Source organism: Magnolia sinica, chromosome 10, assembly GCF_029962835.1.
Source record: "Magnolia sinica isolate HGM2019 chromosome 10, MsV1, whole genome shotgun sequence".
NCBI lineage: Eukaryota > Viridiplantae > Streptophyta > Magnoliopsida > Magnoliales > Magnoliaceae > Magnolia > Magnolia sinica.
The window spans coordinates 79,335,179-79,394,809 of record NC_080582.1 but is presented as its reverse complement, the minus strand read 5'-3'; the positions used below and the strand labels follow the sequence as shown (position 1 = coordinate 79,394,809).

General features: G+C 39.7%; 2 protein-coding genes and 1 long non-coding RNA gene across 5 annotated transcripts; all 3 read left to right on the top strand.

Annotated features, from left to right (window-relative positions):
• The first annotated feature begins 9,677 nt into the window (after positions 1 to 9,677).
• Positions 9,678 to 10,794, top strand: LOC131257558 (alpha-mannosidase-like). Its single transcript, XM_058258348.1, has 5 exons — positions 9,678 to 10,031; positions 10,127 to 10,246; positions 10,335 to 10,418; positions 10,506 to 10,577; positions 10,710 to 10,794. The coding sequence occupies exons 1-5, from the start codon at positions 10,005 to 10,007 to the stop codon at positions 10,761 to 10,763; spliced, it is 357 nt and encodes a 118-aa protein (XP_058114331.1). The 5' UTR covers positions 9,678 to 10,004; the 3' UTR covers positions 10,764 to 10,794.
• A 348-nt stretch (positions 10,795 to 11,142) lies between these two features.
• Positions 11,143 to 11,866, top strand: LOC131257556 (uncharacterized). Its single transcript, XR_009177497.1, has 3 exons — positions 11,143 to 11,310; positions 11,401 to 11,431; positions 11,535 to 11,866. It is a non-coding gene; the product is annotated as an uncharacterized LOC131257556 (long non-coding RNA).
• Positions 11,867 to 15,762: 3,896 nt separating this feature from the next.
• LOC131217097 (glycine-rich protein 5-like) lies at positions 15,763 to 52,946 on the top strand. 3 transcript variants are annotated; one of them, XM_058211849.1, is made up of 3 exons: positions 15,763 to 15,859; positions 52,244 to 52,681; positions 52,766 to 52,946. In XM_058211849.1, exons 2-3 carry the CDS (start codon positions 52,342 to 52,344, stop codon positions 52,891 to 52,893), a joined length of 468 nt encoding a protein of 155 aa, XP_058067832.1. In that variant the 5' UTR covers positions 15,763 to 15,859; positions 52,244 to 52,341; the 3' UTR covers positions 52,894 to 52,946. The 3 variants fall into 3 exon arrangements, with proteins under 3 accessions (XP_058067832.1, XP_058067830.1, XP_058067831.1); XM_058211847.1 differs by having other exon boundaries at positions 52,736 to 52,945; XM_058211848.1 differs by having other exon boundaries at positions 52,244 to 52,693; positions 52,766 to 52,944.
• The last annotated feature ends 6,685 nt before the right edge of the window (positions 52,947 to 59,631 follow it).

The following is a 59,631-nucleotide window of genomic DNA, read 5'->3' as shown; positions in this document are numbered from 1 at the left end:
AAGTACTTAGGAAAAAATAATTTTGAGTTATGAAAGATCAAGATGATAAGTTCCTTAATCAAGCAAGGCGAAGATGGTGCTCTTGAGGAGCGGAAGTCTACTATGACTGATGATGAGTGGAATACTCTTAATAAGAATGCTTTATCATCGATCCGTTTATGTCTCATGGATGAGGTTCTCTACAACGTCATGAAGGAGAAACCGCGGCTAACTTATGGGTGAAATTGGAGGATGTTTATGCGAAAAAATCATCTGAAAATCGCTTGCACTTGAAGCGGCAGTGGTATAACTTCAAGATAACAGAGGGTGGAGATCTTGAGGCTTACATCAGCAACTTTAATAAATTGATTTGCAAATTGCTGGATATAGAGGAAGTAATGAAAGATGAAGAACAGGCATGTATGTTGCTGAATTCTCTTCCAGCGTCTTATGAGGCATTCAAAGACATTATGTGTAGCACGAATAAAACCCTGAGTGTCGACACCGTTATCTCGGCTCTTCAAGGGAGGGCTATGAGAAAGCTTAACATTGACATGGGGATATCTTCTGATGCACTGGTTACAAGGGGTAGGAATTCTAAACAAGGTACATGTTCTTCAGGTTCTAAATCCAAATCCAAGGGTAAGGGCAAAGGAAAGATAAAGTGTTGGAACTATGGAAAGGAAGGACATGTGAAGAAGGATTATGAAAATCTTAAATCGAAGAGAGAAGATTCTGAGGATTCATATAGGGAGGTCAATGCTGCCACGTCTGATGGATCGAGTGGATGTGATGGTAATGTTTTGTCTATGTCTACTATCAAGTGGCCATACAATGATCGTAAGAACGAGTGAATGCTAGACACAGGGGCATCTTTTTACATGACTCCTCATCGGAGTTAGTTCACCAGCTACAGGGAGTGCAACGGTGGATAGGTGTTTATGGGCAATAGCTTTGCCTGTAATGTTGTGGCTGTTGGTACGATACGCATCAGGATATTTGATAGGGTGGAGCGTACCTTGACTGATGTCAAGCACATTCCTGATTTGAAGCAGAATCTGATTTCTCTTGGTATACTCAAAGCAAAAGAATGCAAGTACACAGATATTGATGGTGCTCTTAAGGTATTCAAGGGGGCACGGGTAATCATGAAAGCGCAACGACTCGGTAACATGTATAGGTTGATCGGGAGCACTTCAAAAGGTGGAGCTGCAGTGGATGTAGCGGATTCCACCTCTGCACATATGTGGCATATTGGGCATGGCCATATGAGCGAGTAGGGCAGGAAGGCTAAGACGCGCGAACAGGGTTACAGAGCAGGTGAAGTAGTTACCTGTGAGAAGAATCACACGGCATAACCGTAGAATATCGGTAAGGTATATGGACGACTCTAATATCGCAGGGGATTCATCTTCTATTTAGATGACTTTAGGTAAGCCTGGTGCTAAGAAGTAAAAGGTGACTATGGGCGATGTGATGGATTCCTTGTACCAGACCGACATATGGGAGCGGATGAAGCTTCCAATGGGCCGGATAGCGGTTGGATGCAGGTTGATCTTCAAGAGGATACAACATAAATACAGGGCGAGGTTGGTAGCGAAGGGTTATGCTTAGAGAGAAGGGATCGGCTTCTCAGAGAATTCGCGCCGACGGTATAGCAGGTGTCTATTAGATCTATGATTGGCATTGGTTGGCTAATGTGATCTTAAGCTGGAAAGATGGATGTGGAGTCTGCACTTCTGCAAGAAAAAGTGAAGAGCAGATCTACATGAAGCAACCAGAGCGGTTCGAAGTTAAAGGGGCTGAGAAAAGACTTTGCAGGAGGTCGTGATTTGACCTGTCGCCTAAGCAGTGGTTTGATTCCTTCATGGTGAGTCAGGAATTGATGACATGTAGATCGCCAATTATGACATGTCTGAAATCAATATACTGAAGACTCGGTTAAGTGGGACATTCAGGATGAAGGATTGAGGGGGCTGCAAAGATGGTTCTTAGCATTGAGACTGAAGGAGGAGTAGGCTTTGGTAATTATAGGAGGAATACCTTGTATGTAAGTATTAATCAAGGATGTGATGGGCCAGGTAAATCCGGAGAGCGTTCCCTATACGTCTCTCCTCAAGTTTTTCTCAGGACATGTCCCAAAATAGATGAGGAAAAGCAGGATATCTCATGAACCTTATTCGAATGCGGTTGGCAGTGTATGCCATGGTTTGCATTAGATCGATTATTTCACAGGCTATTAGTGTTGTGAGCAAGTACCCCAGTAAGCAATATTGGATAGTGGTGAGATGATAAGAAGGCTATGTCTTTTCTTTTGAGAAGGCAGGAGCAAAGGTGGTTGAGCTTGTGGATTTTGATCTGGCATAATGCTCACCTAGATCGTTCCTGCAGAGAAGTTGAAGTCTTGTGTAACTTCTCTGGGCTTGGCGATGATGTAAAAGAAGGACGGAGTGTGCACGAGAAGCTATGATGCAATACAGAAATAAGAGAAGAGGTCAAGAAACTACATGGTTGAAGATTGAAGACATAGTGGAGATTGTTGTCAGATGTCTTAAATTTGAATTTTTTTTACTATGCTCGACCGGTCGAGTGATTGGCTCGACCGATCATGGGAGTTGCACGACCAGTCATGGCCTGTTCGACTCGAACTCCAGCGAGTATCAGTTTTTGGGTCCGAGGTGCTCGACCAGTCGTGGGCCATGCTCGACCGGTTGTGGGGTCCGCTCGATCGGTCGTGCAGGCCGCTTGACCGGTTGTGGTCACGCAAATTCGTTTCCGAATTTGATGCGGACTGCAGATTTCTATGTCGCCCTTTGCAAGGGTGCGAAAGAGAAGTTTCCTAAACTATAAATAGGGGTCCCTAGGGCTATTCTAACGTATTCTAAGGCTTTCTAAAGGAGTTCCAAAAAGGATTTTAGGGTTTCTAAAGGGTGTAGCAAGGGTGAGATTCGAGGTTGTTCGAATCAGGTAAGTCCTCCTTCTTTGTAATTTCTATTTTCATAGTGGAGATCTGTCGCTTTGTGCAGTGGTTTTTTCCCGCAAGGGTTTTCCACATTAAATCTGTGTTCTCTTGTGTGTGCTTGGTGTTATTGGATTGCTATCCTAGATCTAGATCTGTGTGATTCCGCAGGCCAAAATCCCAACAGTAACATATTTTCGCCCCACCTCGATTAGAAATATATGTCATGGTAGTTTATTGGGTAACTATCTACCCATTTGCTATAGCAGTTGTGTAACCGCATGGCCATCTCTCATGGTTAGATAATTGCACTTTGAGATTTCAATATTAGAGATCTTTTCAAATATGTGAATTTTGAAGGAGAAAATGGATCATTTAAAACAAACAAATAAGAAAAAAAGCCTAGATTCCACCAAATCATACGATTTGTAGTGTAAATCTTTCATTAGCAGAAAATTGTTCCTTTATACATCTTTCACCAATGAAATTGCATGCCTACTTTTGATGATGTGAGACGCATTTTAAAAGATCCCAACGATATCTCCACCATTTTTCACAGTTTGTAAATTGAGGAATTGCAAATAGAGCATAATTTAATAAAAACAATAAAAGCTAAACATGCATGACAAAGTAATGATATCGTATGAGGTTGTATGCTAACTTAACAAATAAGTTCATTATTTTCTTCTAATGTGTTACTTAGTAATGTAGAGCGGGTCGCAGATATTTACATGGCCAAGATGGATCAGAAAAGGGCTGGTCGACGACAGAAGTGATCTAGACCATCGGACCTTGAATCGGGCGTATCTCACAATCCGGAATGAGTTATCTGACGTAAAATATATGATTTTGGGGTAGAGTGAGGTACTTTAGCCAGCCAACCCTGCTACGCTGGGTTGCCTAAGCCAGATTTACGAAATACCACCAGATCGACGGTCATTTCCCTATTTAAATTTCGTTTTTACTATAAATAGTAAGTTTTAGTTTGATTATAACTCTTCATCTGCTGGGCTTTAGGAGTTGCATCCAATGTGAAAAGAGCTTAGAAAAATTAGGAGAACGGTTTGGTGAAGCCAAATAGGACACTTACTATTTTTGGCCGAAAACGATATCACGACCGTCTATAAATAGTAAGTTTACTATTTACAGTAAGTTGCAAATACTAGGAGTTTTAGTTGTAGTTTGATTCTGATTTCTTTCTCATTGCTTGGTACCCCTATTTAAAGGGTTGTGAACTCGTGTTTATTCACTCATTAATCAATTACGAATTTATTTGAATTTCTTTTTATTTTCTGCTTTCTTTCCTTGTGGATTCGAGAAGTCTCTGTGAGGAATGCAGAGAAGTTCCATGGATTCGGAATAGTTATCTTCTTGAGGAAGACGATGCTCGAACTCACGTCCTTCCCTGCATCACTTAGTGGGTACACACCAAGCTGTGAAAAGGGTGGACCACACCATAAAGATCACATAGAGCAAAATCAGAACAAGTTACTCATCAGGTAGGCTAGCTACACACATATGTGAAGCAAGACCAGCTGTAGATTGATTTCAAGGATGAAATCCTCATGAATCAACTATCTTAGTTTTCATCTCGTGTGATCTACATGATGCCACTGATGTAGGAAAAAGTCGGGATCCATATCATGTTCGGCTTCAATTTTTTTTTATTATATATATATATATATATATATATATATATATATATATATATATATATATATATATATCTATATATATATATATATATAAAATCAGCTTAAAAAGTTCTATCCAAGGATTTAGCATGCATGACCACTTCCGGCATTTATAACTTTGCGACTATGTATAAACATATCAGATTGAAAAGTTCTCAGCAAGCTCCACGTCATGGCCAATGTCAAAGGCATTGATTAAAAGTGATTTTTAAAATAAAGTTTTTTTTATAGAATTAAATTTGAGTTTTTTAAGTTAAAATTTATTATTGCAATAAGTTATAAAATTTATTATTTTTAGGGTGTTTTGGGGTTTGAAGAAGTTACATTATCTAGTCTTGTTTAGATGATATGAAAAAGTTTCAATTAGTTAAAAAATGAGTTTACTATTTTGAAAAAGTTATAAATTTATAATTTTAGGCTAAAGTTTAAAGTAGCAGTTGAAGTTGGTACATACCATCCCGTATGCATGGGTGTCATCCATGAACAGCCCAAAATAGCCCAATATATGACAATGTGAGCCCAGAGTAGTTTTGGATGGTATTTGTTCTTTTTCCTTCATCCATGTGGGAATCATGTTATGAACAGATTGGATACATGGCATATAAACAACACAGTGTGCCCTGGGAAGGTTTCAATGGTGGATTTTTCCATCATCGCCATTTGCTGCTTAATGTGGTTTTGGGCTCATGAAGTGGATTACGAGCTTAGTAAATCAACATGCACACAGTGTGCATAGTAAACTCTATGGAGCCCACCATGATGTATGTGTCTTTCCCACGTTGTCCATCAGCTTTTCCTGCCCATTTCAGGGCATAAGCTCAAAATTGAAGCATATCTATAGCTCATGGGATCACCACAAGAAAGAGTGAGGAAAATGATGTCCACCGTTGAAACCTTCTTAGGGCCCAATAGTGATGTTTATTTGTCGTATAGACATGGATAAGGAGAAACACAAATATCAGCTTGATCCGAAACTTTTGTGGCCTCAATAAATTTTCAATTGTAGGTGTCCAATTTCTGTTGTTTCCTCTGGTGTGGTCTACTTGAGCTTTGAATATGCTTTAATTTTGGGCTCATGCCCCAGAATGAGCTGAAAAAAATGGATGAACAATGTGCACAAGGCACATACATCACAATGGGCCCCTCAGAGTGGTCCAAGGCTTAGTATATGTAGACATTTTTGTTTACCGAGGGTTCAAATCTCTCTTTTTCCGTACCTTCACCTAATTCACCATTTCTGTTCTTTAAAAACTTTATGGCACATACATTAAAGAAGCCATTAAAAGGTGATTGAAACACCAAGAAACAAGGACTATTGGAGCTAATGATAGAGGCAAGAACACTTTCAATCCAGTTTACTCAATACTATAGCATGCTGAGTTACTCAGCACGTGATCTGCATCGATCCTAAGATTGCTAGCGAAATGATGGACGGAATAGAGATCACACAAAAATTGCAGTGGGCCCCACAGTTTTTTGTTGCAAGGGCTCCTGGTAAAAGAAACTCGCGCTTCCTCTCCCGAAAGGACATGGGTTAGGTACTACCCCCGCCTACCCTAAGCTCGGAATTGGCTGGAACTCTATGGGGCTCACTGTAATGTATGAATTTATCAACACTATCCATCCACTTTTCCATATTATTTTAGGATATAAGCTAAAAATTGAAGCAGATCCAAGGCTCAAGAGGACAACAGCGGGGATCAAATGCCCATGTGCAAAAGTTTTCAATCTCAAGTTGATGTTTTTGTTTTACTTCCATTCATGCCTATGTGATCACATGAGTAGGTAGGATGGAAAATAAACATCACTACACCAAAATTGTTTATTAGGTACGGCTAGTGCTTTGGTTCAGAAACGGTATTAAGCCGTTTCTAATTGCACACGGTTCTAAACCGTTTCTGAATGCAGGGACTGTACCCTCTTTCCACGTACGGCTCTTTTGCTTTTTCCTTTTCTTCAATCTCTCGTCTCGCATCTCTCTCTTCAAATCTCCGGTCTAGGTCGTTCTGCCCTCCTGTTCGTCCCGCTCTTCTTCTTCTCTACACTCTAACACCAAAACTCCAATCTCCTCTTCAAACCCTAACATCTCATATATACATTTCCATTTCCTCAACCTTCCTTTTCCCTCTCTCTCCCTCTCTCCTTCTCAACCCCAACCCAAACCCTCCTCTCCTAACATCCTCACTGTCCGCATGTCCAGGGATGGCGCTCTCCTCCGTCCGATTGATAGTTGAAGGAAAAATTCTCGAGCTAAATTCTCTCTCTCTCTCTCTCTCTCTCTCTCTCTCTCTCTCTCTCTCTCTCTTCAGAAAACTCAGGTAAAAATCTCACCTGAAATCCATTGCCATTTTCTTGTTAATTACAGCTCATGAAAGCAGTGAAACACCAGATTTACACCCGTAGAAGAATCCCTTTTCTTTTCTAGAGAGATACAGAGACAGGATGATGATGATGATGCTGATGCAGGGGTTTTCTGCTGCGAGGAGGTCTCTTGCCATCCTCCACAACAAGATGCAGCAGCAACAGCTACTCCTTTTCTCAACCTCCTTCCTCTATGATGATACCCAGAAACAGGTCCTCTTTCCTCCTCTCTTCATTTCTCTTTTGTGTTTCCATCAATTCCATTATAGAGAATGTTTTGAAATCTTGGATTCCTCAGCTTTCGTTTTGCCTTAATCCTCAATCTGATAGATCAGTGATTGTGTTTGGATGGACTCTTCACATATTTGTTTTTGACTCTATTGCCACCCAGGATCCAGGGTGTGTCTCCACTCACTGGGGTTCACGTGCTGAGATGGTCTGATGATTTGAACCGCCCATATGCTTGTTGTGAGAATGTTTACAAATATTTGATTCTTCATTTCCGTCACCATCTTTCGTCTTGCTGCAATCATCGATCTGATAGCTCAGAGATTGTATTTTGAATGGACTTTTCCTAGAGTTTGTTTTGCGTCTGTTGCAACCTAGGATCCAGTTTGTGTTGCCACCCACTGGGGCTCATGTGCTGAGATGGTACCACCCATTTTCTCTTTACTTCCACAAATAAGTTATTGTCCGCTAGTCACACTTCAGTGATGATCCTAATGTTTGATTTTTAGAGTCGAATGAGATCCATTGAGAATTTTCTTTCTGTTTCTAAATTATCTCCAGAAAGTGATAGTTGCAATCATCAATTCATAGTAATTATCTTATGGTGGCCCATGTAACATAGAATTCGCAACATGCACAGTTCTGATTATTAGACCAATCAGCCTGTTGGCCTGGCCCCAGTGGGTGGTGACATGCTGGATCTCAAGTCGTGCAGAGGTAAAATGAACTCTTTGTATTGAGCTGCAGTTATTAATTATTAGCTTACTGAAGTAGAAATGACCAAATTGTAATTTCCTGAGCATTCTCATAAAGGGACTGGACACTAGATTGCAATCATGTTAGTTTTGGGGCTGTTGGGGCAGGTGATGATGCAAAATCGGGATTAAGCCTAATCCTGATTTTAGCAGGCTTCATGCCCTCCACATTGGATTCACTGCATTTTCTTTGCCTAATTCCAATTGTCGTGTGTGCATTTTCTTCTTCTAGAACTTCCACAGGTGCAAATAAAACAAATCAGTAGTGCTTTTGTGCCGTGGATCAAAATACCGTAGGAGACCACTAAACTTTTGGTTGTATCCCCGATATTTTCAAACTATCCCCGATATTATCTCTATCTCCAGCTCAGCGGTACCTATAACATTGGTAGCAATACCAATAGCACCCTTTGATATGACACACTTTGATGTTTTGAAACTAGACAAGTGCCGGATTTGGCAAGTGTTCAACTGGAGATATTGAATGAAGAAGAGTGATTGTTATTTTTTATTTTTTTTTGCTATCGAGACTTTTGCATCAACAGTTAAAATGTAGTTGTGTGGTATTTGAATTATAATTGCAACACTAGTATTTTGCTAATATAAATTTGATGTTCTTTAATGTAGGCTATATCACTACCAAAGAGTTGTGTACTATGATGAGATCTCTTTGGCAAAATCCAACTGAAGCTAAGCTCCAAGATCTCTTTATTATTATTATTTTTTCTGTTGTCTTTTCTGAAGAATTCTCAATGTCATGCTCAATTAAAAATGATGGCTCATGTATGACATTTTCAACTTGAAACAGAGATGCTTTTATGAAATAGATTGAGGGGTTATCTTTGACTTGGTTGAACTGATTGATTACTATTTGCAGCTGAGCATATTTCTCTTATTGGTAAATTGTACAAAGCACAAAACAGTTCTATGCATATAGTTTCTTGTTTCTACTCTTCACTGTATGTGGTCTTAATCTGTTGTCAATGCATATCTGTTTCCTCTAATGATGATTGTGTTGCCATCAGCCACATATTATTGCCAATTGTTGCACAGCACGCCAACAACGCAGTGAACCGAGATCCAATCTCCGGTCTCACCCACAAATGATAAACAGAAAGAAATATAATCTAGAAGTAGAATCAAACCATACCAAATAAACCACAAGACAAGATATACGTGGAAAAACCCCAACAAGGGTAAAAAACCACGAATGCAAACTTTCACTATGAAGAAAAAATGAAGATTACAAGCAATATACTAACCTCTAGATGCTCCCATGCACAAAGATAACCCTTAGCCTAACTTAGAAAATCCTTTTTCATATCCTATAATAACCTTAGGAACCCCTATTTATAGTTTAGACAACTTCCCTTTCGCAACCTTGCGAAACCGCCTCAAATTTCCGCAGTCCGCATCAAATCCGCAAAACGAATCTGCGTAACCTCGACTGGTCGAGCAGGCTCCTCGACTAGTCGAGCGGACCCTCAATTGGTCGAGCATGGGCCTCGACCGGTCGAGCACCACAGACCAAAAATCAATATTCATTGCTGGACTTTGAGTCGAGCCAGCCCTCGACCAGTCGAGCAGGGCACTCGACTAGTTGAGCAGCCTTGTCTAGATGTGGCTCCACATCTCAACACCAATGTCAAACACTATTACTGATTTTTTTTTTAAATTATTATTTATTATTTTTTTAAGAGCATTACAGGATCCTGATGCATCATGACATGACTAGTGTCCAGTACGCCACTTACGCCAGTGTTTACAAGTGGGGCTTATGCTAGATATCCAGAATTTTGATATGGTGGGCTCCATTGTGGATGGGGATGCCTTAAGTTCTTACAGATTGGAAGAAATGCAACAACTGTTTGGGAAAAAAAGGCTATAAAAGGCTAAAGATTGGAAGGCTAGGATCTTTTGATGTGAAGATTTTGAGGCCTCTTCCTTGCACTGTACGGCCCATCAAGTCAGTGGTCTGGATCACAGAAACATGGATCTAACTTGTACAGACAGTCGCATCTGGACATTATGGATGTCATGATGCATCAGGATCTGGTACTTCTCTCATGTAAAAAAATCCATCTGTGAATACTCTCAGATGTATATTGAACAAATTACTTATTATCTGATTGGTTATATTGTTCTTGTAGCTTGGTTTCAATTCTCCATACTTTGCAAGGATTGATTACCAGGACAGGGCAAAGCCTAAGGTGGATAAATCACTTGAAGTTATATGGCGTGGGTCAAAGACTTTTGGTTCTTCTTCTCAGGTATGAGACTTCAAGTTCTTGTTCTGTTATTTATTTATTATTTTAAATTTCTATAGTTTGCTGACATATCATGTTGTCCAACCACCAGATTTTCACAAGTGCCTTTCCTGTTCATTATAGTCCTCCAAATGGTTTCCATTTTGAAGTCAATGATGAATCTTCACCTATACAGGTACCTACTTCTTATGACAGTTCTCATGTACTCATCTGGATTTTGTTGCAACTGTATCTCCTCATTGCTATCATGGAACAATTGTAGGATGATCCTCGTCTATATGACTACAATGTTGAACAATGCATAAATGATTTCATTGATGCGGCTAGGACTCAAGTAAGAATTTTGTGTACTCTTCATATGAAGTGTCCTAGTGGTTTCTGATAAGAGTACAATGCAGCCCATGCATTTAATCTAATACTTCTATGCACTCCCTCTATTGTAATTTTATTTGGCTTTGATGAACAGGAAAATGTGACACGTACAAATCACATCATGTGGACAATGGGTGATGATCTTTAGTACCAATATGCTGACTCTTGGTTCAAACAAACGGACAAGTTTATCCATTATGTTCAAGGTAACACACAAGGACAAAATTCAAACTGCCCTTCAATCTTGGGTGGAAACTTGGAAGTAGTTCTATTCAACTTTAGAATATTGTTGCCTTTCTTCTTCTTCTTCTTCTTCTTTAAAAAAAAAAAAAAAAAACTATAAGAGCCAATATATGACCAAAGAATGTAGGTACTGAATAGTCATACAACAGATTAGCAAATCATTTTTAACACTAGAAGTTCTGTGATATTTGGTGGAGCTATCCAGAATGGAAAATCATTTATTTCTTTTCGATTGAATGGCAAATCATTTTTAACAGTTGAAGTTCTGTGATATTTGGTGGAGCTATCCAGAATGGAAAATTATTGTCTACCACTGATTTTTATATAACTATTAACTTGTAGGCAGTTATCTGTTTGGATGGTGATGGTTGCAAGTTAAGAAGTGGACTGGTGAAAATCAAGGAAGGTTTAACTCTTGACACGTTAATTGCTTGTGATTCATGTGATCTTTGGTAAGTACATTTCTTTGACAAAGCTTCCTAGAAACCAAACTAATGATAATTGCCAACTCTTAAACTCACTGACACACGTGCCCTGAACAGCAAGATGACTCTCATGCACCATCTCTGCAAGGTAACACCTTTCATCCAAAGTGATGCTTTTTCTTCCACTAGGCTATTAGGCAGCAGTCTTTGAAATATAATGCCAACAATTAGTCTTTTCTTGTGCAAGACAGAAATTTCAGCCACTTGAAGGTCAAATCCATAAAAAATGCTTCGATCATAGTCGAATGTGAAAGGTTCAGTGACCCCATCAGGGACCGACACTCAAATCGAGCCGAAGAGCCCGGCTTCTCTTTGCATTCCATAGTGTGCATGGTAAAGGTATGTTCCTGGCTGCAATATGTTTAAAGGAGTAAAGGTGATTTAGAGACCTTACTAATCCAATCCTCAATTACAAAGATAACAAGCTGTATGATAGCCATGGCATATATTGCTGTATGCAATGGAGAGCGTTCAAATCACTGACCTGATTCTGGATGGAGCAGAACCAAAGTAAGTTATATGGATGGATAAGCTCGATGAAGTGGAGGTCGCCAACAAAATAGGGGCAAGAACAATATTTCGCTGGGAGAGTCCAGCAGTATCCTGGGCTCATGGTAGCTGTTTTCATGTGGAGTAACAGCATATGTTCTTCCTGGGCTTATTTGCATGTTACTTTTTCTTGAGTAGTTGACATGGTTTTCACATACCCAAAACTCATACACATTATGGAGCTGACTGATTTTTTGTTATTTATCATAATATTATAGGATCCAGCTGGCCACAATAGAAACATTGGTACTCTCTCGGCAGCGGAAACCGGTAAGTTGTTTTCCATGAACGTCCTGTGAGTTGAATGACCCTCGTAATGTTTATGTTCATGTAATTAGTTTTCTGTATTTGGGTTTCTGGAAGTTTGAAGCCAGTTCCCATACTTCTACATGCCATAAAAGCATACATGACATATGAGAATACAGTTGAATTAGTATAAAATATGGTTTGCTGACTTGAATGGATGAATTGACATGACAAATGATCTTGAACATATTTTTTTTAATAGTTAAAATCTTAAGGAGATGAGCGTTTGATGATGCAGGTTGAAGTGTATCATTCGTACATGGAAGTGTTACCTTGGATTGACAAATTGTTGGTAACTAATGTAGTTTTTCTTTTCTTTTCTTTTTTGCAACTACTATAGTAATTTAGCATGGGAATTGATAATTACAACCATAATGATTTTGAGTATCCATTTTCAATTTGGGAATTGAAATTCATGTTGGGTAGGTGCTCTCCATATTCTATGGCTGTGATTTCCTTTTTTTTTTTTTTTTTTCCTTTCATCTTGTAAAGTAATTGTTGTAGGAATAAATATTTTCAACCCTGATTGATAACTTGTCATAGTTTTAAAAGTATTGTCTGATACCAAGTTGATTTGATATCGGCTCTATGCAAGATGATAGTTGGGGGTCCAATTCAAAAGAGATGCCTGAATCTGATGAGTCCTAAAGTTGTTAGAACTCATTCTGACTCAGCCAAGTTGCACAATGTGCTGTATCAGCATTATAAATGGTGCAACAAATGATTTTGTTTTTTGGGTCTTGACTTTTGGCAAGCAGGACGCTGTGGCAGCTTGTGAGATTGTGAATTGCAATGGTGTTGAGGTGCAAACTGCAATGTCAGGTTTCCTTTTTTTTTTTGCAACGTTCAAAGTCCTCGGGGTAGCAAGCCCATGGCTCAATGCTTGGCAGTCTTGAGGTCTCAGATTCAAGCCCATCTTTAAGAAAAAGAAAAAGAAAAGAACTATCAATTTTCTTGCCACTTGTACTGTCTTACTTTGGAATCTAATTGTTAAATCTATTGTTAGCGACCTCTTTTCAGCCTTTCTTTGGAATCTAATTGTTAAACCTATTGTTAGGGATCTCTTCTTGTTCTTTTTCTGTTCCTTTTTTCCTCTTTTTTACTCTTTTTTTTTTTTTTTTTTTTTATATATATATATAAATAAATATCAGCAATACTTTTCCTTCCTAATTAAAGCTATCATCATGATACTTTCCTTACTGGTGAGCTGCATGTTCTTATGATGGCTGAATATGTTAACATAATAAATTTATCTCCAATATTTGTAGATACTGTTTCCTTATTTGTTGATAACATGGAATGGACTAATCTAAATTTTCCAATTCTTGCAGGCTGATTACTTGTGGTATGAACATATTTACAAGTTTTCAACTGGAGAATTCATCCTTTTGAGCCCCTTAATATGTAATCAAAACAGGGGTGGTCTATAGAAATTAGAAGTCTTGGCAAAACACGACCCCAGCTTCAACCTGATATATGCTTTCCCTTTATCTTCTATATTGGGCTGATGTGACTAAAGGCTTAAAATTTGTTGTCAGCCCAAGTTTGTGTCTTATGCCATGTCCATAAATCCATATCATATTCCATGTCCTGGTGGAGGAATGACTTGGTGGCATTAAAGGGATCATGCCCAAATTGTGGGGAGGAGGTTGATTACCATCAATCTCAAATTATGCAGTTTAGAACTTCTGCAAGCTCGCCTTTCAATATTCTCCCTAATTATATTCTCCTTTTCTTTTTAATGCATTCTCGTTGCTTTAAAAAAAAATAAAAATTCTCCCTAACTATATGCTCAGTCAGCTTTGCTGCACAAACATCTTGGAGCTCTCCCTTCTAATACAACTCTTGTTTTTCTTCCTTGCAGGTCTTTGCATCTGTTTGGGCAGAACAAACCAGTCAATCTCCTCATAGATAGGAAGGTTCTACTCTTCCAATCTTTAGGCCCTTTATTTAGTTTAATGTGGAACATTTCTCTACTTTTTCTAAACCCCAATTTGCAGCCCACTGACGGATTAGGAATGTTCCATGTGAAGAGTTTGGGGACAGGTCTACCATGTTATCAGTTATGAAAAGTGGGTCATATTTGATTCACTCAATGCTCGATGATAGTAATAGTATACATAGCCTCCAGGATTCAAGTGTCCTCTTTATTATTATTATTATTTTTTTCTTTTTACTTGCTGATGTTCTTGTTCCAGTATTTTAACTAGGGTTCCTACTGTTGCATAAAATACAGATGTGAATCATTTTCTACCTATCTACACACCTATGATTTACTTCATGCTTGGACTGTATTTTCTGAGATAGGTAAGCGTGGGTGTAGCATCGAAGATCTGCTCATTGAGATGGATCGGATGCTTCAGCCCAATGGGTTTGTGATTTTAAGAGAAATATTATGTTATAAACTACATTTGGAAGTTTATGATGGCACTGCAGTGGGGTGGCTGATCAAACTTTGCTTCATGCAGAGATCTGTAGCTTCCACAAGCAGGTGAACAGCCATCTGATTTTCTGATCTCAAGCAAAGAAGATGTTGGTTTCCTCTAATGGTATTGTAGCTTGCCCAGTTTTTTATTTATTTATAATTTATTGTTTGTACACTTATTTTCATATAAGTAAATCTCAGAACATAATTTTCATAGTATCCTGCAGGTAGGAATTGGGTTACTAGTATTGCAGCAGCTAAGTGGAGTCAAATGGCATCCTATTTTATGCGAGCAATATTTTCAAAGTTGCTGGTAGGTTTAGTAATCAATATTTTCACCAGTATTGTGCTCCTGTTTCTTTTTTTTTTTTTTGTTTTTCAGTTGAATGTGGACAGTTGCTGTTTTTACCTTCTTAGCAGGGTTTAACATTGTTCCAAAAATCTGATCGTTGGTAAAAGAACGGTTTAAAACCGTTCCTAAAGTACCGTCCCTAAAATTTGAAACGGTATCCAATGGTTCTGAACCGTTTCGGCGATGCCTCATTTAAGAACGGTTTTAAACTGTTCCTGAAGCAGTTAGGAACGGTTTAAAACCGTTCCTAAATGACGATTTTTGGTATAATGTGCTTGAACCGAGGAAGGTTTTAAAGATGCATGTAATTAACAACACTGCTTTCCGTGGTGTGGTTCATTTGAGCATTGGATATGCATCATTTTTGGGCTTATATCCTAAAATGATATGAAAAAAATAGATGGACGGTGTTGATAAACTCGTACATTACGGTGGGCCCCTGAGAGCCCCAGCCCGTTTCAGGCTTGGGACAGGCAGGGGTAGTACCTAATAAACGTTCCTTACAAAAAAACAGTAGTCACCGAAAACAAGCCATAGTGCGTGGGCGGCACCAACCAAAGACGGTTACAACCATCTATAAATACATGGCCCTAAACCATACTCTACTATCCTCTTTAGTGCGTGGGCGGCACCAATCAAAGACATGTCCCAAAGTTCCAAACTATCATACCAAGCACCATAGTGCTCCACTACACTACATGTACACGTATCCACCACAAGCTTCTTCTTTATTTTTTTTCTTTTCTAATCCATTTCACGCTTGCATGTGTACCATCATCTCATTTGGACGGTTACAACCATCTATAAATACATGGCCCTTCATCTCCCTACATATATCACAACCAACTACTGTCTATAAAGAACAAACCATCCTCTCTTTCCTTGTAAACTCTCTAGCTCGTTGGAAGCTTGGAACTTCTGCACCTTTAGGAGTGTACAGAGGACTTGAGAAAAATGGCACACTTCCAAGTTCATAGCACTTGCATTGCTTGTTGCTTCATGTGCTTTGTTGGTGGGGAGCCGAGTTGCTAGAAAGGACTTGGGTCTGGACTTGGGTGGTGGTCTTGGGGTTGGTGTGGGTGCAGGAGTGGGAATTGCCTTGGGAGGTGGTGGTGCTTCCGGGTCTGGATCCAGGTCTGGCTCTGGTTCTAGGTCAGGTTCTGGCTCTGGCTTTGGCTCTGGGTCAGGCTCTGGGGCAAGTTCATCTGCTGGGTCATGTGCCGGTTCTGGTGCTGGTTCAGGTTCCGGTCATGGTCAAGAATATGGTGAAGGATCCGGACCCGGACCATCCGGATCCGGACCTGGGCATGGTTCTGGTTCAGGATCTGGTTCTGGACATGGTGAGGGCTATGGCTCAGGGTCCGGCTCTGGGAGAGGTTCAGGGTCTGGATCCGGTTATGGTGAATGCTCCAGATACGGGTCTGGGCATGGCAAGTGAGTAATAATTGCAATGTTTGTGAAGATGATGAAAGCTCACCAGTTTGTATCTAAATAAGGAAATGGTATTGCATGTAATCCTCTTAGCTATTGGAAACGATTCTCCCAGCTTATAGACTGATAATTGTTAGTGTTACTATAGTTTGCGGATGCATAGGATTTCCTAAATGTGGGAGCCATGGTTCCATGATCCAAACCGTTGATCTGATGTTCCTCCTGGATTTAAGGAACCCCCCGAGAGATCTCCCAAAATGGAGGAGCCCAGCACTTTCACATTCGCCATTTTGTTCATCAAATGTGAACCGATGCTATACTTTTTCTCTCAACCATCTATTTTGGCGTATTTTCTGGATGTTCCTTATCAGAGGAACGGTTCAGATCACTAAAACATGGGTCCCAAAAGCGGGACTTTGTATGTTAGCAAAAAATGTGCAGTTACCAATTAGGACTTATAATCCACATTAGTGTATTATGACCAAGTATGGGCTGTTGAGATTGAAAGCATCATGTTTGAAAATTTGCAACCTGGGAGGTTTGCTTGACGCAGGGAGGGACGAGATGAGGCCAATCACCATCTTTGTCAAGGCATATCTACTCCAAATCCACGAAGCTCTCTCTACTCATAATAGAGCTTCCTTAAATCTAAGATAGATAAAAGTAGAAATAATTTTTAATATATTTGAAATAACTTGGTTGATGATATAAGAAAAATAAAATTACAACTCTTTAAATAAAGAACTCAAACCTAGGATGAAGTTTTATATTGGTACACCTTAAAAATGTGACTTATTATAAATAGTAAACTTACTATTTATCGACCACATCTATTCCTACTAGACTTCATGGTTTTTGGCCAAAAATAGAAAGTGTCCAATATGGCTCAACTATGTTATTCTCCCAACTTTTCTACGCCGTTTTAATGTTGGGCATGACCTATATGTCTCAATACAATGAATCTCACAAATACAGCATAGGCAATCCGGCGTAGCGGCGTTGGTTGGCTTAAGTAGGTTCACTTACCCCAAAATCATATATAATATGTCGAAAAACTCATCCTAATTTGTAAGATACAACTGTTTTAAGGTTCTAAAGGTCCAGATCATTTCTGCCTCCGATCAGGCCTTCTCTAGTCCTTTGCCATCAAAGTGTCTACGTACAACCCGCTCTACATCACTTGCACATAAGCAAGTGTATGGGAAGCTTACGTATCATCTTAATAAACGTGCGGAACATCTGAGCACCAATCTAGCTTGGCCCACTCCTCATACGACCATATAGAAAATCAAGCCAGTTCACTCATTAGATGGGCAACATGCAAACTGAATGTGGACGTTGGCAGTTCTATCCAAACCATCCATTTTCTTGCAGTAGGTACGACCCGCCTGATAAGTGGGCCAGCCCGAATTTTGTTGATGAATGCAGAGTCATCTGTATTGACTCGGGCCCGATCAGCCAAGTCGCCGAGTCTTTAACCACGAAATCCACACAGTTGGAATTACAAGTTGATATTGATAAAGAGAAATGACCTATCTAGTCCAATCTTCATTTGGTATTATTAAAAAACCATATAAATAATATGGTCATAAACATCTCTAACTCGACAGTTCTTTACTAATGATCTTGTCCATCAATTTTTTTAAACCACTGGCCCATCGGTTAAGATTGTCTGATCAATATAGTTTTTCGAGGATCAACCTATGAAGAGTGTATAAGCACGGATGGGTAGGCCCATTAGATCCAACAGTATCTACATGATTAAGAATCAACCTCAATAAAGCTGAAGATAGACGGCTCTCATCAAGTGATCTACCAAGTCATTATGGGAGCAAGATAGAGCTTATCCACCTATTGATTCACGGTTAGAATAACCATCGGATGCGATTAAATGATCTATAATAAGAGCTACATGAACAATTAGATATTCTCTCAATTTTCGCTTACTGTAATATCCAATATGAGAGAAACAATTGTACCTCCATAAAAGGATACGCACTAGAGATAACTAGAGAAATCTTGTGAGACCCACCTATTAGTGGTTTCTCATAAGTGGGCTCTGTAGACCCATATCCAACCGTATGGATTATAATTGGATGGTCGAAATAGGTGACATGGATGATGATGAGTATAAATGCAACCATCCACTTGATAATTCCAATACACAGCTTACTAGATCAATAGTCATTCAAAAAATCACAAACACTTGTTAAAATTAACTCCTCAGCTGTTACAATCATCACGGCAAAGTTACAAAACGAGTACTTGCGCAATTTGTGGGGACGTAGGAAAATGCCGTGCGAATGGTCAATGGCTTTAGGATTCATATCATGGTTGACTAGTACGACTTTATTGGATGGATGGAAACATGCGTAACCAAAGATGTGACATGATTCTCTAAGACTGTTAGCATAAAGGCAAGGTTAGGATTAAAAAGAAAAAAGAAAAGAAAAATTCAAGCAATTATAGAGAATACATAAATTTTACGTGAAAAAACTCTTATAAGAAAAACCTGCTACATCAAGTGACAAATAATTCACTATAATAAAAAAGTTACAAGAGATGGAACAACATACAGATGAAAAATCCTAACTTCGTCAAAATCATTGAAAATGTGTTAAGCTTCTTTCGTTGTACCCTAATTGCATAATCAGAAGCATATTTATACACTTCCGTAAAAAAATTAAAATTAAAACATGCACTTACGCATTTTGCTTGGGAGCACCTTCCATAGACCGAAACATCAACATAGTCTCTCGGTCAACCAAAACAGATCTTGATTGACTGAGAACATCACAACGTACTTTGGTCGATCCAAAAATTCCTCGATCTCCAAGAAATATATTAGTTGAATTGTAAATATGAACTGTCCATTTGATGAACCCCAATTTCCTTTTCTATGATTCAGAAGAATCATTTGGATTTGATCATCCTAACCAGCTCATTCATGCCTTGCACAACAGAAAGGTAGGAAAAAAAAAATGCAGATAGAAAGGATCATCTGATTGGTGTAGCTTTTGCGTGACCGTCAACGAGGAATAGGCTGCACTGATAGACGGCCCAGATGAATCGATTAGACTGTCGATGAGACTTAATACAACTCCCAGTCTGGAGATGATACAGTAGATCTGGAAGAATATCCGAATATATGGAAATATGGAAGAACCATCTCTCTCCATTACACGTGGGAAGGTCATCCAACAATCTGAACCATCTAACTAATGAGCTGGTCCACACGTCTTGTGAGACATCCAAGTCGTAAATACATGCAGTGGGGCCCACCTTGTAGATCTTGTGGCAAAAGAATAATTAGCTGGTCGACCATAAGGTAGACGGACCACACGTCTTTGAAACACGTGTGGCCTACTTGATGGATGACCGCCCTATTTTTTCAAATATGATTTGACAGTGGGTCCCAGGTGGGTCCCGCTCCATACATGGCTCCAAGTATCTCATGCAGCGATGCATGTGAAACCTATTCACATACAACCCCATCTTTCTTGCCCCCAAAAATAATCAAGATGATTTAGTCATTAGGTGGGCTACAACTGTACATTGAATCAGATCATCATCCGTCTATTGATTTCGACAATGTTTCCCGGCATGATTTTTCAGGTGATCGTCATGGTGTGGCCCAGCTAGCTTTTGCATGACTTAGATGTGCCATGCAAATGACAAATAGGAAAAATGAGACTGAGTACGCACAAAGACTATATCATCAAGTAACGAAATACCTGGTTTTGGTCACATAACAAATAGTTTGAAATAAAATGTGACTAAGTAGTCTTAAATTTTTATAGTATTTTTCTCATATATTGACGTCGATGAGCCTATGGAAACTGTAACATATTTCCTGCGAGTGGGCCTCACCTTGATTAGAAATATATGTCATGGTAGTTACTGAGTAACTATCTACCCATTTGTTATAGCAGTTGTGTAACTGCACTGCCATCTCTCATGATTGGATAATTGCACTCTGAGACTTCAATATTAGCGATCTTTCCAAATATGCGAATTTGGAAGGAGAAAGTAGATCATCTAAAACAAGCAAATAAGAGAAAAGTCTGGATTTCACCAAATCATATGATTTGTAGTGTGGATCTTTGATTAAGAGAAGATTATTCCTTTAGACATATTTATCAGTGAAATTGCATACTTGCTTTGGATAACGTGAGATGTGTTGATGCAGTTTTTTGGTAGACTCTTCTTAAACCCTTTAGTACCTGCATAAAGAACAAAACAAGGAACACCCTGGCTAGTGCAGGGGGCCCTCCGATGCCAAAGTCAGAAATCTGGGTCTTATAGAAGTTGTGTAAAAGTAGAGACAATATATGAGTGTGTACTTTTATCATTAGAGGTACTTCTATTTATAGTTATGGAGAGGTAGTAGCATAAGGGGAACTTTCCTATTTAGTAGGTGCCTGTTATAGATGGATTGGGATCCATATCCTATGGGGAGTCTTCCGAGATCTTCGGCGGAGAACTCGGGACCCCGAGCTTATCACGGATTAGCTTCCGCGATCCTTGTAGAAGACAACGCGCCATTCCCTTGGATAAGGTCGAACTGTGAACGTGGATAAGGTCGGATGAGCTCCTCCACAACTGCCGACCTGTTCTTCCAATTAAGAAGAACATCCCTATAAAAGTTCTTTGTGATGTCCAATTTCTGTAGCCTTTAATTTCTTCATGAGTCCTAATAGTCTCTTCAGTTTGTTCCTCAGAATGTCCATTCTGGGTCATGTCGACTATTAGGCCAACTATAGTTGTGCCGACCATTAGGTCAACCTTGGTCGAGCCGGCCATTAAGCATCGGGGTATACCGGGTCTCGACCTAACCTACCTCCATGGGTCGGTCCATTTTTCCCATAACAAGATGCATTTGGAAAGATCCAACGATATCTCTACCATTTTTCACTGTACAATGGAAGCTAAACATGTGAAACAAAGAAATGATCACATATGAGGTTGTATGTTAACTTAACAAATAACTTCATTATCTTCCTCTAATGGTTACTTCATGGGTACATGCCGAGCCATGAAAAGGGTGGACCACATCATAAAGATCACCTACAGAAAAATCAGAATAAGTCACTCATCAGGTAGGCTAATTGCATATGTGAAGTAAGACTGGCTGTATATTGATTTCAACGGCGAAGTGTGGGGCTACACCAATCATGCGGAATTGGCCCACGGACCTAGCTGTGCATAAGACATGGTGATCACAAGAGTAGGAATAGAACAAACCTGCTTGAGAGGCCATGACTGAGAATAATAGAATACCAGATCTTCCTCTGCTTCAAACCCAATAATAGAATAATCGATGAGATTTTTTCCTTTTGTGTTGTGGTGTAGGATCGGGGACCTAGCCCTTAATATATATTGGCTGGGGTATAGAGAGTTTGAATCCTATCACAACTCTCTCCCCACGGCTCCACATATTAGCATCCTAATAGTCCTCAAACAACTACCTGCATATGTACTTATAGCATTCCACTCCTCACGCATACTTGCGCAGATATTCTGCGAGAATCACACTGAAGTAGGGCCCACTAGTTTACCCGATTACTCAGTCCAACCATTAGGATAATCCAGATCGTTTGATAAATAAGGCCCACCTTATAGAGTTCTTACATTTTCCCACTTGGGTGTGACAGAAATTGGGATCAGAGCATAACTTGAGAATAACCGAGAACAACATTATATGTTTGCTATAAGTTTATGACGATTAGGCTTCGGGTGCGTAACCTTTCGCTTGAGTTCCCTAACATGTGATTCTTAAGGTTGATTGGTGTCCTTATTCTTTCTATAGGCCATGCTGCCCAGGAGAGCGACTCGAGCGAACCCCCTCCACCACCTGAGGCTCCAGCTTACCACCTGCGACTTCCACTCCACCACCTGAGATCCTTGCTCCTCAGCCTGAGGATGTCGTTCCTCCACTTGAGACTGGTGTGGATCCGACCGTACCTATGAGTGTCTCCTAATTACAGCAGATGTTGTAGGCTGTGACGGCTGCGCTTCAGGGATAGGGCAGGCACCCAGTTGTTTAGCCAGCCTAGGCAGAGCAGGAGCGTGCGAGCGTCCTTCTTCGAGAGTTTAGATAGCTCGATCCTCCGCGTTTCCAGGGCGAGCTAGATCCGACTGCAGTTGAGAGATGGCGCTCCAATGTGGAGAAGATTTTTGATACTATGACATATACGGCCAAGCAGCGGGTCCGGTTGGTAATATTTCTTCTCTAGAGTGAGGTCGAGCACTAGTGGACCTCCATTACTCGTGTAGCAGGACCAGATTCGTATGGACATGAGAGGATTTTATTGATCGATTCGAGTAGCAGTACTTCCCCGACCATATTCGTCATCAAAGAGAGTTAGAGTTTGAGACTCTGCTGCAGGGGGACATGTCCGTGGCACAATACGCGTTCCATTTTATGGTGCTATCGAGATTCGCACCATATTTGGTTGATGATGAGGGGCGGAAGGCCCGCCATTTTGAGAACGGCTTGCGTTACAGTTTTCAAGGCCGTGTTATTGGGCATGAGCTCCCGACCTTTCAGGCAGGAGTACGGAGGGCTTAGATTTATGAGACGAGTGGGCTGGCACACAGACCGATCGAGATCAGAGGAGGGGTCGGAAGAGGCAGGTCCCCTCCAGTAGCTCCCAGCAGCATCTACGACCGTAGAGGTACAGGAGTCACCCATCCGCCAGAGCACCAGCAGCACCATCGACACCCCCAACGGCACCACCTCAGAGGCAGCTTTCTGTACATACTATGGATGCTGTGGGATAGGACACCGTAGGTGGGAGTGTCCCCGACCTCAGCAGCAGTAGCCGAGAGCACCGCGGCAGCCTCTACAGTGGCAGCCTCCACAACAGTAGCGACAGTAGATCCCACCACTGAGGCCCCTTCAGCAGCAGCATTAGCACCAGCATCCGAGACTGCAGCAACAGAGGTAGCAGTTTCAAGCACCTCAGTGACATCAGTAGCAGCAGCATCCTCCGAGGGGACAGACACCTCCCCAGCCAACTCAGGTTAGATTCTATACAATTCAGTAGGACTCGCAGTCATCCAGAGGAGTAGTTGAGGGTATACTTTTAGTCTTTGCATGCATCGCCCGATTACTATTTGATTCTGGTGCTTCGCACTTATTCATGTCTGAGAATTTTTACCGATCGACTGGATTGCCGACAGAGTCTGCTAGTGAGGGATTGACCGTATCAACGCCCTTGGGGAAGACCATAGTATTGGGTCGCTTCTGTTCTTTTTACCTCGTGTTAGTGGGAGAGATTTTCTTACTCGCCGACTTGTACGTGCTGCCGATGTCAGATTTTGATGTTATATTGGGCATAGATTGGCTTACCAAGTACTACGCCATCTTGGACTGTTCCGCAAGGACAGTCACATTCTGCATACTAGGCTTGCCGCAATTTCAGTTCGTTGCCGAGCTCAGAGAAGAGTCGTTGTCTTGTTTGATTTCTTGTGCCGTTGAGGAGCCTGTTGTAGTATATATTGACTAGTTGCTGATTATTTGCGATTGCCCCGATATGTTCCAGGAGATTCTGGGGTTGCCGCCTCGTCGGCATATTGAGTTCCAAATCGATCTTGAGCTCGGTACCGCACCTATCTCGAAGGCCCCGTACGGTATGGCACCGATGAGTTACGTGAGCTGCAGCAATAGTTGGACGAGTTGCGTGAGTTGAGATTCATTCGTCCGAGCAGTTCGCCTTGGGGAGCACCGGTACTCTTCGTCAGGAAAAAGGATGGCTCGTTGAGGCTCTGCATGGATTGTAGCGAGCTCAACTAGGTCACGATTAAGAACAAGTACCCACTCCTGAGGATAGATGATTTGTTTGATTAGTTGCAGGGTACATAATTCTTTTCGAATATTGACCTGCGTTCTGGTTATCATCAAATTCGGGTCCGAGAGGAGGACATCCCGAAGACAGCTTTCATGACGCGTTATGGTCATTTTGAGTTTCAGGTCATGTCCTTCAGACTGACCAATGCACCCGTAGTCTTCATGTAGTTAATGAACGAGGTCTTCCGTCCATATCTTGATCAGTTTACTGTGATCTTCATCGACAACATTCTGATATATTCGAGGACCCGTGAGGACCATATACAGCATCTGGAGATTGTTTTATAAACCCTTTGTGCCCACCAGCTGTATGCGAAGCTGGAGAAATGTGAGTTTTGACAGGAGAAGGTGAAGTTCCTCGGTTATGTGGTGATAAGGGAGGGTGTCGCAGTGGACCCCTCGAAGGTTGAGGCAGTGAGTCAGTGGGACCAGCCCACAACTACGTCCGAGATCTGTTGTTTTCCTGGTTTAGTGGGCTACTATCGGTGTTTCATTGAGGGCTTCTCCCGTATCGCGGCCCTGTTGATCAGGTTGACTTGGAAAGGGGCAGAGTTTGTTTGGAGCGATGCCTGTGAGCGAGCATTTATGGAGCTGAAGGACCGCCTCACATCTGCTCATGTCCTCACTCTTCCCTTTGGGAGTGATGGATTTGTTGTATTTACCGATGCTTCGCGTATTAGCTTGGGTGTTGTCCTGATGCAGCACGAGAGACTAGTGGCTCATGCGTCTCACCAGCTCAAGGTCCATGAGCTGAACTACCCCACGCACGATTTAGAGATGGTAGCAGTCATCTTCACACTGAAGGTGTGGAGACATTATCTCTATGAGGTTAGGTTCGAGCTCTTATCTGATCACAAGAGCTTGAAGTATCTATTCTCTCAGTCTGAGTTGAACATGAGATAGAGACGCTAGATGGAGCTTTTAAAGGATTATGATTTTAACTTTCAGTACCACGAGGCCTGGTGGCACATATGATGATTTAGGAGTGGAGGATGCTCGAGGATATAATAGAGTATGACTTCAATTTTGGTCTGTAGTTTTCTATCATTCAGCTATCGAGCATATTAATTCAACCCTCTCTTGTCGCAAGGGTGATCGAGGCTCAGTAGACAGACGAGTCGTTATAGGATTACCGAGCAGAGGCAATATCTGAGAGTCAGACAGATTGACAGATTGGTTCTGATGGTGGACTTCATTTCAGAGGCCGATTGTGTGTCCTGGATATTCCTGAGTTGCGCAGAGATCTTATGACTGAGGCACATCGATCGTAATTTTTTGTCCACCTTGGCTCGACGAAGATATATCGTGATATGAGAAGACAGTATTTTTGGGCAGGGATGAAGCGCTACATCGCCAGTTTTGTGGCCGAGTGTGACACATGCCAGCGTGTCAAGGCCAATCATCAGAGACCCCCTGGTCCATTGCATCCGTTGAGAGTCTCGACGTGGAAGTGGGAGTACGTATCGACAAACTTTATTTTGGGCTTGTCGAGGACTCAGTGCGGTAATGACACCATCTGAGTTATCGTGGACTGTCTGATGAAGTCAGCACATTTTCTTGCGATCCGTGAGACTTGACATTCAGACCAGCTTGTCAGGCTATTTGTTGATGAGATCGTGAGATTGCATGGTGATCTTGTCTCGATCATTTCAGACCGAGACCCGAAGTTCACATCTCAGTTTTGAGGGAGCTTTCAGAGAGCGATGGGCATTGATTTGTAACTCAGCATCGCACATCATCCCCAGACCGATGGCCAGACCAAGAGGGTAACCAGATTCTTGAGGATATGCTTTGGGCCTGCGCGATTGACTTTTAGAGTAGCTGGGATGAGTATTTGCGATTGGCTGAGTTCTCATACAATAATAGCTATCAGGCGACTATTGGCATGGCTCCTTTTGAGACATTATATAGCAGACCGTACAGATCTTCGAGTTGTTGGACCAAGGTCGGAGAGCGGCGTCTCCTAGGTCCCAAGCTTATACAGCAAACGTCAGAGGCTATCGATATCATCAAGCAGAGGATACACAGCTCAGAGCTGGCAGAAGAGTTTTGATGATCGTTGGCATCGTCCCTTGGAGTTCGCAGTAGGGGACAGAGTGTATCTCAAGGTCTTGCCCATGAAGGGCGTAGTTCAATTAGGAGCGAAGGGCAAGCTTGTCTCGAGATTTATAGGATCTTTCGAGATCACTGGGTGCGTTGGTGCTGTGGCCTATCAGCTTACCTTGCCATCTCAATTGTCTGGCATCCACAATATTTTTCATGTCTCTATGCTGAGGAAGTGTGGGTCAGACATCGTTCCTATTATTGATTGACAGCCGTTGGAGGTTCGTGATGACGCTTCTTACATTGAGCAGCCAGTTCGTATCCTTGATCGGAAGGAGCAGGTCCTCCAGACCAAGATCATTCCCTTGGTGAAAGTTCAGTGGGGTCACCATTCTGTTGATGAGTGTAACGCCCTGAAAATCAGGTGTCAAGTAAAAGTTCAACTCCTGAGTTCCAACGCATCACTTATGCAATATATTTGATGATGATTAAATGTTGTCTGTGTTAGTATAATAATCTTGAGTGAGATTTTACTAAAACAGTAATTCATACTCCAAATTAAATCATATAATGCAAGCAGAAGACTAGAAAATGTATATAGACGTGTATGAGCCAAGAAAGTCACGATCGGTCTCCAGAGTATGAATACATCACTGAGTCACCATATACATGTAATAGTTCAAAATAGTTCAACTATAATAATAAACCTCATAGCCCCTTCGATCCGGATGGCCTAAGTGAAACCACCGGAGAATTGCATATATGAGAACTCATCCTGATTGTCATAGTAATCAGGCTCCGCCTCTTGAGTCGCATCATCATCTGTAACTAAGACAGAGTCTAGTGGGTGTTCAGAACACCGTCCCAGAACGTGGGAGTGGGTGATCAACTCAGTGGAATAATAGAGCAAAGGTTAACATGTTATCAATTCAATCAAGCAATAATGATAAAGCAGACATATCAGACATTCCTAAATACTCTTATTAATGCAAGGATGAAATGTAAGCATGATGCATGCCCTTGCCTACACTCCCTCGTGCGACACCATCTTATGGTCGCGGCATGCTTTGTTCCCTCTGTGCTCTTCAACCCGGGGCACATGCAGTGCGGTGGAATGAGCGTGATTACCGAGTTATTAGTAGTCCCTTTCATACAACAGGATTAGGAAGCTAAGGTACCTCCCTTATATCAATTCCCAAACAATGATCCATTTTAGAGTCGTCAATCCTAGTAAATCTCATACGATGTTACGGTTCTAGGTCGTTGCAAAGGGCTCGTCACCTTATCAGTGCAGGCCTAGTGTACTCTTGTTGCTACGTAAGGGCTCATCGCCTCTACACAGTCTTAATGTACACTCGAGGTTACTACAAAGGGCTCGCCACCTTATCAGTGTAGGCCGACAGCTCGAATACAGTGTTCCATACCACCGTATTCGGCTCATGAGTCTGGGTTGTTCACTGGTCACTACGGGAAGGCTCGTCACCCCAGCGTAGGCCGACAGCTTGACCACGGTGTCCTATACCACCATGCCCAGCTCATGAGTCTTAACGGATCAAGGTACCAAGGTTAACGGGGTTTTCACTGGTGAGTTTGGTACCTTAGGTTCAAGCAGTGGTGTCCATACTTGGTGAACATATATCCGGTCAATTGGGTTACTTGACGAGCTCGATTAGTACGAGCGCATGTTGAGTTGATCGACATGAAGTGCGTAAGCACTCCGTGTGGCCTAACCACTGCCAACATCCCAAGTACGGCTCGGATTCATCGATCACGTTTTATGTGGCGAGACAACTTTAGCCACCAAATCAGAACCTGTTACCGATTTCTTAGACTATTTCATAGTCCCAAACACATTCAATTATAACAGATAATCATACAAGCTAATCAGAACCGTAATGGATCAACAATTCCAATCATACAAGCATGTGAGCATTTGATGGATTTCAACTTAAACATGAATTCACACATAGGCAGTGTCTAAGTAAAACAGACAAAGAATATAAGTTACATGGAGGAAATCATACACATCGTTAAGATAGTTGAGAATTTCTTCTCAATACTCATAAAGTGCAATTTATTACATGTTCATTCAGACATTTCTACAAACACTTAGACTACACATTCCAACATATATGACGTATGTTGGTGATAGCATGTCTTAGGGTAAATCCTTTCACCAAGGAGTTGTTACACATACAACTAGCATAAACACATGACAATTAATCATGGCAAGCACACGTTCAAATTTCATACGCATACGATACTTTCTACATATACATAGAATACACTAAATTCAATATAGTTTATATATATCAGAAACGCGATACAAACATCGCATTTGACATGTGAAATTGCACCCATATCAGTAATAAACCATTAGCCAACATTGAAAGCCTTGAAAACCATAACCTATACGTTTATAGTCCGCACCTTTTGCCGGTAGACTCGTAACGAACTCCGTTTTAAAGCTAAGTCTTTGTCTACGACAGATTGACAACCTATAACATAAATTGGGTTAGCTATTTCATAACTTACACTATCTAAAACCCTAAAACAGATTAGGGTTAGGTTTTCTTACCTAAGAATGGGGTTGGTATCGCCCGTATAGCGACACAGGAGTGGTGGCTAAGCACTTGGAGCATTAGGGAAAGATCCCAATATCTATCTCTCACTCTCTCTCTTCCTCACTTTCTTCTTCTCTTTTCTCTCTTCTTTCCCTTAGGGTTTACAAAATTCGTATGACATATGAGAGGGAATGTTTAAGGTCCTTATATAGGCCCAGGTTTGATGGGAATGGCCCTAGGGCCAAGGTATACTTAGGTTATATCCAAATACGGACTGTTCCGGTCAACGGAGCACTTCTGGTGGCCCCTTTTCCACGTGTGGTTGGACTTAAGCTCCTTGACCATGGATCTAGGTCAGGCTGAGTTTTAGTTCCGATCGGATTTACAGATCAGCCGTGGCGAACCAGTTTCAGTTCAACGGTCACGGTCACTCGATCAAGGCCACAAGTACATCGACATGTGTGGGACATTTTTCCTATTCTGAGGGTGTATTTGGGTCAGATTCTGATGGTCTGAATCCTTATATTTGGCTCGCAAGCGACATGACTCAGATTACTTAAATTCAAATTTTTATTTTTATATATTTTCACGTTTTTCACACACTTTGCTCCGGGCTCAAGTTGTGTAGTTCTAGACACAATTAAGACTTGATTTCTGAGGGGGTTGTCAAGTCCAGTAATGCGGTCATATCCGTATAGTTTCGGGGTAATCGGACTTTCGACGTGCGGTCTAGGTCCGATACGGAGTTTCGGTGTGCTCCCGAGAGCAACCGGGTTTAAGGATGGATTTTAGATTTCAGGGTAATAAAGCGTCAATGATTCTACACGTTTTGGGTCTTACAGAACATATTTAAAGTGATTAGTGATAATTTTACAAGCACTCTAGTTTAACACTTGCTAACATTAACCTAATTTTCTAAAGGTTTTGGTCCTGGGTAATTTCTGCCTGAGGTGGTACTCGGGTTCTTGTATAGGTTTTTTCGAGACATTACAATGAGGCATCTTGGGAGCGCGAGACCAAAATTCGAGAGCACTATCCCCATCTCTTTGACGATTGATTATATGTTGTATCATGTATGCTGTCTCCGATTTTATATAATGATGCTATGTGTCCTCTTCTTTTTAAGTCTTGATTACTTGCAATGATAGTGTGAATTTTGAGAATGAAATTTTTATTTGGAGGGGAGATCTATAAGACCCGTATCCTAGTCCGTACCGTTCCGTATGCTTCCACGGTTCTTCCGGTCAAATTCCGGCAATCCTCGACTAGTATCCTATGTTTGCACGCGATCCTAAGCCGAGTCCTTCATACCAAAGTCGGCTCAACCTGAAACTTGTACCCTAGCGACCACGCCGTCGCCGCGGTTTCAACGCTGCAACTCGCGCACCGAACCGATACCCGAGCCAGGAGATGTGGGCTCGCGTTCATTCCGAAGAAACATCGTGCGTTGCGAATTTTGAGAAAATCTCTACAACATGTCCCATTAATCAATCAATCAATTAAGTCAAGTATACTTAATACCTCAAGTACAAGCAACCCATCCCTTCCCATTCCCAAAGTCAACTCTCTCTCTCTCTCTCTCTCCACCCATCCCTTTCTTACAACCCCATCACTTCATCCATCACCCATCATCTCATCCCTTTTCACCCATCACTTCTCTCTCTGTCTCTCTCATTCCCTCTCTTCACTCCTAAGCAACAAAAACATCACACGTCCAAGTCTCCCCAAGCTCTCCCGAAACAACAAGTGTGGCTCACAATCTCACCTTCCATCTTAACCATTCATTCATCATCTACCTCTATCAAAATTGAAGGCGAGGAGTTAAGGAGGCTAAGGGACCAAGAAGAAGGCCGATAGGTGGGTGATCTAACCGTCAATTTTGTTAATTGAATTCACTTATGGTGAGAGGCATCTAATGTATGTTTATTCCGGAGGGCCCATAATGGCGGACCTTTCCCTTCTCATTGATTTCCTAACTAATCTAGACTAGAAATGGATGATATGTGGTGAAATTCCCAACCACTTCTCTCTGCCTCTTTTCTCCATGCCATTCACCTTCATGGGACCCACATGACGGATGGTCCATGGAACTCTTTTTTTAGCTTTTGGAGTGGTGGAAATGGATGAGGAAAACACAAATATCGATCAGCTTGAACAGGTGGGCCATGTCCATGTGAGACCCACTGATGAGGTATATGCCACATCGTCTATCGTGGAGGTGGCTTATGGAAGTGTTTTGGTGGCCGCGTGGTAGGTTTGAAGTGAGCCATAGATCAGTGTGACCCACCCCTTAATTTGTTTAAAATAATATAATAAATATTATATATATGCCCCTCTCTAGTAACATATCTATGTGGACCCACCATGAATTCGTTGTTTCCACACTTGTCGGCGGACATGGCCAACGAGGTTGGACGTGGTTGTTGGCTACGTCGAAGTGTGGATCGCTAAGAGAACCCCCCATGAATATAATCCATGCCGTCCATCCTATTTCCCAATTTTAGGCTTGAGTCGAAAAATGAAGCTAATTCGCTTTTGTCCAGGCCATAACATAGAAACAGTGATTTTACCATTCAAATCACCTTTCACTGGGCGAATTATGCATATTAGCTCGTTTAGGTCCCATGAGCCATGAAACCCAACCAAGGGTTAGTCTTTCAATCGGGCCCCACTTATGAAAAACTCGTCAAAATATAAAATTAAAAATAAAAATAAGCTGTCTAAGACATAGAACGACGTCATAAGTATCATGAAGTGGGTTGGGACCACGTGGCCCACCGTGATGTGCATTAAACATCAATGCCGTGCATTTGATGGGCCCCTTAGGAAGTGGCCCCTCCAAAAATCAGCCATTTACTTTCATCTTATTAAACCACGAGACCAAAGTTGAGCAGTCGAATTGAACGTGGGCCATCAAGCCCTTTAGGTTAGAGAAGTTTTGAATCATTGGAACTTTATTTTCCTCGTGGCATTCTGAATGTTGACCTTATTAATTTATACCTGGGATGTATGTAATTTTGGGCCCCACGTGGGACCGAGAATTATGTATGTATATGCACACCAATCACGCCTTGGTTGGTGGTGACCCACCTAATGATTGTGTTCTATCCACACCTTCCACATCACTTGATGGTGAGACCCACCATGATGCATGCCTTTGCATCCAAACTATCCACTGGTTTTGCACCCTTTGGCTTATGCTTGTAAATAGCAGATCAAATCAATTGGATCACATTACGGTAAAATAGTTGGTTCAATGTCCACCATTAAACTGGGTCTACGGAATATTTACCCAACAATTTGTTTTTCCTCCAATCGTATGTTTCTGACCTTAAATAGGCTAACATGAAAAACCGGATGGTGGGACCCATCTGGATTTATAATCATGAAAATCATTATCTCCAATTGTCTTAGGCTTGTTGTTGGATTAGAAATATAGACGTCTGGATGGGGATAGATTTCTAAAAATATGGGTTTGAACGTCCACCATTTGAACCCTTGGGCTACAGGGTTTGGACCAAAATGATATTTGTTTTTCCTCTAGATCCAGGCCTTTATGACCTTATGAAGAGGCTAGATGGGAAATAAACCCTATGATGTGGCCCACTGGAATTTAACCATGAAAAATCATTATCTCCACTGATAGTTATTGTATGGTCCAATTGATCTTTTAATATGATTCATTATATATATATATATATATATATATATATATATATATATATATATATTGATTTCTAAAAATAGATGAGTTGGGTTCGGCCTATTTGAACTCGGTCCATTCAACTCGGCCCATTCGACTTGGCCTAGTTGATTCGACCCATTGTTTCGGCCCATTTGATTAGGCCCGATGTGATATATGAAGCCCGATGTTGAGGCCCACCTGGATATATATAAGGCCCATGTGATGTGGCCCATTTGATGTATTTAGAGTCCTTGGGTCGAGGCCCAACGGGATGTACATGAGGCCCATTGCAATGTGTGATTCCACCATGGTTTATGTAATGATGTTCATGGTAGGTCGTGCCTTGGGAGCAATGATGATTTGATGCCCACATTGTAAGGATGATGTTGGTTAAATATTCGCATTGTCACTCTCCCTAGTGCTCATTGATAGGCCCATACTTGTAGTGTGTAGGCCGTCTAGGCCCATCTTCGTTATGAACAGAGTCCATCACCATATAACATGTTTAGTATAGATCCATAATTCATGCTCATACGCATCATATGTATGCTTGATATGAGGAGTGACTGATCATAGCATATGTCTTTAGGTAAATTATTTATGGGTTCCCTGATAGGTGGAACTGCCCTTCATGAGCGCGCGGTACGCGTAGGATTGTTGCATGTCTGGTAGAGTGATTCATGCACTTGTATTTGTGTGATTGTGATTATTGTATGCCCTAGCGACATCAGGGCCATAGCCTCCACAGACACATCGTGGATGGCTGGATTGGATACCGAAAATATTGTTTCTAGCATTGGGGCGCCATAGATGTCCCTGGGTGAAATTTTCTAAACCCGATGGTACCAGAGGATGACTCCAACGTTGAGACAGAGTGGATACATGAGCGCACGAGGGCCGTATACCAGTAAGCCGCATCTCCCACTGTGTCATGATCGATTGGAAAGGGGTGTGATCTTACCCGCCTGAGTGAGGGGATAATTTTTAGGTTGAGTTTGACCGGCTTGAGGAATGAGTCTGCTATGCAGATAGTGAGGTCTCTTCCACTCTCCCAGTTGTGCGTTCGGATAGGGACGACAAGCTGGCGTAGAGTGCACTAGACCCCGGTGATTATTCAGAATGAGAATTGTACTGATATTTGATGAGCGGTATGAGGATTTGGATGAGGATTGACATGCTTGAGTTGCATCTCACATCGCATGGTCTTGATATGGCCGATAGCATTCATATCTTGCACCACATAGTCTTGGTACGATTGATTACATTCATGTACCCATCAACATGATTCCACATTACTCTGGCATTACATTCTGAGTACGTTCATACTACACACACACACTTACACCACCCTTCAAGCTTTCTATAAGCTTATGCACGATTGATGCGTGCAGGTGACTCCAAGATGCAGCCATAGCTTCGCTGCAGTTGGAGTGTGCAGTCGAGCTTCTGGAGTTTCTGTTATTTTTATTATCTTGTATTTTCACTTCGTACGCATTGTACTCAAAGTTTTTAATCATAGTGGATTTTGTGATGGTCTTCTTGTTGTTATTGTTCGTGGGTTATGCTTATGGTTATGCTTATTACGAATCAAATCATGTTTGAAATCCTCCTTGTATGATCCCAGGATCGGAACCTGGTGTATGGGTGCCGGGAGCTGAGAATAGAGTACTATGGAGGCTGTCAGCGTCGGATTCAGCAATCGAGAATTTTGTGAGCTCGGTTTCCGAGTTTGGAGCGTGACATATAACATCCCACTCCTTAACGCATACTTGCGCAGATATTCTGCGAGAATTACACTGAAGTGGGGCCCACTAGTTTACCCGATTACTCAGTCCAACCTTTAGGATAATCCAAATCGTTTAATAAATAAGGCCCACCTTATAGAGTTTTTACATTCTCCCACTTGGGCCATATTGAACAAAGTCAATAATTAATTTGTATAAATACTTTTAAAAATTTATTTTTGATTTTTAAGAAAACATCTAAATGGTTAACCAATGCAATTGTTGGATAATACGGGTAATGTTATTCAATCTGGTTTATTAATATTGTGAGTATCGAATTGTGGTAGTTATCACAACATTTAATCTAAGCGAAGTGAGGCTAAGCGCGGTCACGAATATTATCAATCTTAACGACATAGATCAGGAACTAGGAAATGTGGTATAAGGATTATACACTTAGTGTGATAATGTGTGCCTATCCTTAAGAGGTCCTGAAGCTTTTAAATGTCTCCAACGAGACATGACAATTTTACGCGCACACACACACACACATATATATATATATAGAGAGAGAAGTAGAAATAAATCTTTATATCAATATCATCAACTTTATCAAATGAGATCTCTAGAATGTACGTGAAAATGAAAATACGCTCAACTCCCACTAACTGAAAACATATGTGGGATTAATGACTCCCATGGATGTCACATATCTTGAAATAGCGTGATAGAGAGCCCTTTAGTGAGCGGATCTACAATCATCTGCTTAGTGCCGATAAATTCCATGGACACTTGATGATTCTGAACTCTTGCTTTACAACAAGATATTTGATGTCGATATGCCTCGACCTTGATGAATGCGTGTTGTTACTAGAGAAGGAAATAATAGCTGAATTATCGCAAAATATTCTCAATGGTTTCGGGATATGCTCCAGTACTCAAAAACCTGAGAAGAAATTCTGTAACCATAATGCCTACTTAGATGCCTCGTGACAAACAATAAATTCATCTTTTATGGTGGACGAGGCTGTGGTAGATTATTTCACGCTTTTCCAAGATACAGCTCCTCCAACTATCATGAAGATGTATCCTGAGGTGGACTTTTTAGTTTCAACGCAGCCTACAAAATTTGCATCTAAATATCCAAATAACTCTAATTTTCTATATGTGAGTCTGAAGTCCTTCATTCTTTGTAGATACTGTAAAACTTTCTTTGCAGTTATCTAATATTGCATTTCTGGATTAAATAGGTATCTCCCCAACATTCCGAAGACAAAGGTAATATCCGATCGCGTACAGACTTGAGCATATATGATGCTCTCTACTACTGATGCGTAAGAAAATTCCTTTATTCGATTCTTTTCCAAATCATTCTTTGGACACTAGAATAGGCCAAATTTGTCGCCCTTTACAATATGTGACTGTTTACAAGTACAATTTTGCATGTCATACCTTTCGAGTACCCTAGTAATATAGGTCCTCTGTGACAGGCTAAGCAGTCCACGTGATTTGTCACGGCGAATCTCAATACCGATGATGTAAGAGGCGTCACCAAGATCCTTCATTTCAAATATTTGAGATAAAAATTTCTTGCTGTCGCTCAACATCCTGATGTCACTACTAGCCAACAGAATGTCATCAACATACAAAATTATTATATCGAATTTACTCCTACTAATTTTAATATAGATATATTCATCTGCAGTGTTTTCTACAAAACCATATGAGAAAATTACTTCATGAAACTTTAGGTGCCACTGTCGCAATGCCTGTTTCAACCCATAGATGGATCTCTTTAGTTTGCAAACCAAATGTTCTGAGTCATTAGTTATAAAACCTTCGAGTTGTAATATGTATACATTCCTTCGGGTTGTAATATGTATACATTCTCATTCAGATCCCCGTTAAGATATGTTGTCTTTATATCCATTTGATGTATCTGTAAGTCCATATGAGCTACAAGAGTCATTATAATCCTGAATGAGTCTTTCTTACATACTGGTGAGAAAGTCTTCTTAAAGTTAATGTCCTCACGCTGGTTAAAACTTGTTAAGGGTCAAATATTGCATATTATCTCCCGTTTATTTATTGGTTTTACAAACATAATATGGCTTAATGGTATATTTTACATTTGTTTGTGTTGCAAGGTGAATTTAAGAGCTTAGATTAAAAAGAATGCTAAAAGCATGGATTTAGTGCTCAAAAGTCACTAAAGCAAAGAAGGGATCTTTAGAGACCAAGATTGAAGATTTTAAGACTGCAAGATCCAAGAAAATCAAGTAGAAAAGAAAGGAAGTCGAAAGAACAAGTGCATAAATCACAACGACCGTGCCATCGAGAACCATTCGATGATATCGAAGAGATCCGTTCAATGACATCGAACACTGCTCGATGATATTGAATTTATGAGGAAAAATTGACTTGGTTGCTGGACATATTGGGTGCTTTTCTCGATCAATCGAAGACACGTTCGATAACTCGAAAGAAGGTGCTCGATGACATCGAAGACTGCTCGATCACATTGAATTTATTGAAGAAATTGAAGCAACTCGTTAGACTATTTTGGACACATTTTAGATGACTCGAAGACCTATTCGATGGATCGAAACTTCTGTCGATGACATCGAAGGACGGTTCGATGACATAAAAACTTACGCAGTGCGAAAGAAGAAAAGGCACGACTTTCGGATTGAAACCCCTTCGATGACATCGAAGGGTGTTTGATGACATCTAAGGCATTATGAGGACTGCATAAATTTGATCCAGTTTTATGATTTTGTGGAACTTTGCTTATAAATAGGGTTTCCTAAGTCTTTTTAGGATATCTAGGGTATGGAGGAGTAGAGCAAAAGGGAGGAGCTGCTTCCCAAGAGTTCTTTTTCCCTTCTCCTTAGTTTTTAATGATTTCTTTTAGGGTTTTTAATTCAATCATGTCTATGGTTGGCTAGATCCCTTAGCTAGGGCTAAGAGGTGAAGCTTGTAGCATGATTGAGATGTTTTTCTTGTTTGATTCTTGTTATTGTTGAACTCCTTTGATTTTAGTTTGATATTTAAGGAATACTTTTAGTGTTTAATGGTTTGTTGTGACTGAAATTACAATGGATCTGCAATAGCTTGAAGTATCTTCTTTTTTTTGTTTGAAGTTTGTGACAATAGGAAATCATGTTGTTCTCCATCGTCCCTTGGGCATAGATGGGTGACGGAATCCCTTCTATTGTTCACAATTCTCCCATGTTAGTTGTTAGATCGGTATATCCTGTTGTCTACCATTGTCTCCTAACATGGTTAGGTGATGGAATCACTTTCAATCTTCACAACTTTCATCTGTTGAGAATTAGGTCTATGGAAGTTCAGATCTGATCTTATTGAATATCTACCAATTGGATTGGATAGGACTCCAATTCTAATTGAGTACCTTGAATCAAAAAAGGAAACATCCTATTAGCTACAAGTGGATCCATGGAAACCTTAGTTCCCACCTTTAAATTCTTAAGTTTCTAAATTCATCATCTCATAATTACTCCCTACTTTCTTAATTTTATTTAATTACTTTTAGAATAGCACACAAGGTTAGTCTATGCTTCGACTCATTCACTAAGAATTATATATTACCCTAATACTTGGGATTTCAAAACCTTAAACAATTGCTTTATCTTTTGACATTCCCTGGATATTACTCTTTTAAAGATACTTTAACCAATATCCTGAAATAACAACAGGGACTTTATTTAATGTCCCTCATAATATTTCATTTAATACCACAAACTCTAATTTTCATATGTGATTTGTTTGCTTTTAAAAGATTTTATCTTTTTCCCCCCTATGTCAAAATGTCTAATGTAATTACGATTAATATCTAATTTCCGAATTCTCATATAAAGAATATTCTAATCGTTCGACTTTTAGGGCATTTTTGTTTCTCACAAGTTGTATTTAATTCCTTTATTGATTCTTTTCAAATATTCTTTGGAACTAAATATTTAAATTGTGCCCTTTAATATGTGACTTTAAAAGACACTTTTGCATGTTACCTTTATTCCTATATAGTGTTTTTGGTAATTAGTGTAATATCCAGTATTTGCTGGTGAATTTCAATACTTGATGTAAGAGGCTCCCAAGATCCTTATTAAATAGTTGGTAGAATTTCAAATCGGGTCCATCAAATCCGATTTACTGAATTTTTGGAAGATCGGTCAACATACAATATTACGAATTTATCTACTAATTTTAATATAGATTATTCATTGGTGTTTACCAACCTTGAAAATTATTCATGAAACTTTAGGGATTTGTTTAGATGTTTCAACCCATGATGGATCGTTTATTTAATCCAAAGTTGTTGAAGTCATCTTACGACAATTTTAAATCCGTTCAGATTGTCCCAATTTACCTCATGATCGATATTGGCGGATATCTAGTTTCATGGATCCCCGTAGATATGTTGCTTAATCCAGTTGGTTCCACCAGTCCATAGAGCACGAGTGTTATAAAACTCGCTGAGCCTTTCTATATCAGGAGCTAAGTCAACTATGTGTTATAAGCCCACCGGTAAAATGTTGAGGGTCAAATATGCTTTGGTTTAACTATTACCGTTTCCCAGGTTATTTCTAATATAGGCCTATTTATAGTCTTAAACCCTAGCTCTCTTTCTAGATCAGCTTGATGTCTTGATTTATCTAATTCTAGTCTAAGATTTTGATTCTCTGTTTTTTATTTGTTGATTTATGATTTTAGAAGTTCAATATTTTGGTAAGTTAACCTAACCCTAACCTGTGTTAGAGCTTAGATTAGTCTTGGTGTTGTTGTATCTCATTTTAATCCTTGTTTTAGGGTATTCTATTGCCGTTGACGAAGACAACTCGTCTAAATCAGTTTGGTGTTTCTTTCTTTGTTTAAGGTGCGGACTTTAAGTGTATAGGTTATGGTTTTCAAGGCTTTCATTGCCAGTTAATGATTTATTCTTGTTATGGATGAGATTTCACATGCCAAATGTTATGTTTACTTTGCGTTCCTGATATGCATGTGGTATATTGAGATTTGTGTATTCTATGTATATGTATAAAGTACCGTATACGTATAAAATATGCACTTATGTTTGCTATGATTATTTGTCATGTATGTATGCTAGATGCATGTATGACAACTCCTTGGTATTGTCAAAATGCATGTATTTCAACATACGTCATGTATGTTGTTCCATGTATGCTAAGTGTTTGTAGAAATGCATGAATGATCTAAAGTGTAATTTGTTACACTAATTGCGGGCGTTGAGAAGTGATTCTCAACACTCCTATTGATGTGCATGATTTCCTTTATGCAAGTTACATTCCATGTTATTTAAATTCAAGCATTACCTATGCTTACATTTATGTTAAGTTGAGATTCTTCAGATGCGTATGTACCATGATTTAAGTTGTTGTTCCATTACTGTCTTACATTCCATATGAATATCTGTTGTAGTGTAAGGTGTGTGGGACTATGCATTAGTCCAGGAAATCGGTAATCGACTCTATATTCATGGTTGAGGTAGCTTTCGCCACGTAGGACGTATTAGACGAACCCGAGCCGTATTAGAGTTGTCGGCAGTGGTTTGGCCACGCGGAGTGTTTGCGCACTCTATGTCGCTCAACTCAACGTGCGCTCGTGCTAGTCGAGTTCTTCAAGTAACCCGATTGTCCGATGTATGTTCACCATGTATGGACGCTACTGCTTGAATCTAGGGTACCGAACTTACCAGTGAAATCCTATTAACTATGGTACTTGATCCGCTAAGACTCATGAGCCGAACATGGTAGTATGGGACACCGTGGTCGAGCTGTCGGCCTACACTGGGGTGACGAGCCTCCCCGTAGTGACCAGTGAGCAACTAAACTCGTGAGCCGATTATGGTGGTATGGGACACTATATTCGTGCTGTCGGCCTACATTGATTGGTGACGAGCCCTTTGTAGTGACCTCGAGCATACCTGGATACCGCAAGGAGGTGACGAGCCGAACTGTGGTAGTAAGGGCATGAAAGGCGTGCATTGATTGGTGACGAGCCCTTTGCTACGACCTCAACTATATAATCGTATGAGATGTCTAGGATTGACGACCCTAGAATGGATCACTGTTTGGATGGTGATATGAGGAAGGTATCTTAGCTTCCCAATCCTGCTGTATGAAATGGACTAATAACAACTTGGTAATCATATCCATGCACCGCATTTGCATGTGCTTTGTAGATGTGGCGCACTTTGAGGCGATGTCATGCGTAACGTAAGATGAAGACGCTGAGGGTGTACGCGTGAGGGCACGCATCATATTGCATACATCCTTGCATTAACAAGAGTACTTAGGATTTATTTAATTGTTCTGCTTTATCATTACTGTTTGATTGAACTGATAACATGTTAACCAGTGCCTTATTGTTCCACTGAGTTGATCACTCACTCCCACGTTTCTGGGGCGGTGTTAAACACCCACCAGACTCTGTCTTAGGTTCTGATGTTGCAGATGTGGATGCAACGTTTGAGGCAGAGCGGGAGATGGATGATGATGAGGCTGCGTTCTCGTATATGCAGTTTTCAGACGGGTTCTAGCGAGCCTTGGTCTGATGCGTGGGATCTCTGGGATTATTTTTGAAAAATTAAATGATGTAACTTGATACTTATAATTTTGTTAAATAACACTTTCATACGACCTGACTTGTATATGTACTTCAGGGATTTGCACTTGTACACGTACTTTTTTATAAGTCTTCTGCTTGCTTTATTCACTTATCCCTGAATCATATCTGTGTTTTGGCTTAATCTATTTTATGTTTTATGCACTAATACAGTCAACATACATCCATCATTAAATATGTTGCATAAGTGATGTTTTGAAACTCGGGAGCTGAGTTATGCTCGACCCCCGAATTTCAGGGTGTTACAGGAGTCATAGTCCTTTGTTCCTCACATACAAAGTTTCTAATGTTCGTGCTCCCACTGTTTTCAGTGTCCTTAATAAATCTGGCATTCCCAGTCTCAACAATCTTGATAAAGTGGAAAGGACAATAGAATCGAAAATCTTTTGACCTTTCTGGATATCTAATAAAGAAATAACTTATGGTTCTAAAATCGAGCTTCCTTTCATGCAGGTTGTAAATTTTGGCCTCAGTAGGACATCCTCAAACTTGTAGATATCAGAGACTAGGTTTTCTCTCATTTTATAACTCAAAAGGGTTTTACTTACTGCCTTATTGGGGACCCTGTTAAGAATATGAACTGCGATTTTGATTGCATCACCCCATAGAGATTCTGGCAATGTCGAATTGCTAACCATGCTTTGCACCATATCCATAAGGGTGCGATTGTTCCTTTCAACCACACCTTTCTGTTTTGAAGTACCAAGCATAGTGTACTGGGTGACAATGCAACAATCCTATAGGTATTTAGCGAATGGCCCTAGATTGCGTCCTGATTCGTCATATCTGCCATAGTATTCACCACCACGGTCAGATCTAACAACTTTAATCCTTTTATCGAGTTGATTTTCAACTTCAGTATTATAGATTTTAAAAGCATCCAAGGTATCTGATTTCTCACTGATAAAGTAGAGGTAGCCAAAACGAGAGTAGTCATCTATAAAGGTAATAAAATATTTACGTCCGCTCCATGAAGCCATAAGAAATGGTCTACAAATTTCCGTATGTATCACCTTTAAGAGACCTACACTCATTGTTGCACCTTTTTTCTAGTTCTAGTCTGTTTTCCTTTTATGCATTAATGTACACTTTATAGTCGGAGAAATCTAGAGAATGGAGAATTCTTTCTCACACAAGCTTGTCCAATCTCTCACGAGATATATGACATAGTCGCCTGTGCCACAACATGGAGGAATTCTCATAATCTAACCTTTGCTTGGATCTTACTTTATTTCCATGCAAGGCATTAACATCATAAATGTATGAGGCAATCAAGTCTAACTGGTATAAGTTGTTTACTATAGAGCAAGTGTTAACTTTAATCGAATTAAAGTAAATACTAAAAATTGTATTCCCAAATTGAAATGAATACCCCAACTTATCCAAACAAGAAATTGAAACTAAATTACACCTTATAGAAGACACACAAAATGTATTAACTAAATCTAAAAAATAACTAGACTCTAACTTAAGTCTATAAACTCCAAATGCCTCCACGTCTACCTTAACACCATTGCCTACGTATACTGAGCACTCTGTCTCAGTTGGTGACCTGGCCTGTAGTAATTCCTCCATATAAGTGCATATGTGAATAGTAGTTCCCGAATCTATCCACCAAGAATCCATCGACACATCGGTTAGATTGATTCAAAATAGACAAAACAGAATTATTATCTTTTTTAATGAGTCATTTCTTATGTAAGTACTCTATAAGGTGGGCCTTATTGATCAAAGGTCTAGATTGATCTGAATGTTGGACTGTGTGATTATGTAAACTAGTGGACCCCACTTTTATGTGATTTACGTAGACACTCTGCGTTAGGGGTGAAGTACTATAGCCTTACGCAGGGCTGTTTGAGTTGAACTAGGATACAACAATGTAGAGTAGTGAGAGAGAGAGAGAGTTATGATGGGATTCAAACTCTTATCTCCACAGATTCTATATAAGAGAGAGCTGGGTCACCGATCCTACACAATGACAGAAGCCTAAGTCCCATCTATTGTTTTGTATATTGGTGTGAAGGAGAGGAAGATTACAGCATAGGCTTTCTAGTATTCTAATCTGGCATCTATGGTGTCTCAATTAGGTAAGTCGTCTAAATCCTAGATCTCCATGTCCTATGCACAGGAAGATCTCTGGGATTTTCGCATCCAGATAATCTTACATCTTATACTTTTTACAGTCTTTATTCTAATGACCCAGCTTTTTGCAAAAGAAGCATTTATTGCCTTTGGTCCGTTTGTGGTTCGATTCATTTCAAGATTGATTTCCATTATTACCTGAGAATCCATTATTGGAACCTTGGTTTCTTTTCCCTTTCCCCTTTTGCCTTTGCCCATGTCCTTGTCTTGAGGTTACCATGTTTACATTTTGTACTGTACATGACTGTCTTATCCTATCCTCCTCTTGAACGCACTAAGTAATCAATTCGTCCAATGTTCATGTATCCTTTAGAGTGTTATAGTTCACAAGGAAGGTACCATATTGAGGGGGTAGGTTGTTCATGATCAAGTGAATCAGATGATCATTCGTAAGTGCAAGTCCTAGATATCAGATCTCAGAAACAACTTCGATCTGCTCTATAATATATTCACAAATATTTCATTTTCTGTTGTAGGATGAGTGAGTTAATTTGTTCAAAAGGAAACTCACTTCAACTTTATCTGATTTCTTGAATCGTTTTCCCATTTTAGTAAGGAAAGCTTTGACCTTGTCTACTTTTGGCATGACACCTTTCATGGATTCAGAAATCGAATACTTTATGACTTTTAAGCACATGTCATTCGATCTGAATCATGCCTCGTAACGATTAATCTCTGCTTCAATGGCATCATCAGATGGTACATGGGGTTCTGGTTTTATTAGGGCAAGCTCTAATTGCAGGAAACCCACGACAACTTCAATAGTTTCCTTCCATTGAGCATAATTAGATCTATTTAGGGTGGGAACTTAATGCGTATGAGTTGGAATTAAGATTGAAATGAAAGAGATATGTATTCATATTAGTATATTATTTCATAAAATACTTTATGAATATTAACAAATATTAGGCAAAAATAATCAATTCAGTTGTTAAGGAAGGTATCAACTGAATTATCCAGGATGAAGATAGACCCAACCATCACATCTTGGTGAGGATCTATTACATCATCATCATTCCTCCTGTGGGAGGTAATGATAATATGTTAGTGATCCTCCTGAACATAAGCTAAGCAATGCCAATTATGTAAATCTGAGACACTCAATACCTATGGGTAAAATAAGTCTTTCAGTTTTACATTACTAGCACCATTTACTCCACCTGTTCATGTCCCTGTAAACAGGTGATCGTTTGTGTTTTCCTCACCATTTGCATGAAAACCGAACGCAACTTTATGCAATCCTCTAAATACCAAAATTCACAAATCTGAATTCATGACAATTTTCACTGATTGAGGTCACTATGGTGGCTAACACAACTAGATCTAATTCCATGAATTTGGACTCAGGATTGCGATAATAATCCTGCCTCTCAATGGATTACATCTAAATAAGTATGATAAAGTCCAGTAAGTAGTTGATATTGGCCATTGAAAGATGGGTAGTATAAAATGTGAAAAACACCCAAACTTCACTACCCATTTCAATGGTCCATGTTAGCTTCTAAAGATAGGTACTAGGCCCAAAATTTGGGCTTCATCAGAACTGAATCTATATGATCTATACGTCACCCTAAGGCACTCAAAATCTAGTTAGAATTATCATAAGATGGGCAATTATATTGAAAAATCCATTTAGTTCAAATGGATGGTCAGATCTTACATATATGAAGTTCAAACTATAATGTATATACACCCTTGATCGCTCACCTAGTGACTAGTCCATATGAGATGCCCACACAATACAAAATGGATGGTATAGATCTATTAACCAATATCCATAATGTTAACATAACAATTACAATGTTAACCATATACGGGCTTGGCCTATCAATATCACAGAAGATCGGGCCCATAAATGTCTTAGAAGACTTGGCCTATCAAAGTCATGAAAGATCAGGCCCATTAATGTCTTAGAAGACTTGGCCCATCAAAGTCATGAAAGATCAGGCCCATTAATGTATTAGAAGATGAATAGCCCAAGGATTAAGTGCAATGGGCCCATGACGTAGCAATGGGCCCATATATGTCGACAGGCCCAACAAAACAAGGGTCAAGTGGATCCTGTTCGCGGGTCCAGATGGTAGACCCGAATATATGTAATTGGGTCCAAAGACATGACTTCATATAAGGTCATTCTTGACCTAATAACAATTGTCTTCGACCGACCAAGAGCATCAGCTGAAGGGAGAGGGAGATATTTCCTTTGCCGCAGATGGATCTGCAACCAGTCGAAGGCCCAGTCACCTTCATCAACCATGACGTTGATGATGACCGCATTGCCATCCCTGATGGTTGACGGTAATGTTGAAAGTAAGAGGTGCTACTGGTGGACTGGAAATCCATGGTCGCCTCAATTGAAGACACAGGTGAGGGTGGTAGTGTCTTTCCAACCGAATTTTGGGTATTGAACCCCTAACAGCTGGATTGGGAATCAAAATCCCTAACTGCCTGTCTAGATTTGAGGTTAATAGAACTGAAATCCTCAATAATGACTGATTTGAGATTCGAATCTAAATCCCTAAATTGATCTCTTGATTTGGGGATCAAGATTCGAAATCCGTAATTGATCTTTTGATTTGGGGATCTGGATTCGAAATCCCTAATTGATCTTTTGATTTGGGGATCTGGATTCGAAATCCCTAATTAATCTTTTGATTTGGGGATCTGGATTCCAGATCCCTAATTGATGGATTTTGGGGATGAAAATCCCCAATCTGGATTTGAGAGTCAAATTCTCCATTACTAATTTAGAAATCGAATCCCAGATACATTTAATTTCTCTGATATGGGATTCAAATTGGAAGTCCCTAAGTATCTGTTATGGGCTTCAAATTGCAAAACCCTTAATTTCTGATATGGGCAAAATCCTCATTTCTGATATGGGCTTCGAATTGGAAAACCATTAATTTCTGATATGGACTTCAAATTGGAAACACCCTAATTTCTGATATGGGCTTCGAATTGGAAAACCCTAATTTCTGATATGGGTTTCGAATTTGAATCTGTAATAGCTCAATCTGATCATCCATACATATGCACAGTTGCTTTGATACCAACTGTGGGGCAATATCAATCATGCGGAATTAGCCCACGGACCTTGTTGTGCATAAGACATGGTGATCACAAGAGTAGGAATAGAACATACTTGCTTGAGAGGTCATGACTAAGAATAATAGAACACTAGATCATCCTCTTCTTCACACCCAATAATAGAAGAATTGATGAGACTTTTTCCTTCTGTGTTGTGGTGTAAGATCGGGGGCCTAGCCCTTAATATATATTGGCTGGGGTGTGTTCACAACCCCAAGTGTAGGGTCACGATGTAGTAATAATTTCGGTAAGACCGAAGTTGAATCCACAGGGACTGAACCTTGTATGTAATCTGAAAGTAACTAGAACTAGAACTAGAAGATGATGTAATCTAAACTAGAAAAATTTAAGAGAATAATGGTGAATAGATTAATTAAAAACTAATAAATTTAAAGGTGGTAACTAGGGTGCCAAGGATCCACTTGTAGCAATTAGGAAGCTACCTTGCATTGATTCAAGGACACAACTAGAACCAGAGTCCTATCCTATCTAATTAGTAAGAAGAGATTTATCAGATCTCTGAACTTCTTATGGATCTAATCATCAATAGATAAAAGTGGTGAAGATTTGGAAGTGATTATATCACCAAACCATGCCCAGGAGACAAGGCAAACAACAACAATTTACCAAACTCACAACCAACCATAAGAGAATTGTAAAGTTAAGAAGGATTCCATCACCCAACTATGCCTATGAGACAATGGTGAACAACAGGGCTTGCTAATTTCATAATCTCAATACATAAAAAGAGGATATCTCAAGCCATCGCAAATCTATTATAATTTGAGTCACAACAAACCATTAAAAACTAAAAATAATCCTTCATAATCAAACTAAAATCCAAGAGAGTTCAATAAATATAAACCAAAGCATAGAAAAATATCCCAATCACGCCACAAGCTTCACCTCTTAGCCCTAGCTAAGAGGTTTAACTAGACATGATCAAGCTAAAGATCTCTTAAAAGAAAACATAAAATAAATTAAAGAAAGGAAAGGAAAACTCTGTGAAGATGCTAGCCGATCCTCTCTCTCTTCTTTGTTCTCCTCTTTACGTCTCTAAAATCATGCCTCCACGGCTACCCATGTCCAAGGATGATCCTCTCCACGTTTCTCCTCCTCCTTTTATAGGCATGAAGGGCGGTGGCTAGAAGGCTGGGAGTCGGTGGAGAACTCCTTAAGCAGCAGAAGGTAGCGTGCGCAGCCGCGAAACGCAAAATCGAGTTACATTCATCTTGGAATTTCGGGCAGAAAACTGTCCCACAGTCCGATTTTTCTCCATGATTAGGGTAAAGACCCCCTTTTCAGACTTCTGAACGGTTTGGATTAGAGATCCGATCGTGATTTGGGCCATATAACTCCCCACAACGGACGTGCTTAAGTTACGAAAAAAACCCGCGTTGACGTGTTTGATGAGCCCCAAAGTGATGTTTTTGGAGAAATCCACCCCGTTCATTGGATTCCTGGCGAAATTTTGGTTAGAAGGGAGTAGTTTTGGTCGAGTTTTGGTATAGCCCACTGTATCAAATTACCCCACTATTCATCCTGTGTTTGACGGTGATTTACATGTGTATGCGTGCATGGGACCAAAAGGAGAGCATGTGTACGGTCTGCCTCACCCCCTGAGTCGAATGGACGGTCCCAATTGGCCATGTGGGCCACTGATCATCACGACATCCGTTGATTGCGGACGCTGTGCGTAAGGAGAAAACGGATCGGGTCTTCGGTTGTTGACCGGTCTTGGCGGTTCGGTGTGGCGCAGGAGTGCATCGGCTGTGCACTCTCACGCCCCCATGTGGGGTCCACTGTGATGCTTATGAGAAATCCACTTCGTCCATCCTCCCTCTCATCTGATTTAAGGGGTTGATAGTAAAATTGAAGCATATCCAGATATCAGGTGGGCCCCAAATCAGTGATTTATGGGATGATCTGTCTATTGGGCCACTTCCACAGGGATCCAATGGATGAATTTTGACGTGTATGGTTAATTTAGGGTCCTCAGGCAAGATATAAAATTTCGAACAAAACGAATGGTGTGAACCCTATGATCTTGCATTCAGGGCGACTTTCAGGCCTCTTTATCATAAATCACTCGGTTTTCTTGGATCATTGGCGTGTGAATTCTTCAATCTCTATCCCCTAAGATCCGTCCCTTATCTTAGTGATTTGTGAGCATCAAATCCATGCCTTTAGCACCCTTTTTCAGTCCAAGCTCTTAAATTCACCTTGCAACACAAACACGATTAAAATATAACGTTAAGCAATATCATGTTCGTAAAATCAGGTAATAACTGGGGTCTTAATATGCAATATTTAACCCTCAACAGGGTATAGAGAGTTTGAATCCCATCACAACTCTCTCCCCACGGCTCCACATATTACCATCCTAATAGTCTTCGAACAATTACTTGCGTATGTAGTTATAGCATTCCACCCCTTACGCATACTTGCGCAGATATTCTGCGAGAATCACACTGAAGTGGGGCCCACTGGTTTACCCGATTACTCAGCCCAACCTTTAGGATAATCCAGACCGTTTGATCAATAAGGCCCACCTTATAGGGTTCTTACACGAAATCCTCATGAATCAACTATATTGGTTTTCATCTCATGTGATCTACATGATGCCACCGATCATTTAGGAAAAAGTCAGGATCAATCTCATGCTCGCACTCAATTAAAAGTAATCGGTCTAAAATGTTCTATCCAAGGATTTAGCATGCACCAACACTTCTGACACTTATAACTTTGTGACCATATATAAATATATCATATTGGAAAGTTATCAACAAGTTTTACGTGTCGAAATTGATTTTTAAATATATTTTTTTATGAAATTAAATTTGAGTTTTAAGTTATTATTATTATTTTTTATAAATTATAAATTTTATTACTTGTAGGGTGTTTTAGCGTTTGAAGAAGTCCCTTTATCCTTAAAGTCTTATTTAAATGACGTGAAAAAGATTAAATTTGTTTAAAACTAAGTTTACTATTTTGGAAAAATTATAAATTTGTAGTTTAAGGCTAAAGTTTGAAGTACCAGTGGAAACCAGTATATATCATCACGTACGCAACGGTGTCATCCAAGAACAACCCAAAGTAGCCTGATAAATGACAATGAGAGGCCAAAAGAAGTTTTGGATGGTATTTGTGTTTTTACCTTCATCCAATTGTGGGAATCATGTTATGAGTAGATCGATTGGATGCATGGCATATAAACAATGAAGCCTGCCCTAGGAAGGTTTCAATGGTGAATTTTTCCATCATCGCCATTTGCTGCTTCATGTGGTTTAGGGCTCATGAAGCCGATTAGGAGCTTAGTAATTTAGCATGCACAGTGTGATGAGTAAACTCTGTGGAGGCCACTGATGTGTCTTTTCCACGTTGTCCACCTGTTTTTCCAGCTCATTTCAGGGCATAAGCCCAAAATTAAAGCATATATATCCATAGATCATGGGACCACACCATAGGAAAGAGTGAGGAAAATGACATCCTCGGTTGATACTTTCTTAAATAGGGCCCAATAGTGATATTTATTTGTCGTTCAAACTGTTTTTAAGATCACATAGACATGGATAAGGGGAAACACAAATATCAGCTTAAACCAAAACTTTTGTGGTCTCAATAAATTTTCAATGGTAAGCATCTAATTCCCTTTCCTCTGATGTGGTCTACTTAAGATTTGGATATGCTTCAACTTTGGGCTCATGCCTTAAAATGAGCTGAAAAAACGGATGGACTGCGTGCATAAGGCACATACATTACAATGGGTGCCTTAGAGTGGTTCAAGGCGTAGCATTGGAATTGCTATGTAGACTTTTGTTTATTGGGGGTTTGAATCTCTCTCTCACTACGCCAAAATTGTGAATTTACGATGGACGAAATCCGTCATAAAACCAAATAAATGAAGAATTTCATCTGTCACTGTTTACTGGGTCGTTTTTTTCCTGACGAATAATATCTGTCGTTTAATCTGTGACAGATAAGATCTGTCGCAAAAAATAAAAAAAATTTGTCGCTAAAATTCAAAAAACAGTCGTCATTAAAAATATTAGCAACGGATAAGGTCCGTTGCTAATGAAAAGACCGACGGACCCCAAATCCGTCGTTTTTCAACATGTTCAGAAATTAGCGACGGATTTAGTCCGTCGCTACAATATTTGTGAATTAAAAAAATATTGCTAGATTTTTTTTTTTAATATATTTTTTGAATCTTACACTTGATGGTCATTCAAAAATTAATTCACACAATTGTTTAATAAGAATCCTATTCAAAAAATTGAGATGAATTTGTTCAGCCATCCACTATAGCAAGGAAAATGATAATTACAAACACAATATGCTATAGAATAACGTCTAAAGCAAGAGAAAATACCTATTGGATGAAAAAAATGATTAGGATGAGTCCCATGACTTCAGTCGAGTCACTTTGTTGAGTTTATGGCCTTGTTTTGGGTAGACTCGACGAGTTGTAGAACTATGGTTGACGATCTGCCTATTGGATGCACCCTCTTCGACATGAGATCAGTCCCTTAAAATATGAACTCACATTAAGCGATTGTGAAAACAATTAATTAACCAACTGATTTTCTGAGTGCATGAAGAAATCAAAAAGGGAAATATGATCTCATAATGTCACAAAGAGTTGGACATTAGCTTTAGGAAGTGTTCTGTGAACAAGAAAGAAACCACTAATTTCTGCGAATGCCACGCATTGTTTGAAAAAAAACAAATCGAAGAAAAGATTGGACAAGTGAAGTTGTTGCAATTACCTGCAGCAAAGCAAAAGCAGCACATGACCTAAGAATAGAAGAATTCAGAAGCGTAGCAACAAATCTCCCAATCTCAGCTCCACTGAACAAAGTGGAAAATGGAATAAGGCAATAGTTACTGAGAAAAATGCATAACTTTCTGGCACATACATTAAAAAAGCCTAATTCACCCTTGCGTTTACTTGAAAACTTTCTGGCACATACATTAAAAAAGCCATTGAAATGTGATTGAAACACCAAAAACAAAAACCAGCTAGCCGAGGTAATGATAGATGCAAGAACACCTTCAATCCGGTTTACTAAGCAATAGCGTGCTGAGTTACTTAGTATGCAATCTGCATCCTCATCTCATATCCTATGATGGGTAGCAAAACGATGGACGGAGTGAAAATCACGTAGACATTAACATTGCAATGCCCCACAAAGCTTTTTGTTGCAAGAGCTCCCTGTAAAAGAAACTCCCATCCTCTCATGAAAGGACACGGGTTATATAGGTACTACCCTGCCTATCCTGAGCTCTGAACAGGCTATAATTCTGAAGGGCTTACATGATGTATGAGTTTATCAACACTGTCCATCTACTTTTACATATTATTTTAGGATATAAGCCAAAAAAATGAGACAGATCCAACACTCAAGTGGACAACAGTGGGGATCAAACACCCATGCACAGAAGTTTTTTTTAAATTTTTTTAATCAAGTTGATGTTTTTGTTTTGCTTTCATTCAGATCCATGTGATCTCATGAATAGGTTGGATTGAAAATAAACGTCATGATGGCCCTAAGAAGGTTTCCAAGTTGGCTATAATTAACACTGCTGCTTTCTGTGGTGTGGTTCACTTGAGCATTGGATATGCATTATTTTTGGGCTTATATCCTAAAATGATATGACAAAATAGATGGACAGTGTTGATAAACTCATACATTACGGTGGGCCACTCAGAGCCCCAGCCCGTTCCAGGCTTGGGACAGGCGGGGTAGTACCTAATATACGTTCCTTACAAAAACAGTAGTCACCAAAAACAAGCCAATCATACTCCACTTTCCTCTTTAGTGCGTGGGCGACACCAGCCAAAAGACGTGTCCCAAAGTTCCAAACTATCATACCAAGCACCATAGCGCCCCACTACACTACATGTACGCGTCTCCACCACAAGCTTCTTCTTTATTTTTATTTTTTTTCTAATCCATTTCACACTTGCATGTGTACCATCATATCTCATTTGGACGGTTAAAACCATCTATAAATACATGGCCCTTCCTCTCCCTACATATATCACAACCAAACTACTGTCTATAGAGAGCAAACCATCCTCTCTTTCCTTGTAAACTCTATCACTCGTTGGAAGTTTGGAACTTCTACACTTTCAGGAGTGTACAAAGGAGTTCAGTTGAATAAAATGGCACACTTCAAGTTCATGGCACTTGCATTGCTTGTTGCTTCATGTGCTTTGTTGGTGGAGAGCCGAGCTGCTAGAAAGGACTTGGGTCTGGACTTGGGTGGTGGTCTTGGGGTTGGTGTGGGTGCAGGAGTGGGAATTGGCTTAGGAGGTGGTGGTGCTTCCGGGTCTGGATCCGGCTCTGGCTCTGGTTCTGGGTCAGGTTCTGGCTCTGGCTCTGGGTCAGGCTCTGGTGCAGGTTCGTCTGCTGGGTCATATGCCGGTTCTGGTGCTGGCTCAGGTTCCGGTCGTGGTCAAGGATATGGTGAAGGATCCGGATCCGGATCCGGATCTGGGCATGGTGCCGGTTCTGGTGCTGGCTCAGGTTCCGGTCGTGGCCAAGGATATGGTGAAGGATCCGAATCTGGGCATGGTGCCGGTTCAGGATCTGGTTCCGGACATGGCGAGGGCTATGGTTCAGGGTCCGGCTCTGGGAGAGGTTCGGGGTCCGGATCTGGTTATGGTGAAGGTTCCGGATACGGGGCTGGATCCGGGTCTGGGGATGGCGAGTAATAATTGCAATGTTTGTGAAGCTGATGAAAACTCACCAGTTTGTATCTAAATAAGGAAATGGTATTATATGTAAATCCTACTAGTTATTGGAAACGTTTCTTCCATCTTATAGACTCTGATCATTGTTACTACAGTTTGCGGATGCATAGGATTTTCTAAACGTGGGAGCCATCGTTCCATGATCCAAACCGTTGATCTGATGCTCTTCCTGGATATAAGGTTCCATCTCCCAAAACGGAGGAGTCCAGCACTTCCACATTCGCTATTTTGTTCATCGAATGTGGACTGCTGCTATACTTTTTCTCTCAACCATCTATTTTGGCAGATTTTCTGGATGTTCGTTATCAGAGGAACGGTTCAGATCACTAAACCATGGGCCCCAGAAGCAGAACTTTGTATCTTAGAAAAAAATGTGCGGTTGCTGAGATTAGTAGGACTTATAATCCACCTGGGAGGTTTGCTTGCCCATACGCACGTGCACATTTATAGGAAGCTTAGAACACGTGCCATCTTTATAAGCGTGTGGAACATCCGAGCATCGCTTGAGGTCGGCCCACTCCTAAGACGACCATATAGAAAATCAAGCCAGTTCACCCATTAGACGGGCAACATGCGAAAGCTGAATGCAGACGTTTGGCAGTTCTATCCAAACCGTCCATTTTCTTGCAGTAGACACGACCCGCCTGATGAGGGGACCGATCAGTCAAGTCGCCGAGTCTTTAACCACGAAATCCTCACGGTTGGGATTACCTGTTGATATTGATAAAGAGAAATGACCTATCTATTCCAATCTTCTTTCAGCGTTGTTAAAAAACCATATAAATAATATGGTCCTAAACATCTCTAACTGGATAGTTCTACTAATGATCTTGTCCATCAATTTTTTGTAACCACTGGCCCATCGCTTAAGATCGTCTGATCAATATAGTTTTTCAAGGATATCAGCCTATGACGAGTGTGTAAGCACGGATGGGTAGGCCCATTAGATTAAGGATAGACCTCATAGACGGCTCTCAACAAGTGATCTACCAAGTCAACATTACGAGAGCAAGATGGAGCTTATCCACCTATTGATTCACGGTTAGAATGGCCATCGAATACGATTAAATGATCTATAATAAGAGCTACATAAACAATTAGATATTCTCTCATTTTTCTCTTGATGTTTATCAAATGCCATGCATTCTTGTAATGGGAGTTCATCTACTTATAAGATAGAAGAATACGGGAAGATGGGGGAGTTTTCTGAAATAAAATCAATTTCTATCTCGTACTATAATATCCAATATGAGATAATCAGACGATAAATCGTGTGAGACCCACCTATTAGTGGTTTCTCATAAGTGGGCTCTATAGACCGATATCCAACAGTATGGATTAGAACTGGATGGTCCAAATAGGTGATATGGATGACGAGGAGTACAAATGCAACTATCTGCTTGGAAAGGTTCCAATACACAGCTTACTAGATCATTACACTAGTTAAAATTAACTCCTCAAGCTGTTAGAATCATCACGACGAAGTTACAAAAGGAGTACTTGCACAATTTTTGTGGACAGAGAAAAATGCCATGTGAATGGACAGTGGCCTGCAGGATTCATATCATGGTTAACTATTAATACAGCGCTATTGGATGGACGGAAACATGTGCAACCAAGGATGTGACATGATTCTCTAAGATTGTCAACCACAAAGGTCAAGTTAGGATAAAGAGATAGGGATTGTTGGTGATGCAGCAGGCCTTGATATGACTTGTCCAGCATGGAAATAACACCAGACGAAATCATACGATGCAATAGGAAAAGAAATTTTCAAGAAAGTATAGAGGACACATGAATTTTACATGAATTTTTTTTTTTCAAAAAAGAAAAAAACAACAGCACCAAGTGATAAATATGTTGAGAAGTGGAGCCACATCTAGGGCCGCGCACAACCGGTCGTGGCCCTTGCTCGACCGGTCGTGGAGCCCGCTTGACCGGTCGTGACCAGTCGTGGGCCATGCACGACCGGTCATGGTTACGCAGATTCATTTCCAAATCTGATGCGGACTACGGAAAATTATGTCACCTTTCGCAAGGGTGCGAAAGAGAAGTTGCCAAAACTATAAATTGGGGTCCCTAGGGCTAAGGTTAAAAAAGTGAATATTGAAAAATATTTCTAAGGTGTGGGCAATGGATTTTTTATGTTATTCCAAGGGAGAGGTTAGTATATTGCCTCGTAATCTTCGTTCTTCATAGTGGAAGTTTGCATCCATGGTTTTTTACCCTAGTTTGAGATTTTTCCACGTATATCTTGTCTTGTGGTTTGTTTGGATTGCTTTGATCTATTTCTAGTTTATATTTTTTCTTGTTTATCGTTGTGGGTGAGGCCTGAGTTTGGATCTAGGCTCACTGCGTTGTTGGCGTGCTGCGCAACAAAATAATCCACTATATATAATCAGAAAGTTATAAGAGATGAAACAACTTACAAATGAAAAACCCTAGCTTCTCCTTTAAAACCATTGAAATTATGTTTAGTTTATTTTGTTCTACCCTAATTGCAAAATTAGAAGTCTATTTATACACTTCCGTAAGAAATTAGAAACAAAAACTCGCACTTACGCATTTTACTTGGTAGCACTTTCCGTCGATCAAGACATCTACACAGTCTCTCGATCAACCGAAATAGATTTTGATCGACTAAGAACATCACAACGTGCTTTGGTTAACCCAAGAATTCCTTAGTCAACCGAACATCAGTATAACAGATTAAGGCACTCTATCAACAATCTCCACCGTGGCTTTAATCCTCGAGCTCCACTATTCCAAGTTGCTATCATCATCTCTACTCCCATTCATAGTATCATCATCATCGTTGCTTCTCGTGCACAATACTCCATCTTTATTCCTACTTTGTCAAGCCCAAAAAAGGAATTAATGAAGATGGAATCTGTTGTACCTTGTATATAACGAAGTGGCCATTTCACTCCCTCCCAGTGTTGCTTACCAGGATTTAACATATATTTACTCACAACACCCACTGCATATGAAATATCCAATCAAGTATAGATCATGACATATATAAGATTTTTAACTGCGCTCGAGTAGGACATACAAGACATATATTGTTTTTCTTCATCAATCTAATTTAGGACATTGCTTTAAAGAAAAACGAAAGTGAGCAATGTGAGGCGTGCTAACCAATTTAGCCTTATCGAGTCCAAACTTGAATATATCACACCCCTAAATCTAGCACCTAGGTACATTTGACCTTGATTCAATACCCGAAGGCATGACTTATATTTTGTGTATTTACATTTCATAATCCGCACATGTATTAGCAAAATGATTCTCATTAATAAGATATAACCATCCAAAAATTAAATAATTAAATATTTATTTAAAGAAGAATAAAATATTCATGTTCCAACTATTCAAGATTATCATCAAACTCATGTCTCAGCACATGTCAACACCATACTATCGTACTATACTTAATGTTCATTACAACTTATTTAGAAAATGTTAAAGAAATAAAAAATAAATCTAAAAATAAAAGCAAATTTCTTTAACCGCCTCCCCTGGATCTTGTTCTTGAAATTTTAAAATCTCAATAGGGTAAGCTGTGAAGCCTAACGAGTAATCTCAACACAGGTTTAAAAAACAATCTCATATATTTTGAATAAAATGTTTTTAAAAAATACAAAACTTGTTTATGTAAAGCAAATAGATGAAGATGTTATTAAATAAGATTTTTTTATTTAAATTCAAAAAATAAATGAATAGAATCAACATATGTTATAATCCATAATTTTATTCTTTTTAATACGAGGGTGAGTTTACATCGGTTGGCCAACATCCACGCCAATACAACACGTAGCCTGACAATGAGAACCATTTGCGTGACATGCTCACCCATCCAAAGGGCACTTAGTGAAGGACTCATTTATACATTAGCTGGTCAAACAACTACCCTACCGAACTTGACAAAAGGAACCGTTTGCAATCCTGACATGCTTACCCACCAAAAGGGTATAGTGGAGGTTCCAATAGGTACCAATTGGGATTCTGGTACTTTGAACCTAATGGTCTAAGTTGTCTCATCTGTTTACACTTTAGAAATTTTCAACCCAGAGGATTTAATTGCCCCACTTATTTTCTGGCGTTTCATAACTATTTCAATGATGCATGATTTTAATATTGCATGAATTAAATATTTCTAAAAATCTTCAATGGCCGTTATTCTTCAATCAATCCATAATACGTGATGTATATAATTTATCAAACTAAAAACAAAATTTTTAATCAATGTAAATTATCAGTACATGATTAAAGTTCTATGTAAAAAAATTAAACAATGCAACATAATGTATTAGATCTCTATTAAAGTTTTATGTTAAAAAAAAAAAACATGCAGTATGATTGATTAGATCTAAGAATTTAAAAAATTATATATAAACGCAAGAATTTGTAATAAATTTAACAAAACAAAATAAGATAATAAGACAATATTAAAGTCAAATTGAGTCATGTTAAAATAATGACAACCGAGGCAATGCGAAAAATTTAAACGACTTTTTAGGAAGACGTGATCAAGGTTCAAGGTATCTTTATTATGGCATAGAGTATCCATTAGATACTCATAGGAATCCAGAAGAGACATTAAAAAAATTAGGGATTTGTCTTCTTAATTAAAAGCGTTGATGTGCTCAAAGAGATCCGACTCTTCTATCATCTTTTAGATTGTATAAATGTCTCTTCAAATATAGACGACTTGAGAGCGACTTTGTCATATGGATGCTCTACAACTTCTCCCATAGGCCCGCAATAGTCGTCTCACTGATGACATTATAAAGGACTTTGCCGGCCAAGCACAGTTGGATTGCATTAATCACCCTCTGATCAAGTTCATCACAAGCATATTCTTTCATCAATTCAGGACATTTCGCTTTCTCATTGAGTGCTTGTTGGAACTCTTACTGAATTAAGATGGATTTTATCTTTAACCTTCATAATTTAAAATTATTTTTATCTGTGAATTTCTCTGTCTCAAACTTCACATTCGACCCATTCGATGTCATGTCTCAGATTCTATTTGAAAACCCAACATTTGCTCTGATACCACTTGTTGGGGACGTGACAAGGCCCAACACGACTTGTCTAGCACGGAAGCAACATTAGACGGAATCTCACAACACAAAAAGGAAAGAAAAATTCAAGCAACTTCAGAGAACACAAATTTTACGTGAAAAACCCATGTGGGAAAAAACCATGACATCAAGAGACAAATAATCCACTATAACAAAAAATTTGCAAGAGATGAAACAACTTACATATGAGAAACCCTAACTTCTCCCTAAAAAATCCTTGAAAATGTGCTAAGATCAATTTCATTCTGCCCTAATTGTGTAATTAGAAGCCTATTTATACACTTTCATATGAAATTTGAAACAAAAACCCACACTATATGCATTACACTCGGTTGTACATTCGGCCGATTGAGACATCAACAGAGTCTCTCGGTCGACCGAAATAGATCTAGGTCAACCAAGAACATCACAACATGCATTGGTCAACTGAACAACACTGCCCCAAGTTAAAGCCACTCTTTCAATAGGGATATGGCTAACCTACATTCGATGTAATTATGTGCTTGGTACATAGAGTAGTAACCCTTTGGTTTAAGATTTTGTAATGTCTATGAATTTAATCTCACCATTTATATCATCCATATACTTATGGGTTAACAAATTGTTGGAATGGATTGTCCACTACTTTCAAGTAGATTTAAATCTCATCATCTAGAATTTTATTTCTTTTAGTAGATGAATGGTACTAGATCTTAAATATTAGAAAGAACTTTCAAGAAAATTACTTTGCTATAACAATAATCTCAAATTAAAATGGATTTAATTATAAAATGTAATGATTAAATATATATTATGAATGTTGATTAATGGTTAGTATATGGTTAAACTCTCCCAGACTCTTTTTTTTTTTTTTTGGAAATAAAACTTTTTTGAAAAGAGAAAATGATTTTCTCATTTTTTTATTTTTTATTATTTTTATTATTTTTATTTTTTACATAGGACAAAGTCATGGATTATCTCATAGGGAAGAAGTCGGTGATCTCTTCCTCATTTTCACCATGCATCCACTAAGTTAGTTGGTATGAAATCGTCAGGGAGAGATTGAGGATGGGTTTTTCTTCAAGTAGTGAGGACTTGCATGGAACAAACTGTGGATTAATTTATGGATGGCTAGGATTGAAAAAGATTAGGTCAAAAAGCTCAATTTATGGCAAAAAAGCCTAACGTGCATTATAGCTTTTAATAGTCATAAATTTGTGATCGGTTATCCAATTTGCATATATAATATGTTATTAGAAAGCTATTAAGGAACTCTGCATCTATTTAATTAGTCAGTTCATTGACCTCTGAATGCATTTATAAATTTTAATAGTTTCAGGAGCCAAATTTAAATCTAAAGTGCAAACTTACTTTTTTTAGTGAGTTACATATTGTTTGTTACTTTTATGGTTTTAGTATAAAATCTTTAAGGAGTTGTTAACAAGTTTGAATACAATTAAATATCTTTTATTATTTTTAGTAAGTTTACTATTTAAAAAAAAAAAAAAAAAAAAAAAAAAAAAAAACTAACTTATTTGAAAAAAAGTTGTTAAATTTGAGGTGAAGTCTAGAGTCTCTTTACTTATACAAGGCTATGAAGCTTTCATCACTAGTGTGCGTATATTCCTTC

Coding starts and splice junctions, on each gene's coding strand:
- LOC131257558 (XM_058258348.1), top strand. CDS start 10,005: ATGGATGTCATGATGCATCAGGATCTG. Junction 10,419..10,505: donor ATGAATCTTCACCTATACAG/GTACCTACTTCT, acceptor GAACAATTGTAG/GATGATCCTCGTCTATATGA. Junction 10,578..10,709: donor TTGATGCGGCTAGGACTCAA/GTAAGAATTTTG, acceptor TTTGATGAACAG/GAAAATGTGACACGTACAAA.
- LOC131217097 (XM_058211847.1), top strand. CDS start 52,342: ATGGCACACTTCAAGTTCATGGCACTTGCATTGCTTGTTGCTTCATGT. Junction 52,682..52,735: donor CGGATCCGGATCTGGGCATG/GTGCCGGTTCTG, acceptor GATATGGTGAAG/GATCCGAATCTGGGCATGGT.